Source organism: Apium graveolens, chromosome 3 (genome assembly GCF_009905375.1).
Source record: "Apium graveolens cultivar Ventura chromosome 3, ASM990537v1, whole genome shotgun sequence".
Taxonomy (NCBI): Eukaryota; Viridiplantae; Streptophyta; class Magnoliopsida; order Apiales; family Apiaceae; genus Apium; species Apium graveolens.
This window is the reverse complement of record NC_133649.1, coordinates 168,380,749-168,452,837: the sequence shown is the minus strand read 5'-3', so window position 1 is coordinate 168,452,837 and position 72,089 is coordinate 168,380,749. Positions and strand designations below refer to the sequence as shown.

Sequence of the window (72,089 nt, the reverse complement as noted above, 5' to 3'; positions counted from 1 at the left end):
TGAATCTTCAATAACTTGAACTCTATTTTCCAGCTTGGCTAGCTTCTTTTCAGAGTCTAATTCTCTCCTCAATCTTAGTAGTAGATCTTGCATGGTACCATATGGCATTACTGAATCCAGCTTCTCAGAGTTATAGGTCTTCAAGTCAGCTATATCTCTTTTCAATTCATCCACACTGAGATTCTGTCTTAAGTGCTGGATCTTCATTAGATGTAGAGAGTCTAGGTGAGCTTGAAGAACAGCCTTGGTACCAGCATCTGAAGTTTCCTGAAGGGCCTGTTGAATAGCTATTACTTGTTTGACCAAAGACACCTCAAATTGTCCTGGTGTTGATTCCTTTTCCCATGCCCATTCAGGTAAACTTAAAGCAGAACTTGGGCCTTCAGCTCCCCCTAAGTTCATGCTTCCATCCAAAGAACCAGAGTCATCATCATTAGAATTTACTCCAAATTCTTCAGATGGCTCTCCAGCTTGAGAAGGCATCCTATTAACAGCAGCTTTATCTCTTTAAAGAGATTCTGTGGTGTGTACTAAATTCAAAGTCTGCTCTGCTTCCACATTGCCCTGAGTAGCCAACAATTGATAGGCTGACACAAGATGAGTAAAAGTGTCAGCATCCAAGGAAATGTTATCAATTACAGCTTTGTAATGTTGCTGAAATTGTCTTTCCTTTTCAGCATCATCCATAATCATTGACTCACTAGCAATGGCTGGATCCACCCTTATTTCTCCTGTACCTGCTTTTCTCTCATATTCTCTCTTTTGTTGCATCAGGGTCTCACCCTGGCTCCCCACCCTCACACCCTCACCTTCACCTACTAAGGTGGGACTCCTCTCACTCACTTTTGCTAATCCCGAAGAAATGGATTGCTGAGATTCACTCTTTTCCTCTCCTTTTGCCTGGGAGCAACCCAGCCTCTCACTCAATGCACTCCCCTCTCTCAGTCCTAAGAGTGATTGTATTACCACTAAATCTTCTGCACTTGAAATTATTGAAGTTTGAAGTTTTGCAGAGACACTCGACGGATAAGTGATATCCGTCGGGTGAGTGGTAAAGCTATCCGACGGATAACTGCTGTTAAGCTTATCCGTCGGGATACAATCACTACTCGACGGATGAGTAATATCCATCGAGAGAGTAGAAATGAATGAGGTGGGAAGAGAAACTATTGTAGACTTTGTGTTGATTGAAGTTATTTGAGGCACAGATGTCACAATAGAATCTGAAAGAATAGGCAAGTGAGCCAACAAATCATCTAAAAGATGATGCTCACTTGTACTAGATTTTGGCTTCCCCAACAGAGTTAAAGAAGGGGAATCAGGAATTGAAGTGTTTATCATGTCCACTTCCAGTGAGTTAGTTGGTGAGTATGGTGTTTTCGTTGTGACTCCACATTTGTTGGAGCCACATCAATCTGAATTTGAGAAGGTGCAGGGACTGTGTCTTTAGCACCAGTTTGTACTGTGTGTGTTGTAATATCCGGGATATATCGTGTAATTATTTTTGCTATTATATAATTATTATGTGTGTTCAGTATCTATTCTGTGAGTTAATTGTTAAAGTGTTATCTGTACTTGGTTATTCAAAAATAATATTAATTGAGTATTTTAATTTTTATATGTCTAAAATAAAATATAGATAATTGTCATATCTTCCTAATTATTTTTATGTTGCTTTATGGATTTATAAGAATCATCTGAAATTCTAAAATCTTTTTCCGGGTAATTAAAATCTATTTTATAAAAACGGGAACCAACCGACGTCACCCGTTGTTACGTTTTTGGAACCCGAAACTCTTTCGAGAACTCCTTCCTAACCTAATTGTAATATTCCGAGCATATTCCATGTTTCGACTTTTTCGATCCGGCGTACGGTTTGTCCTGCGCGGGTCCCGGCGCAACATTTTCGATACAATATTCGTTTCAGGTAAATCAATAAAACCCGTATTTTCGATAAATAGGAGCTTTTTATTAAACTATCACAATTATCACTTCGTAATACGTGTAACCAGGCGCTGAGACCAAGACCGCAGTACGAATTGTACTGATTTGGATAATTATCCCGGAAACCAGTACCGTATGGATCAGTTTTTACAAATAAACGTACCGTTTTATATCCGGAATGATCCAATGGGATACTAATTTTACGTAATTATAAATAGCCTTTTACCGTATTTTATTTTGTATCAAAATCAATTGCAGACAGATAATTATATAATTTTCAGAGAAAAACCCTAATTTCCTAAAACTGTTCTAAGAATCAAACAAGCATTTGGAGGTGTTATTGAATTCGGTTTGGAAAGCTCGAGTAACCAATCTGAAGGTCTTGAAGAGCTCTACCAGATTCTGTAATCCATACACCTGCAAAAATCAAGGTTATTTTTCTTAAAATTTATTTATTTTCAAATTTATTTTATTAAAAATATGAATTTTTGTTCGGATGATTGTTTGTATGATTTGATGATTGCATGTTGTAGAGCTTGTTTTCCTGATGATTTTCATATGTCATACATCTGATTTGGAGTTCAATAACATGTTCAAATTTGAGTTTGATTTTCGAATTTTAAAATTAGGGTTTATAACCCGTATGAATGTTCTTAATTGAAATTTGGGGGTTTCTTATTCTGTGATAGATTGATTTTGTTTTATAGTGGGTTGTGTTCTCTGTGAAATTTGCAATCTAGTCATATAAGTTTCATGAACCAACGAGGTCTGTAGAGAAGGGAGTTGTGTTTTGAAGTTTTCCGATGTTCGCCGGAAACTGGAAAATTTCACGGCCAAATTCCGGCCAACTCAGGGATTGTTAGGATGAATTGATTGCATGGTTGTGTTCCTGGTAACCTGTAGATGTGATCTGGAGGTGTTGGTGGGGTGAGGACGCCGGGAACGTGTTCTCCGGCCATCCCCGACTGTTTTCCGGCGACCCCCTGGAAAATTACAGTTTAGTACCTATAGTTTTGATAACGATGCAGTTTGGTCCCTGTAGTTTCCAGACTTTGCAAAAATTGGATTTCTGTTTTAAAAATGTTTAAAAATCATATTTACTATTTATTTTTATTATAAAAATTCGTTTTTAATTTCTGAAAATTCTAAAAATTATTATTTTAATTCTGAAAATTATTTTTAATTCACAAATAAATCTAAATTAATTAGTTAATTAATTTCAGTTAATTTCTAATTGATTAATTGGTCAATTAATTCGAAAATTAATTGATTAATTGATTTAATTAATTATTAATTGATTTTAATTAATTATTTAATTAGATTTAATTATTTAAAAATGATTTAAAAATTCTGAAAAATAGTTTCGAGCTTTAAAATATTATTCTAAATTATTTCCAAGGCTCGATAATTATTCTAAAATTATTTCGGAGCCAGAATTGGCCAATCGAACCCTGTTTATTAACCCGAAATTGATCCAATGACCCGTTTTAATTCCGAAAAATGTTTTAAAAATCATTTTAAATACCAGAAAGCCTATTTATGACCCGAGACTTCTTTGTAAATGATATATCATTGATTACGTGATGTATTATATGCTATATGTGACTTGTTAATTGACTATCGGTCTATATATTCTGTGTTTACTTGATTATTGCATAACTTTCAATCCGTTAATCGGATTTGGGTAAAACGAAGGGTAGATAGAAGTATGTGTTGAATAGAATTCCATGAGTAAATTATTGATAGATGCTTATGATATGTGAGCAGAAGAGGCAAGACGTAGGAAAGGGAAACAGAGAGTTAAGGAGTAAGACGGTTGTGATTGGAAGCGAGTGCAGTGTAGTAAGCTAATATCAGGCAAGTATTCCGAACTTTCTCGAAATATTGTAATACGTGATAGTCTTGTTGATATTGCAAGTGCTTTGAAGCACTGAAACCTAAACCCTGATTCCAGTTATTGTTCTTGAGCCATAAACCTTATTCTTTCTAGACCATTGATTGTTGTATACCTAAACACAAATCTCAAGTATACGATATTACTCCACTAATACATGTAAACAAAATCCCAAACACTGAACTGAATTACTTGTACATTCAATCATTGTATCCTATGCTTTGAAAGCCCAAATCTTTGAAACCCTGAAATGTTGATTCCTTTGTTATCCAATTCTTTCATTACCCAACATCCAAGCTTTTAAATTACCTTATTGATCCTTACAAGGATTGAAACCCTTTCATTGCTAAACATTTATTGTTGTTAATGATTTCGATTATTGTTTATTATTGAATATTCTGTTATTATGTTAGAATTGGATTGTTTTTATAAAATTGTGGACCAGATTCGTGGTCAGACCATATAATGGTCAAGTTAGTCCAATGTGTGCCTTGGATCCAGTAGTTAGAGCAATGTTGTGTGCCTTGCTCGGGGTTAGTGCGTGACTGATCAGCAGCCTAACCTTGGTTTTTAAATTAAAAGTATAATATCCAATTCTAAATCATAATCCATTGTTCACTTGATATCATAATCATATTCACCTGATGATCATTATTCTCAGTTTTGTCATTGTGACTTGCTGAGCTAGTTAGCCCATTTGTGCGATGTTGTTTATATTCTTTCCAGTTAAAAAGGAACCAGTTGGTAGCGAGGATCCCCAGTCCAGCACGAGAGCTAGGGGTTCAGGTTGAGAAAGCTGAGTTAGTAGTCTTCTTTTGGGATAATTTAAGTTTGTAAAAGTTTGTAATAATGTTTAATACTCAGTTTGAGTTTGAAATAGTTGGGATTTGAACGGTTTGTAATATATTAGTGTGTTTGGCTTGTGTGCATACTTTAACCTATTGCGGTCCGTGGTGGTTGGTAAGTAGGGTCACTGCATATATTATTATTATCTTTATTATTGTTATAAGCAGGTTATAATTAAGGTGTGTGTATGGACCCCAAATTTCTGACCCGGGTTTGGAGGGCGCCACATGTGTGCCCTGTGTATCCCCAGTTGTTTTGGATTTCTTCTTTCTAGTGTAAGTTTGGGGTGAGCTTGTGTCCCTAACCCTCTTGGCCTGTGCTCTTGGATGAGAGCTTTGTTCAATAGCCACATCCTTTTGGGAGGATGCAGCTAGAAGTGAGCTTTTGTCCCTTTTAAGCACTGCAGTTTGGTGGGAAACTGCAGTGTGGCTGGGCTGGGGTTCACTCATCTCTCCAACCTTATCCTTGGGGTTTCTTTGATGTTCACCCCTTCCCTCACCTATATGTCCCTCCTTCACACTCCCCTCTTTGGTTTTGGTAGATTTTTCAACTGGTACCTTTTGAGAGATACCAGAGGGGGTTTTCTTTGATTTGGATTTGGAAATTACAGTTGTTTTGGCAGCTTTGGTAGGCAACTGTTTGGTCATTGTAACACTTACCATAGCTATGCCTGAACTCAAAGAATTAGAGGAGATTGGAATGGTTGAGGGTATGGATGAACTTACCTCACTTACCTGAGGTGTCTGCATTGCAGGGAAATAGAATATTGGCACATCCCTATGATGGTTGGTTCTGTTCAAGTCTGCAATGATTCTTCTCTCTTGAACCCAATAAGCCAATTTGTTGTTTGGGTTCTTAAGTAAAATCTCTTGACAAAGATGGTTAGCCAATAGCATAAAAAATCTAGCATAATATATGTTCTTTCCCCTTTTGGCTAACTCACCTAGTTTAAAACCTAACTCATATATGACAAGGTCACTGAAATTGTAAAATTTATCTGTAACTAGCATGTATAGCATGGAAATGTTCACAGAATCAAAATTACTGACTTTTCCAGAGAAAACTTTAGTTACAACATCACACATAAAACTCCATTCCTTCCTAAGACCTAATCTCCTAATATCACTTAGCTTATTAGTAGGAAGTGCATAATGCATAGAGTTAAGCATATTGATCAAATCAGTGTCAGTGTGTGGTGAAGTTACATTATCATCAGGAATCTTGAAACATGCTTTTATCACATCACTATTGATACAGAATTCATTACCTTTGATGGTCAGAGTGATGGTTTTGTCAGTAGAGTTGTAAATTGTAGAGGTCCACATCTCTTCTACAACTTCACAAAAGATTATGGGTGATTCAAGCATGGCAAAACTTAACTTGCAGTTCTTCACGAAGTCCATCATCTTGTGATAGTCTTCTGATTGCTGAATGCCCTTGTTGATCAAAGCAGTGAAGTTGTTCTTCTCATAAATGAACCCAGTCTGAGACATAATCTTTACTACAGGTGCCATTGTTAGAGAAGGAAAGCTTGAAGAGAAAGATGATTTTTGCTTGAGAGAGAATGAAATAAACACAGTTGAATTTGAGAATGATAAAAGAAAATGATTAGAATGAAATAAGCTTTTATACTTTGCTCAAAAACAACGGATGAAAATAATAAAGAAAAGTAAATTACCCAATAGAAATTGCCTAAAATAGCCGTTTAAAAATAAACTGTAAAAATTCCACCCATTATCCGTCGTGTAATGCTTACAAACTGTAAGTATACTCGATGGATAATGTTCAGGGAATTAACGTTTAAGATTTAGACACTTCGACGGATGAGGATAAACTGTTATCCGTCGAGTTTTAAAAGATTCCAGAAAAATAATTGATTTTTATTTGCACATTGTATATCGACGGATGACTCAACTCGATGGATAATGGTCATCCGTCGAGATGAAAATTTTTACTTAGCCAAAATTTCATCCAAGACTAAAAAATCAGTTAAATTTCTGGCTACTTTTCAACTTGCAAAATAACTCAGATAGATTCAAGAGTAATTAAGCATACCTAACTCACTTACCAACCTAGAAAAGGTGGATTCATCCAGTGGCTTGGTAAGAATATCTGCAAGTTGCTTCTCACTTGGAACAAAATGTAACTCTACAGTACCATTCATTACATGTTCCCTTATGAAATGGTACTTGATGTCTATGTGCTTTGTCCTTGAATGTTGCACTGGATTTTCAGTGATTGCAATTGCACTTGTGTTATCACAGAAAATAGGAATCCTCTCAACTTGCAGACCATAGTCTAGCAATTGATTTTTCATCCATAAGATCTGTGCACAGCAACTGCTAGCAGCAATGTATTCAGCTTCAGTTGTAGAAGTAGAAACTGAATTTTGTTTTTTACTGAACCAGGACACAAGCTTGTTTCCTAGAAATTGACAAGTTCCTGTTGTGCTTTCTATGTCAATTCTGCAACCTGCATAGTCTACATCTGAATAACCAGTTAGATCAAAACCAGAATCTCTAGGATACCAAATGCCAAGTTTTGGTGTTCCCTTGAGATATCTGAAAATTCTCTTAATAGCTATTAAGTGAGACTCTCTAGGATCAGCCTGAAATCTAGCACATAAACATGTAACAAACATTATATCTGGCCTACTAGCTGTTATGTACAGAAGTGAGCCAACCATGCCTCTATATCTTGAAATATCCACAGACCTTTCAGTAGTGTTTAGTTCAAGCTTAGTTGTAGTGGTCATGGGAGTTTTTGCAGATGTGCAATCCATTAGATCAAACTTCTTTAAAAGATCAAAAATATATTTACTTTGACTAATGAATATTCCATCACTAACTTGCTTAACTTGTAAACCAAGAAAGTAAGTTAGTTCTCCCATCATACTCATTTCATACTTACTTTGCATCAGTTTGGCAAACTTTTTACAAAGTTTCTCATCTGTAGAGCCAAAGATAATATCATCTACATAAATTTGAACAAGTATGCTAGAGCCATTAACATTTCTGAAAAATAAAGTTTTATCTACAATGCCTCTTGTGAAGTGATTTTCCAAAAGGAACTTTGATAATGTGTCATACCAGGCTCTAGGTGCTTGCTTCAGTCCATAAAGTGCTTTCAGTAGATAATAGACATACTCTGGAAAATTTGGATCTTCAAAGCCAGGAGGTTGACTAACATATACTTCTTCCTCCAAATCTCCATTCAGAAAAGCACTTTTGACATCCATTTGATAGACCTTGAAATTGGCATGGGCTGCATAGGCTAAGAAGATTCTGATGGCTTCAAGTCTTGCAACATGAGAAAATGTTTCATCAAAATCTATTCCTTCTTGCTGGCAATAACCTTTAGCAACCAATCTGGCTTTGTTCCTTACTACTATGCCATTTTCATCCATCTTGTTTCTGAATACCCATTTGGTGTCTATTGGATTCTTTCCTTTAGGCTTGGGTACCAGCTTCCAAACTTTATTCCTTTCAAATTGGTTTAGCTCCTCCTGCATACCTAAAATCTAATCAGGATCTAACAAGGCTTCTTCTACCTTCTTTGGTTCTTCCTTTGACAGAAAGCTGCTGTATAGACATTCTTCTTGAGTTGCTCTCCTGGTTTGAACACTAGAAGAAACATCACCAATAATTAGTTCAATGGGGTGATCTTTTGTCCATTTCCTTGGTTGAGGTAGATTAGCTCTAGATGAAGAGACCTCAATGTTGTCTTGATGTGTGATTGAGTTTTGATTGCTAGAAACTCCCCCTGAGTTTGTGGATCTTTGATTTGTGAAAGGGGTACTTTCTATAGGTGACCTTCCTTGATTTCCTGCTCCTTTAGATAACCCGACGGATGGTGAATTTTGAGTATCGACGGATGAGGCAGGTTGTCTTCCGACGGATAACACAGATTGCCTTCCGACGGATGAAGCATTATGTAACTCGACGGATGTTGAGTTATGTGCTTCATTGGTGGTAGATTTGTCCGCATTATCCTTAGACACTATTTCTTGATCACTCTCATCATCACTTTCATCACTGACCATCTCAACATTATCGAATTTGAGGCTCTCATGGTAATCTCCATCTTTTAGTCCTTCAATCTTTTCATCATCAAACACAACATGTATAGATTCAACAACAATGTTGGTTCTTAGATTGTAGACTCTATATGCTTTACCAACAGCATATCCAACAAAAATTCCGTCATCTGCTTTAGCATCAAACTTCCCATTTTAATCAGTTTGATTTCTCAGAATATAACATTTACAGCCAAAGACATGAAGAAAGTTTAGAGTTGGCTTCTTGTTCTTGAACAATTGATAAGGTGTCATGCATCTTGCTTGATTAATCAGAGAGATGTTTTGAGTGTAGCATGTAGTGTTTACAGCTTCAGCCCAGAAATATATTGGTAATTTTGATTCTTCAAGCATTTTCCTTGCAGCTTCAATAAGAGATCTATTCTTTCTTTCCACTACTCCATTCTGTTGTGGAGTCCTTGCTGCTGAAAACTCATGCAAGATCCCATTTTCCTCACAAAATGCTCTCATGACATAGTTCTTGAACTCAGTTCCATTGTCACTCCTGATTCTTCTAACTTTGAAATCAGGATGATTGTTAACTTGCCATATGTGATTGATGATGATTTCACTAGCCTCATCTTTAGACTTTAGGAAATATGTCCAAGAGAATTTTGAGAAATCATCTACAATTACTAGGCAAAATCTTTTCTTTGAAATTGACAATACATTGACTGGTCCAAACAAATCCATGTGAAGGAGTTGCAGAGGCTCTTCAATTGCTGAATCAAGTTTCTTCCTGAATGATGCTTTGATCTGCTTCCCTTTTTGGCAGGCATCACACAGTCTATCCTTTGTAAACTCCACTAGAGGGATGCCTCTAACTAGCTCTTTCTTTACCAGCTCATTCATGGTCTTGAAGTTTAAATGGGATAGCTTTTTGTGCCATAGCCAACTTTCATCTTGACTCGCTTTACTGAGAAGACAAGTTACAGATTCTACTTTAGTTGAGTTGAAGTCAGCTAGATACACATTTCCTCTTCTCACACTAGTGAGAACCACTTTGTTGTTTTGATTGTTAGTCACAATACAGGCTTCTTTGTTGAAGGTTACTGAGTTGCCTTTGTCACAAAGCTGGCCGATACTCAACAGATTGTGTTTGAGACCATCCACTAAGGCAGCCTCTTCAATGATGACATTATCCTTTGAAATCAAGCCATATCCCACAGTATATCCTTTGCTGTCATCTCCAAAAGTAAAACTTGGGCTAGCTCTCTCCTTAAACTCTGTGAGCAGGGTAGAATCACCAGTCATGTGTCTTGAACAACCACTATCCAAGTACCAAAGATTCCTTTTGTTTCCCTGCACACATCAAAATCAAATCAAGTTGATTTTGGTACCCAAGTTTCCTTGGGTCCTGCCTTGTTAGCTTTCTTCTTCTGTTTCTTAGGTCTTAACTCATTTGACTTAGGAATTTCAGATTCTTCCTTAGTCATTTGGGTTGGGCCTTTGAAACCACTGGATGCAAAAGAATTATCATGCATGTTATGGCTAACAGGAAATGGCATGCTTGGTGCAAACATGTTATTCCAGTAAGGTGTGCTAAATGGCATTTGAGGCATATTGTATACAACATAATATGGATTAGGTGCAAATAGCATATTAGCAAACTGTGCATTCATATTCTGTATAGGCATAGCATTAACAGGCATGGGAGGCATGGCATTCATGTTAGGAAATTGAGGCTGGACAGACATGGGAGTAGGCATGGCAGATTTGCAATTAACTGATAAATGATTTACACTACCACACTTGACACAGATTTTTCTAGGAGCATATTTATCAAGTGTGCAGTTATTGTGTTTGTTAATCCCTACTTTACCATTCCTATTGTTTTTCTTTTTAGTCTATGTTTTTACCTCTATCTTCTCAAGTCTGTCACTTAACTATTTGACAGTCATGTGACCAACATTAGCCTTTTTCCCTTTCTTAGCTTGACTTGACTCTCTTGAAACAAAGTTCTTGGAAACAGACCCATACTTATCATTTAGCTTGGTTAATTTGGATTTGTTAATGGGTTTGCTTACAGCCGACGGATGAGGATTTTCATCATTCGACGGATAACACTTTTTGTTATCCAACGGATAGTCCTCATCATCCGTCGAATCTACATCTGTCAGCAACCCATCTACCAAAATAGGTTCTAGTTTATCCTTATTCTTTTTCCAGGCTTCATCATAAAAAGACTCAATTCCTTAAACCTTGGTGATTTGAGCATGAACATCTCTGGATGTTTTCCATGCTTTAATCACCTCTTGTTCATGATCGAGTTACTTCTTTAAAATTTCTTCCTTTTTCAAGGACTCAGTTAATTCCTCCTTGGCAATCCTACACTCAATTTTTAGTTTTTCAAACTCAACAAACTGAGACTCAAGCACATTATTCCTCTCACTTAAAAACAAGTTGTTTTCTTTGATTTTAGTATTTTCTTTAGTGAGGGACTTAAGTGTAACACGCAAATGATACAATTCTGTAGACATGTCATTTATGGCATCATTACACTCAGCTTTAGATAAATGTGCAAGGTTTGTAGTGATTACCTGATTGCTTGAGGAACTTGTCTCTGTTTTATCAGACTTGGCCATAAGGGCTAGATTGACATAACTGACATCTTCATATTCATCCAAGCCATCAGGTGCCCAGTCATTCTCTTGTGTAATAAAAGTCCTTTCCTTTTGTTTGAGTAGATCAAAGTATTTTTGCTTGTAATCTACAGACTCAAATCTTTTCTTACTGGAATCTGACTTTCTACACTCATTTGCAAAATGCCCTACCAATCCACATTTGAAACATTTGAATTTTGACTTATCCACCATGTTTCTATTTGGCTTGGCTACTCCAAAGTTCTTTTTGAACTTGAGCTTGGCAAATCTTTTTGAATGGAATGCTAGGTGCTCATCAATGTCCTCCATGTCATCTTGGCTCAATGAATCTTCATTTTCTGTAGCTAGCCCCTTACCCTTGCCTTCACAGACCTTTGAAGTTGATTCCACAGCTTCCATCTTCACTTCCTTCTCCTTTTCCAGATCAGCAACTAGTGCAATGGATCCTCCTTTCTTCTTTCCTCTCTTCATTCTTTCATCATGCTCTATCTCAAGCTCATAGGTTTTCAGAATGACATACAGTCTCTCTAAAGTAAACTCTTTATAATCCTGTGAGTTTCTCAATGAGACTGTCATTGGTTTCCATTCCTTTGGAAGAGATCTGAGAAATTTCAGATTGGAGTCTTTAGTCTGATAGACTCTTCCATGCAATTTAAGAGCATTTAGTAGTTTTTGGAATCTACTAAAAATGTCAGTGAGTGATTCACTTTCTTCATTATGAAAATGCTCATATTGCTGAATCAGGAGCTGCATTTTATTTTCTCTTACTTGTTCAGTACAATCACATATTATCTGTATTGTGTCCCAAACTTCCTTGGCAGTCTTGCAGTTGATGATGTTATCAAACATGTCTGCATCAACACCATTGAATAGAATGTTCATGGCCTTTTTATCTTTCCTGACTTGTTCAATATCAGGATCAAACCATTCATGCCTTGGCTTTGGAACAGATGGCTCATTTCCTGTTGTAGCTCTCATTGGAACATGAGGGCCTCTTTCTATGCAGTCCACATAGGCCTCATCTTGAGAGAGCATGTGAAGATGCATCTTTACCTTCCAATGATGGTAATTATCTTTATCAAGAAAAGGAATTTTGACTCCAACATCTTTCTTGTTCATCTTGTTGAATTATTTTGATCTTTAAACTCTTTGTAGATTAAGAGCTTGCTCTGATACCAATTGTTAGTCCCTTAACAATGAAGCAAGAATTACAGAAGGGGGGTTGAATGGAATTCTTGAACCTTTTTCTTGAAATAAAAATGTTCAACTCGATTTTGATATATTTGTTTTGATTAGCACAATGCGGAATATAAACTTGAATGAATCAAGACATAAGTAATTAAAAACAAGAATCTTTAAAAACTTTCTGGTGGATTTAAACAATTCCACCAGAGATATATATAATATATCGAGAGGACTCTGTGTGCAGAAATGCCCACAGCTGCTTACAAATTGAACTGCTGAGAAAACAGGAAATGCTAAAGATTATGCTTACAAAGATTTCTCTGTTTTTGTGTTTCTCAACTATCTCAGTTATTTTTCTATTTGCTACTCTCTTGGTTTATATAGTACCAAGATTACAAAGTCAAAAAGATTGAACAAATATAAAATCTAATAGTCTTAATCTTTGCTGCTTTTTGTCCTCTATTACCTAGTTGATGGGCTTCCACAATGTGTTTGTATCCAACTCGACGGCTGTGTGTCAGATTTCACTGTTCAACTGATGTTTGAATTCTTGATATGATCATCCGTCGACTTTCAGATCATCCGTCGATGACTTGATTGATCATCCGTCAACTGCTATGTTAAACATCCGTTGATAGTCATTTGATCATCCGTCGAAGGCTTTGTTAATCATCCGTCGGTAGCTATTTTAGCACTTGACTTCATTTCACTTATACAGAATTACAAGACATTACTTATGTACAATTAATCAACCTATTCTGCATATCTAGTTAAAGTCAACATGACTTATATGCTACTACAGATTCTATACAAAGGTGCATACATCACTGTGCTACAAACTTATTATTACATAAGCTACTCACTTGATGGATAATAAGTTATTCATCCGTCGGGACTATAATGAGTTATCCGTCGGGACTATAATTCTTATCCATCGAGTGCTACATTATTTCACTAAGTAAAATTTACTTAGATGTTTTGTTTAAGTGATCATCAAGTACACAACATATTCACAAAACAAAAGCTGGAAATCTGCCACCTAGATCAAATAAAGTAGAATGCCCTGAGATTGGTAAAGAATATTGTGAATTGATATTGTAGAACTGTTGTATAGTTACTTGCTGAGTTTTATACTCATTTGTTTTGTTTTAATCTAACCATGGCAGTTAAGCAAGAAGATGGCCAGGCTTAGGCGCACTGCTCGTAAGAGCGTACCTGGTGGTCCCTACCGTGTTGAGGGCTTCCGGTTGCCAGAGCAGGTAATGGTATTTGTGAGTGAGCTCGCGCCTAGAAGGAATTGTTTAAAGATACAATGGGTTATCTATCGGTTCCCAGCCGGAATCGATACTGTTTATTTAATAATATTACGGGGTTGTAAGTTATATTTTATGATTGGTAGTTGTAATCTTGTCTCATACTTTATCCTGTTGATCGTGTTAGTAGTTAATCGAGGTTTATACTTATTTAATTCTAGATTAGAGGTGTGTGAGTCCTCATTTCCTAACCCCGAGATTGAGGGCGTCACACGGGTTCATTTTGCTTCCTTTTTAAAACATTCAAAGAGTAGACCATACACAAAAAGGAATTTATGTGTATGATTCTGATTGAAACTTTCTGTAAGGGATAAGAGTACAAGGAAACAATCGAAGAAATTCATGATTAAACAAATCAGGATTTAAGAAGAAAGAATGAATAATGATTTAAATAGGAGTGAGATAACCATATTAGTACTCAAGATGGCCAGTCTTTCATACCATATGACACACAACACATGATTAGGTGGTGTCCCACCAGACTCTTTGTCATTTCGACAAATCATCACACCATAACACTATTTGTCCCGATTAAGAAATAATATTTTGAAGAAGGAATGGTTTGAAAGGGATTCAACAATCACCTTAATAAAGCTGATCATAAAAGAAGTTCATACTTTACTCGAGATTTATAAGAATGATAAGAAAGATTGATATCATTGGTCGCCATCGGCATTTTATCTTTTTACAACTTCAACGCTTTTCCGATCAATATATCCCATGTTGAGTCGTATATCAACTTTAGAAAGTTCTCAAAAATGCTTTCTTGAATCGATTATTAAAATAATTTCCCACTTACTAGGTCTTGTATCTTTAGTGTCACTTTTCCACGTTCATATACGATTTTATTTGCAATCTTACGAGATTTATGCTCATAACTTCAAATTTCACTAATAATGCTAATCGTTCAACTTGTCGCCTCTTTTGCTAATAACGTTCTCCCTTTAGAAGGTTTAGAGATTTCCTTAATCTTCTTTGCTCGTACTCAGCTTCTCGTGAATTGAAATATTCCTCGTGCTCTAATCGTCTCAGCAATTGGATACACAGTTTCTCCGTAATAGCGGGTCCACTTGTCCTTCTAAATGAACCATACTAATTTCTAAAACAAGTATTCGTCTGGATAATCTGAATCGAAAAAGAAACTCAAGTAGTATTTAGACAACCAAATTTTTAAAACTTATTTAGTTCCAAGGAATTTTAGAAAATTTTTGTGAAGAAAATCTCTTTGGAAAAACTGGTTTAAATTTTTGAAAATCGTACAAATGGTCGTCATTACTATATGAGTTGGTTGTCGTCCTTCTCAACTATCACAAGGAATCCGATTAGAAAAATAATCAGATAAGAGCCCATTCCTTTCCATATATCATTTATCCCTTATAGGGTCCATTTTGCCTTTATTGGTCAAAAAAACTCCAGTAACCGTTGCATATCTTATTCGTAACTTCACTTCTAGTCTTCCATACTGGTAATATTCCCATCCTCATCTCTTAAGGTTAATAAGTATAATAAATCTATCCAGTAGTCGTCAGATTTATTTTATAACACAAGGTCGATTTATATCACATTACTTCTATACGTATCATGTATTATCATATCATCATCATATAATTTCAAGAAAACTCTCAATTTCCAATCCTCTCAAATTTCTTTAAAGATTCATCTAGCTCACTCCACAAGATAATCGTGGGTGGCATACTCATTAGTAGCTCCCTATAACCTGGTAGCGACTATCTTCCAAAACACACGTATCCTCACTCTAGATTCTTCTAACATTTCTTAATGCCTGGTATACTCACCATATGTTATAGTTTTCGAATCCATCCTTTTGGGTGTTGTTACTCCATAAGATGAGTTTTAAAACTAATAGTATAGAACAAGGTGTAAGGGAAACAGAAGAGATGCTCTCACAGCTGAATATCCGGTAGAACCAGAATCAGCATGTGAGGGGGGGGGGAATTCTCGAACAGATAGCCTCGCATCAGGGAATGAGACAATAATGTGAAAAGGTGCAACCGTCGCAACAGGAGGTGACATGGCGAATACCGGTGGACGAGCAAGGCGTGAGTCAGATGATAGTCTTCCAAATGAAGGCTCCGAATGATCAGACGATCCAGGGATAAAAGAATCTTCCATCGCCGCCATCTGAAAATTGTGTTGCTAGATAAGGATGTCGAATTTTATCACGAATCTCACTAAAACCTACTATTTGACCACACTCAACCTCTCGATGTTCTATCTTTCTATTTCCTAATCCTAATCCTAACCCTCTATCCATTCCCGACAATCTAGGCTTGTTTCAGTGACTTATAACCTGTGGCTCTGATACCAACCTGTGACGCCCTCCAAACCCGGGTCAAAAGTTTAGGGCTCACACCACAATATTTAAACCTGTATATAAAGTATTATATGCAAAGACCCTTCAATACACAACCACGAATCGCAACAGGTTAAAGTATGAAAACAAGCTACAACCTTACCCTTTATTAAAATCGTACCAAAACCCAACTAATTCAACTTACAATTGTTAATGATATCGTACTTACAATCTTACACCACTCATCTATAATATAAAGCTCCTGCTAGCTCGATCCAACTTAAACGGAAATCCTAGCTTGCACACTGGACAGGGACTTCTCGTTACCAACACTTTCTTCTTCAACTGTTGAAAACATAAAAGTTTTGCAAGAGTGAGCTTACTAGCTCAGCAAGTACTAACAACAGCAATTGAGGTTAAACAATCATTAATTGAAATGATTCAGAAGAATCAAGTTTATGAATAAAGAATGATTAGAATTGGATATTCACTTTTCATTTAAAAAAAATAAGGTTAGGCTGCTGATCAGTCACGTACTAACCCCGAGCAAGGCTCCCAGCTTGCTCTATATACTGGATCCAAGGCACACATTGGCCTACTATGACTACGAATCTAGTCCGACCACGAATCTGGTCCACATTTATAAAACCATCCAATTCTAAACAATTCAAAATGATAACCAATGTAATCAATAAGCTGAATCATAAACAACATTTATCTTGAAGCATAGGGTGATTCATAATACCATGTAGGTATAACAAGGAATTCAAAAAGATTGGCTTTCAATCAAGGAAAGAATTAGATAGTAGAAGACCAAGGGTTCAAGGGTTCCAAGAATTGGTCTTCTGTTAAACAAGGAATAAGGGTTGGTATGTTAGGAAACTCAATATTAGAATCAGTATGTGGTAGATATGTATTTGTGGAGTAGTATCGTATGTGTTTGGATCGTATCTGGGAATTCAATAACCAATGGTTTGTGAAGAACAAGGCTTATGGCTCAAGATTAATGAGAATCAAGGTTCAAGATTAAATAGTTTAAAGTGCTTGCATTATAAAACATGAGTTATTTTGAATAATAGCGACATATTATGAAACAGTTCAAAAATATTTGCAATATATCTTGAAAAAGGTTTAGAGGTACTTGCCTTATCACCGAAGATTTCCATTTTACTTGTGCTCATCTAATAGTTTTATTCATCAACCACTTTCCTTCTCTTTCTATGCCTTTCTTCTATTTATCAATCACTTGCCTTCTCTTTCGACACTTTGATTCTATTTATGGATCACTAATTTCCTTTTCTATGCCTTGCTGACTCTGCTAGGCATCACAAGTATCTATCAATTATTCATACTCATATTATTCTAATCGTCACATAGACGTTATAAGCTTTCATCTACCCTTCGTTTTACACAAATCCGATTTACGGATTAAAAGTTATGACTAAAATAGTCAAACAATAACCATATAGGCATATAACACATCAATCAGATAGCATGTAGCACATAGCACGCAAGATATTCAATCAAAATAATTTTTCAAAGAAGCTTCGGGGTCAAAATAATTTTTCAGGTATTTAATACGAATTTTTGAACATTTTTCGGAATAAAAATTGGACTCCGAATCATTTTATAATTAAATAATAGGGTTCGAATACCCGAATCTGACTTTAAAATAATTTTATAATAATTATCGAGGCTTGAAAATAATTTTAAACAATATTTTAAAGCTCGAGACTAATTATCGGAACTTTTAAATCAATTTTAAATAATTAAATCTAATTATTAAATTAATTAAAATTAATTAAATTAATTAATCAATTAATTATAAATTAATCGATTAATTAAAATAATTAAAAACTAATTAAAATTAATTAATAAAATAATTTTGATTTATTTTTAAATAAATAATTAATCAAAAGTAATTTTCTGAATTTAAAATAATTAAAACTGATTTTCTGAAATTAAAATAAAAATAAAATACAATTTTTGAAAGTTTGTAAACTGAAATTTCTTTTTTTATAATTTTTAAAACTTCAGGGACAGAAGTGTAAATATGTGCAAAAATGGGGGGTGAAATCGTAATTTTACCATCCCCATCATCCCCGCCGTCGCCGGTCGGACTCCATGGCTGCCGCCATGGAGCTCTCCGGTGACCTGAAAGTCTGCCCAGAACCACGTGAAAATAACAATAAATGATCCTTGGGCTTTCAGGAACTCGTTTCTACAAATTATATTGTCAACAAATCACCAGAATCGCCGAAAACCCGACTGAAGTTTTCGCCGCCGCCATGCGACTTTTTCCGGCGAACCACTTCCGGTAATCCTCCGTTAACATAGTATATACGATTCGATTACTTTTTGAACGATCTACAACATGGTACTATTAATTTTAACCAATAACCCTTAACGAAGAAGTACCCAAATTTCAATTGAAATTATTCAAGATCATAAACCCTAATTATTGAATTCGAGAATCAAACTCAATTTTCTATATGTTATTTAACTCCAAATTCATCATATAATATACCAAAATGACCAGGAGGAGATTATCTAAAAGATTATTCCATCAAATCATACAAACAACATCAAGAACAAAAATACCTATTTTAATAAATAATTAATTCGAAATAAAATAATTAAATCAGAAAAATACCTTGATTTTTGGGCAAAAACAAATGGTTGATTCAGAAAGAAGATTTCGAGAGCTTCGTTTTGATATATTACACGCCCGAATCGGAGTTCGATAACGCCTTCGTTCGTGCGTTTGATTTTCAAGAACACGGTTTTAATTCGACATTTTCTCTGTATTTTACGGGATTTTACTGACTGATTATGATTATACGAATAAAATGAAATAATAAAAGGGCTATATATATTTATGGAATATTGGTTCGTTTTGGAATCGTTTCGGATCGTTAAATTAGTTGTTTAGCCGCTAAGTAACTGCAATAACGATCCGATTTGATATAAGTTTTGGATATTTATCCCAACCGGGCTTTTTATAAAACACTTTATACGAAAATAATGTATATTATCCCGTCTTTTGAGAATACGGGTTTTGTTGATTCACCGAAATGATTATCGTATCGAAAATTTTGCGCCGGGCCCTGCACGGGTCAAACCGTAATCCGGATCGAAAAAGTCAAAACACGGAAAATGTCCGGAATTACCAGATTAGGTTAGGAAGGAGTTTTCGGAAGAGTTTCGGGTTGTAAAAACGTAAAAACGGTTGAAGTCGGACGATTCCCGGCTTTATAAAATAATTTTGTAATTATTCAGAAAATAATTAATAAATTCATAAATCAATATAAAATCATTTAACAGCCCAAAAATTACCAGAAAAATATCGTAATTATCTATATTTTATTCTGGTCATAATAAAATTAACAAACTTATACTGTATCACATATAAGCATTCACATATTCACACCAATCATCAGATAATTCACCAAAAATTACATAATAATCATATAAAAATTATTTATTGATAAAAAAAATAATTACTCGCGATATCCCAGATGTTACAACAAAAGCCTTCAAAGTTTACAATCTGAGAACAAGAACAGTCATGGAATCTATACATGTATCTTTCGATGAGAAGAAGATAACAGATCTAGAAGATGCAGATGACCATGACAAATTGAGATTTGAAAATGAAGTACCTTATGCTGAACTTTTAAATCCTGACTCTGATACAGCAAGTCCTGATATCACTCAAAACTCTGAGATTCCACAAGACAGTGGAAATTCTTCTGACACTGAAGCATATGTTGAGGGGGAGCAACATGACTCAAATCCAGAGATTACTGCAAGTGGTTCAACTTAAGAAACAACAGTAGAAAGATCATCGGACTCATCTTCCTCAAACTCTACTACTCAATGAAATAATAGAGAATTCATGGATCAAGGGGGAGGTTCTTCTTCTAGGAGTCAAATTCTATCTGCAAGAAAATGGTCTAAGTCATATACACCTGACTTAATTATTGGAAACCCTGATAATGGTGTTAGAATAAGAAAAGCCCCTCAGAATGAATGTCTCTACCATTCTTTTCTATCTCAAACTGAACCTAAAAAGGTTGAAGAAGCTTTACAAGATATTGACTGGGTCACAGAAATGCGAGAGGAACTCAATGAGTTTGAAAGGAACAAAGTCTGGACTCTTGTGCCAAGACCAAAGAACAAATCTGTAGTTGGCACAAAGTGGGTGTTCAGAAACAAAACTGACAGTGAGGGCATTGTTACAAGGAACAAAGCAAGACCGGTTGCATAGGGTTACTCAAAACAAGAAGGCATTGATTATGATGAGACATTTGCTCCAGTTGCAAGGTTAGAGGCACAATAAGGATCTTTCTTGACTATGCTGCTCATAAGAAGTTTAAGGTGTTCCAAATGGAAGTGAAGAGTGCATTTCTAAATGGAGAACTCGAAGAGGAATTTTATATTGAACACCCTCCAGGGTTCATTGATCCAAAGTATCCAGACTATGTCTACTTACTGGATAAAGCACTCTATGGATTGAAGAAAGCTCCAAGGGCCTGGTATGAAACACTTGCTCTGCTAGAAAGTGGTTTCACAAGAGGTACAATTGATAAAACTCTCTTTTATAAATACCAAGGTAAGGACTTGTTATTAGTACGTATATATGTTGATGATATCATTTTTGGATCTACTAATGATAAACTCTATGAGATTTTTGCAAAGCTAATGCAGTCCAGGTATCAAATGAGTATGATGAGAGAATTGAGTTACTTCCCGGGGTTACAAGTTAAACAGACTGAAGAAGGAATCTTCATAAATCAATCCAAATACACCAAGAATTTACTCAAAAGATTTGGAATGCAAGACTGCTCAACAACATCAACTCCTATGGTCACTGCAACCAAGTTAGATTTATATATTGGTTCTTCAGTAGATATAACTAACTACAGAGGTATGATTGGATCACTCCTATATCTGACTGCTAGTAGACCTGATATCATGTATGCTACTTGTCTCTGTGCAAGGTTCCACACTGACCTTAAGGAACCCCATCTATTAGCTGTGAAAAGAATTTTTAAGTATCTCAAAGAAACCACGAATCTGGGATTATGGTATCCTAGAGATTCAGACTTTAAGAAAATTGGATATTCAGATGCTGATTTTGCAGGATGCAAAATAGACATGAAAAGTACTTCTGGAAGCCGCCAATTTCTTGGAGGCAGATTGGTTTCTTGGTACAACAAGAAACAAAAGTCAATTTCCACTTCCACTGCAGAAGTAGAATACATTGCTACAGGAAGCTGTTGTGCTCAAATTCTATGGATGAAGAATCAGCTGTTGGATTATGAGTTAGACTATTTTTCTATTCCTATATATTGTGATAATCAAAGTGCTATTGCAATAACAGGAAATCTAGTACAATATTCAATGACTAAGCACATCAGTATCAGATACCATTTCATAAGGGAACATGTGGAAGTTGGTACAATGGAATTGGTCTTTGTTCCAACAGATTAGCAAGTAGTAGATATATTCACCAAGCCTCTCTATGAAGCCACATTCTTAAGATTGGTGAATGAATTGGGAATGATATCAGGACAATTCTCAAACTCTGATAATTAAGTCTGCTGATATTTTTGAAGCATGGTATCTTATTATGTGTCAATACTTGCTAGATACAGATTTTTGTGCTAAATGTTTCATGCCATGATAACATGCAAACCGTGATAAATGATTTTATGTGAAAATTGCATGCTGAACTACTGATTATGCTTATAAACTCTGTTATTAGTTAAACTTGTTTTGACTAATAGTTTGTGTCAGTAGTTGATAAATCCTTATACTAGTAATTAAGATACTGATAACGGTCAAACCATGATTGACTGTTATACTTTATTGATTATTTTGAATTTATTCAAAATAAATTGTTAACAGTATTTTTAATTAATCAGTGAGTAAGTGGAGTATCTTTTAAATGCTTAAATGGGTTAGCTATTGATGCAAGTATCCGCTGATACTTGAGTATTTATATTGGAAATAGGAATATGAAGAGAGAGAAATTATTTTTTGCTTGCCTCGATACGTGTAATCGCGTATGCTTATTATGTCTAATTATTGCATGGTCAATCAAAAAGTCTCCTCAGTTTCTACTTTCTTTTCTAATAAATACAACCTTTCTCTTTCAACACTTCTCACTGACCTTTCACTTCAATTACTCATATTTCAAGATTTTTTGAACTCAACTCCTCCTCTTCTCAAATGTTCATGGCTCAACGTTGGTTTAGTACTCCTAATATTGTTGGGATTTACTATCCAGCTTTCAAGTTCGAAAAGGGTCGTATCTATTATGACCCCTGGGGACGTAGAGTCAAGATTAATGATCAAATCTTCAGTTCTCATGAAGTTCCATCCTCATTTTATGAGGAGTTGTCAAGTGATCAGCGAGTGGATCTTTAATTATTTCAGTTGGAAATCACTATTGAGGATGAACGCTTAGCCGAAGAGGCTGAGCGAGAGAAACTTGAGTTGCAAGAGAAAATTATCTCTCTCGCAAAGACTATCTCAGGGATTTATCACCGTCGAGCTCTCAAGAAGCAAGAAGAGATAAAGAAGAAAAAGTTAGGATAGATTCTAGGAATAGTCTAGTTCTTGTTAGGACTATTTTCTTGTTTCTGCCTTGTACTTATCTTTTTCTTGAATGAATGAATGAATATATTTTAAGCTTCTTTGCTTTCTAAATGAATTCTTGATTACTTTTTTGTATGTGTGCTTGAATGTTCTTAAATGTTAAATGTTAAATCAGTACCGCATGCTAAATATCAGATATTTTTCATAGTGCATATGAATAAACTAATCTCTGTTTGAGTTCATATGACACTTCAGTATAGATTGAGCACTACAGGAAGTAACTGTTGTTAAAGAAGAAAATTTAAGGAAGATTTAATTTTTAATCACTAAGAGTTATAATCTTTGAGTGTTGCTTACAATTCAAAATCTTTTGAAACTTTCTTTTTGTGATCAAGAAAGTTGTCCACACTCAATCTCAAATTCCATATATCTTATATCTTAAACTTCTTCTTACAACTGAAACACTTGAATTCTTTTCTCAAATGTTGCCAAAAATCAAGTGCCATAATTTTTGAATTATGTTCACCACGCAGAAACAATGTAACACCACCAAATGCGGGGTTAGAGGATTTGGTCGTCAATATAAAACCTCAATCCAAATTAACCTGTTTAATCAATAAACAAATGCCAGCGGAAATATTTATCATTTATGACCCCAACTACACCCAAGATCTTTTAAGGTTACAGTTCTAGAAACAAGAATCCAAATTCCACAAATATTTTTTTTTACTCTCTTTTAAAACTCTTTTCAACAATTCTCAATCTCAAAACTAAACCCACTAGTATAACTTCGAAATGAAGTATACTAGGCCCAAATAAAATACACAACTATAATATAATATAAACAACTTTACACAAAAGAACTTACACTAATTCGTAAATCCTGGACCAACTACCTTCCAAAAGCTTCTTCTTTGCTTCCTCGAATTATACAGCTAAACATCGCAAGCTAATCCTCACTGGAGGTTAAATTTGAAAACAGGCAAGTATGAGCAAAAGAAATGCTTAGCAAGATCATTATGACATATATAGGGTCGTTTTGATATAAAACCGACATCTGCATCAGAGCAGAACATTTAAAATCATAATTGCTGAATCATAAAACTCTTTTTGATATTTTCAAGCGAAAGGCTTCAGCAATACTTTGAATATTGACGAGAGCAAAGCTCATAAAATAGTGTTTACGGAAATATCGTAAACATCAATAACAAGAAGCAATGATTATGGATTGAATCATAAACTTTACTTAAAACCGAACTCTTGAAATTAATACTTATTTTGTTGTCATATAAAATTAGATATCAATACGAACTTTGATGCTCACAACATTCCATATTGAAGTTAACATCAATCATCCATACTAATACCACCTTTGATATTTAACAACAATATAAGTATCAATATAAATCAGAAACTGAATCAAAACCGCAATTCACTTTTAATCCAAAATAGAATCAGTTGATAAATCATTTATTCTATGATTATTAAAACAAGAAAGAAATTTAGATATCAATTTAGATTGGAACCAATAACATTTCATGCTATTCCCGATGATCAATCGTGAAACAACACCGGTATCCCGTATCCATACCGTAAATATAGGTACTACCCATATTCCGAAGACATACGGTACCTATAGGGCGCCAGAAAAGGCATAACTAGCCTTAAAAGATATTACAGCTGGACCGATATCTCGATCACCTAAGCTGTAACCAATAACCAGTAACCAGTAACCATTCCAATCTTAAAAAGCTTTTTATTGAAAAAGGAGCCGAATCCTTCGACATACTAAATAATGTTTATTCCCCCATTCACTTGGGCCGGAATTCTCGCAACAAAATCATCTTTCTCAAAATCCAAAACATTTATAAATCCTATAATTGGATAAGTAAAATCACTTAGCTACTTTGAACATAGAATAACAGAAGAATACTTGCATAAACAGAATTATTTAATTTAGCGATATGTAAAAAAATTATCGATTCTAAACTGAGAATAGGGAAAGCAATACTTGCATGATAAGATTCAAAATAAATATCAGTTGAATAATAAGTGATGATAGAAATACTTGCATAATATGATTCGAAATAAACGTCACTTAAACGATAAGTGAAGTCAGGGGTACTTGCCTTTGGGTTTTAGTAGTTAGCCACAGTCGCAAAGACGCATCAATTCTGACATTCTTCCTCAAAACATCACCGTCCTTCTTTTCAACACTTTACCGATATGCTGCTCCTGCGATTGCTAGAAGCCAGATATCCAATACCATTCCATCTCATTTTTTATCCAACATCTTGTCCTGATCAACTCGAATGATCCACATCTACAATTAAAATATACAACTTTAATCATCTAAACGATAATCACTCAACGAACTGCGCGTCAAAAGCCTATCGTCTACCCATACGATAGCCCACACATAAGTATAACAGATAAACACAGGACTCTTGATGCATATACACACATAATTCACATAGCATGTAAACACGTAATTCACGTATCACATAAGCACATAACTCATGTATCACATAATTCATATCACATATGACTCGGTTCATCAAAAGGTTCGACTCAATACGGTTAAAATTAAAATCGGGTTAAAATAATAATTTATCGATCAAACATCGACTCAGAATAATTCGTAAAACAAGTGAACTTTCGAAACAAAAGGATTTGGGTCTCGAAAGTATTTTTATTGAAAGCGAAATATTTTTCTGAGTCTAGAGGCGTTCGTTTCGTATGAAACGGACGAACGGTTGATTTAATATGAATTTTTGAACATTTTTCGGAATCAAATCGGGTCTCCGAATCATTTAATAATTAAATAATAGGGCTTAAACACCCGAAAATAATTTTATAAGAATTATCGAGCCTGGAAAATAATTTAAAATAATATTTTAAAGCTCGAACTATTTTTCGGAATTTTTAAATAAAAAATAAATAATTAAATCTAATTATTAAATAAATTAAAATTAATTAATAACTAATTAAATTAATTAATCAATCAATATTTAAATTAATTGACCAATTAAATAATTAATTATCAACTAAAATTAATTAATTAAAATAATTAAGATTTATTTTGGAATTAAAATAATTTTCAGAATAATTAAATAATAAATTTTGGAAATTAACAATAATTAAAAACAATTTTTAAAAATTAAAATAATGAATTTTGAATTAAAGTAAAAAGAAAATAGTAGAAACAGATTGGTAAAATTGGAAATAGGAATTCAGGAATCAAAACCAGGTCGGGAAATTAACTGAAACGGGCCACGAAGAACAGGCCGGATTCGGGTTGAAGCTCCACCGAAAACTGGGTTTGAGCCCAGAAACCGGCGACTTCGCCGAAGTCCGGCGAGTCCCGATCCCCCCAAAAACCTGTCGTTTCTTACTTGGTTTCAACGGGAATCCAGTTACTGATACCCCAGGATTACATACTCGCACACAACATCAACAACCAATGCTGCAACCTCAAACTCCGGCCAAACAACCATTAAAGCCGGCGGGTTTTCTCGAGTTTTTCGGCAAAAACTCGAACTCGGTCATTCTTAAACCAAAAATCATGATTTAAGTGCCAAAATGAAGCTAATTAAACATATAATCTATCCGAATAATCCAAACAAGCCAATAATCACCCAATCAAAAACCCCTAATTCTCGAATAAAAACCCTAAAAATCGATTTTAAAATTTACCAACTGTTGAAATGATTTGATGACAGATATAAATAGAGAAGATTGAGGGCTTCAAAACGGCTACAAATACTTGTGATTTGGTGTTCAATAACACCTTCAAAATTGACTTTGATTTTCAGAATTCTTCAAGAATACCAAGAACACATATGCAAATAATTTTCAGAAAATCAAACCTTAATTTCTATATGATACTGTACTCTATTTTTGAAGTATAATATATGAAACTGACCAGAAAAACATGCTCTACAACATGGAATCATCAAAACACTCAGATAATCATGTCTGCAAAAATTCATATTTTATTCACTAAATAATTCGAATTAAAATAATTAAATAAGAAAATAACTTTGATTTCTGGGCAAAAACTGATGATTGTCTATTATGTTTATAAACTTTTGATTGTTTCGATGATAGATAAGTTATGGTTATTGATCTAGTATCGAGAGCATATCTATTAAGCATCCACACACGCACGTTTCTGGTTTGTGAGTTGGATTGTGGGATTTATTTGAACTCTGTTTCAAGTTATTGCATTCTTAGATGCATTGGTTTATTCATTTGGTTATGGTTATTCTGAGGGGATCGATTGCATTATCATTTAGTTGCATTCACATAGTTGCATTCATGCATTAGGTTTGTTTTGTAGTTTTGAGTCTGTTTATGCTTGAGGACAAGCATCGATTCAAGTTTGGGGGTGTCATAAGTGGATTTTATATCCACTTGGAATGCTTTATTACAAGCTTAAATTGGTGTTTTGGACTCAAGTTGTTGGTATTTTGATGTGTTTTTGTGTTAATGCATTTTAGGTATCAGTTAAATGAAGAAAAGAGCTTTTAAAGGAAATATGATTAAAAGTGATCAGAATTGGAAGCCAAGGCCATTGTCAAGTTGTAGAGAATCTCAATAGCTTCGCGTGGGCAGTTGAATCGCCTAATTCTGACGAGTAGAACTCAAGTTATGGCCAAAACAAGATTCATCAGAATATTTTTCCCAGTCAGTAGCTGAGCGCCCGCTCAGCAGAGCTGAGCGCCCGCTCAGAGAGCTGAGCACCCGCTCAGGAGAGTTGAGCGCCCGCTCAGGGCGCGGCTGATCGCTGATTTCGCTGAAAAAGCCTTTTTTGAGTGGAATTTGACGATTTTAAGGGTCCAGGTCCACTAGGGGCGTATATATACTTAAAAAAAAAGGTTTTCATCATCCGGGAAGATTGGGATACCAAGGAGAAGACCTAGAAGCACAGAACAACTCCGAAAAAGAAGATCTTGTTTTCAACTTGTGATTCTTTAAATTAGTTATAACTTTGGATGCTCGTTTTCGTTCTTGTTGAACCTAGATCTTGTTTATTCGTACTTTGATTATTATTCAGTTATTAAGACCTTGTTTATACCATGCTTTCATTGGAACCCATGGTGACGATGAGTTTGATTATGAACTAATCATTGTCATGGGGTTCTAGCGGATTTACTTATGGATTTCAATAGTTAATTGTTTCGATATCTTGGTGTGTGGTGATTGATTGATATCCTAGTATAGTTGTGCTTATTCGTCTTATGTGAGTAGCTAACATATAAGATAGCATGTTAATCTCTATTGAAGCGACAGTGAATATAGAGGTTTAGAACTTGCCATGCTAGCGTAGGTTCATGTACGTGTATGCATGATTCGTAGGTAACTCTAACCGTTTTACTTGCCCTATGTAATCAAGATAGATAACTTGTGTTTAAACCATTATGTTGTCAAATTCTATAGACATATAGGGTCTCAATATAATTGGTGCCTATTCAGCTTCTATCTCTTTTGTGGATGTCTGGTAGAATGGTACTCGTGCAACGAAAGTTGGCGTTTATCAGTTTCGTGTTATCTGATTAGTGTCATCACCATCACATGCCAAGGTTAAGAACAATAAGGCTATTGAATGGAGTAGTAATGAAGTTAGAATCCCATGTTTATCATATATATTAATTTAACCTCAATTCTCTTAGTTAATGTTATTTAGTATAATCTCTAAGTTTAATAAAAACCCAATTTGTTATTTGTCTTAGCATTGAGCAATAACCATACATTGTTGCATAGGTGCATAAATTGAACTTAACCTAAACCAGTCTCTGTGGGAACGAATCTGATTTATATCTTATACTACTTGTGAACGCGTATACTTGTGTGAATATTAGCGCGTGTTTTCGCCCTAACAAACAACCTCCGAGACATTGTATAGGAACCGGACCAATAAGATCCATATGTAATAACTTGAGAGGTCTTGAGGTAGATACCATAAATTTTGCTTTGTGAGAGGCTCGAATTTGTTTCCCTATTTCACAAGCTTCACAAGTATGATCTTTTTGATAGTTTAACTTTGGTATGCCTCGTACATGGTCTTTAGTTGATAAATTTTTTATCAACTTCATATTGGCATGTCCTAATCTTCGATGCCATAGCCATGGATCATCATTTATAGTGATTAGGCACACGCTCACTTGCTTGCTCATATCGTATATATAAATATTTTTATTTCTTGGGCAAGTGAAGACCAAATTTCCGGATTTATCTAAAATTGAACAATGAGTAGTGTAGAAGATTACCTTGTATTCATTTTCGCATAGTTGACTAATGGAGAGAAGATTGTATTTTAATCCGGTGACTAGTTGTACGTTGGAAATTCTAACCTTTCCATTTCCGATATCCCCGATACCGACAATGTTTCCTTTGTTATTATCTCCAAATGTTACGCTCCCCGCGGTAACCTTTTTAATGTTGTTCAAGAGTGACCTGTTGCCGGATATGTGTCTTGAACACCCACTATCAAGGTACCATATGTCTTGTTTCGCGGCAAGACAAACCTACAAAACAAATTAATTAAATTTATAGGTACCCCTTTGTCTTGAGGGTCCTGGGGTTAGTACATCATAAAGAGCATTTGAATGTTTATAAGCATAGCTAGGCATGTTATTATCTTCCTTAGGAACATGAACCTTTCTAAGTACATAATTCCTAGTCGGGTAATTTCTAGATGTACCATAGAATCTAGATTGAGCATGATAAGCATTATGTCTATTATTATCATGATGATATGCATATCTAAGAAATTGTTGTCTTTTAAGTGCATAATCATTATGGTTGACATGATGTTGGTTGCTTCTATTTGGAACCGTAGTAGATTGATGAGACCTTTATTGTCTTTGATCTTTATATTCCATATTTATGTAAGGCACACCCTTATCATCTTTCTTATATGATTCCTTGCGAATCCATACATGCTTCCCCTTAATTTTACCATTCTTGAATTTACAATATTGAACAGTGTGTCCACTCTTGTTACAATAAGAACATTTATACGATGGTGATTCGGGTGAAGTCTTAGTTGGTGATACAAATCTCCGAATATTACTTTTAGGAGGAGAATTCTTATTATATCCTAAACCTTCATGATTGTATGAGGTTTTTGTATGCACCATTTGATCCAACATCTTATTGCCTTTTGTAAATATTTGAAGAACATTTTCAAGACTTTCATTATCTTTTTGTAAGGCATCAATCTTGTTGTTAAGGATTATTTCTTGATCCTTAACTTGAGCTATGAGCTTATGATTTTCTTCTTTCAACTTTTAAGCTTCAATTGTAAGCTCGTTGATCTTAATTAGCTCATTTTCTTTATCAAGATTGTCTTTAGAAGATGTTTCTTTATTTTGAACACTTGATTCCACTTGAATCTTTAGGTTCAATAGATCAACGTGAAGTTTACATATATTTTCATTCAATTGAACCTTTTCATGTACCATCTCTTCCTCTTTGAGGATTAGTGATATATTCTATATTTCAAGGTTGATTATATAATTTCTTGAAGTTTATTTACTTCAACCTTGATGAGATGGTTTTGATCTTTTAGAGATGTAATCTCTTTTTCATCTTGGACTCTTGAGTCCATCATCCGAGTATACTCTTTATTTTGAGTATGATGTATTTCTTCTATTTTCATTTTCTCGGACCATACTAAGTGAAGCCTTTGATCAACATCTTTGTATTTACTTTTATATTCTACCACAAGTCCCATTAAATCATTCTTATTCATGTCCATAAGTGATAAATTAGATTCATCCAATAATGACTTAATTGAGACGTAGTTAGATGTTACCTCTTCATTTATAGAGGAGACTTCCCTAGATATAGTTTCTTCTTCGAGAGCCATCAAGCATAGATTCACCATTTCTTCACTAGCTTCCGGAGATTCTTCATCTTCACTCAAATCCCAACCATTTTCAGCCACGAGACTTCGTCCCTTTGAAAGTTTAGGACATTCTCTTTTATAGTGACAGGGTTGTTTACACTCAAAACACACATCTTGTGTTTCCTCCGGAGATGCATCTTTTGGTTTTGGAGGAGTGTAGACGGGATGAGCAGTAGAGATATTGGCATTACTATAGGTATTCATATTTTGATTTTCTTTGCCTTTGTTGTAGCTCGTTGACGGAAAATTACTCTTATAGTTGGAAGAATAATTTTGGGAGTAATTAGGCCTTCCGTTAGAGTTAAAAACTCTTTGTTGATTATTTTATTTTAGGAAACCTTTTCCGTATCTTTGAGCTTTACTTTGAAGCACACGACGGAGTTGTTTCGTGAGAAGAGCAATTTCACTCTCATTGAGATTTTGAAGTTCCTCATTTAACTCCTCGTCATTTTCATCTTCATCTATTAATATGGCCTTTAGTGCCATATTTTTCTTTTTGTCCTCCACTTTTGGAGCAACCATTTCCGTAATATTATCTTCTTCGTAAGCACGAAGATTTCCGAAGAGGTTATCAATCTTATACTCATTTAGATTGTGCATCTCTTTTATGGTAGTAACTTTGACTTTCCAACTTAGAGGTAGAGAATTAAGCACTCTTTTATTTTTTTTATTTTGAGTATAATTCTTTCCAAGTTGAGATAATTCATTGATTATACGAGTAAATCTTGTTTCCATATCGATGATATTTCTCCTTCTTGGAGTTATAGTTCTCATAATCTTGGATCAATGTTTCCATCCGAGAATCTTTTATATCAGTGGTTCCTTCATAGGTTACCACTAATTTGTTCCACATCTCTTGTACCGACTTGCTATTATTTACTCTTTTGTATTCTTTTCCGCAAGTGCACTTGTGAGAACCATTTCTGCCTTGGCGGCTATATTCATTGTGGCTTCTTCCTCGAGATTGTATTCACTAACCTTCTCTTCGATGAGGATGTCATCGACAATTTTGGTAGGTATGCGAACACCGTCTTCGATAGCCATCCAAACTTTGACTCCTTGAGATCTTGCACAAATGCGAAATCTAGTTTTCCATGTTGCAAAGTTGGTGCCATCGAACAGAGGAGGTCGTAAGCTTGACAATCCTTCACCACAACCAACGGGATTAATATACGCCATTTAGACCACTTTTTGGTGTGCCTGTAAATCTGCAAATCACTAAACAAACATGTTAGAAAGCACTGCTCTGATACCAATTGTTAGGTCCCGTATGAGGGCTATATTAAGCTAGAAGGGGGGTTGAATAGCTTAATTACCAATTTAAATTTATTATGGCATTTTAAAATAATTTTATCCCTTTTTAAAATTTTACCGAGTGGTTATGCAGTTTATATGTGCGGAAAATAAAGTGCAAGGAAAGAAAATATCACACGACGATTTTATCCTGGTTCACGATGGCGCAACCTCTAATAGATCCGCTCACCCCTACTCCAGTCCCCGAGCTCCTCTCCCGGACTCGGGATTTTTCCTTAATATAAAATCGCTCCTTTAGTAGGCGGAGAAGCCTTTACACCCTTACAAATATTTATCTTGGTGCGTAAGACAAGGGTCACCACCTCAAAATAAATGTAATTCCTACACAACTTATCTTAGACAATAACTCCCCTCTATCTCTTCAAAGTTGATGTAGATCCCTTGTATGGACTTGGCTTCCTTAGCTTTCACCGGTCTCGGATCTTAGTATCCGGTCTTGGGTCTTTCCACTTCTTCACAGTGCAAATACGACTAACTCCCCGCTAGTGCGTATGAGACTTGGGTCTTAGAACGAAGATCACCTCACGTCACCTCACCTCACTGCGAAACTAATAAGACAATCTACAAAACATAAAGTATGGAGAAAATATGTGTTGAACTAGTATGTTATGGTACTAGCCCAAAAGATAGTATAATATTCAAATAAGAATATTAATACTCTATATGTATACTTGACTTGAGATATAAAATGTTATATCAAGTATACTGTTGATTACTCCGTCTTTATGGATTATATGTTAATCGGAGTAATATAAGAAGTCATTTATATGTATAATCAATATGGATTATGAATTCTTTGATCTTCAAGCTCAATACGTATACTTAACTCGGAATATATATTTATATGTCAAGTATACTTATGGTTAGTCCGTCTTTGTAAAATATATGTTTATAGGAGTAATTAGAAGTCTTGTATATATGTATATGCACTATGGCTTATGACTTCTTTTGTATTCTTCTTCTTTCGATTATGTATTTATGGATCGAAGAATACTTTGGTTACAATCTCGGAATTGTACCTATCCTTTTAAGCTCTTAGGCTTATGGATTTAGTATACTTATGATTTGACGATTATGTGGTCAAAGTATACTTTTAACTTCAAGCAACTTTATAGGTTCTATGATTCTTAGCCAAGGTCCAAATAATAGAAGTGCAAGTAATTGGATTTGAATTTGTGCTTTTGAAGTTTAGGTGGATGATTACAAAGTTTACTATTGATCGACTTATAATCCCCCGGAACACTGAAGATGCTAGAAGGGGTTATAAGTGATACATTTCGTAATGATACTATATACACGAACTATGCGTTGACCAAGATCGAGATAAATGAAATGCAAAGTAATTGGTCAACTCGTGTGATTAAATCCACCTTTGAAGCTTAGACGGATGATTAGGAATTTTATATATATCGAATAAAAATCCCACGGAACACTAAGGTGCTAGAAGGGGATTATACGATATCTTTCATAATTTGACTATATACACGAACTATGCGTTGGCCAAGATCCAAATAATAGAAGTGTGAGTAATTGGCCAACTCGTGTTATTTAATCCGTCTCTTATATTTGACAAAATTACGAAGATCACTATTGATCGATTTATAATCTTTCGGAACACTAGAGATGTTAGCGAGATTATAAAACGATACCTTCCGTAATTATACTATATTCACGAAATATGTTGGTCAAGGTCGAGATAAATAAAGTGCAAGTAATTGACCAACTCGCGATGTCAAATATGAAATCTCACTCATGAGGAGTTATTTATAGATTTATGAAATCTCACTCGTGAGGAGTTATTTAGAGATTTAAGTACTTGTATATTATAGATCTTCTTTGTTTAGAGCTTCGGTTTGAAGATCAAGTACTTATTCGAATTCTGAGTTCGAATCTTCGTTCTCTTTTTTTAGAGAACATTCTTTATAGGAGAACTTGTATTAGAGCTTGAGATGAAGTACAGAAATTAAGTACAAAGCTCAAAATAAAGAAAACCAAAGAAGAAGCTAAAAACTCATCACTTTTGGAAAACGGTCGGAAAAGTTCGCCGGAAAAATTCGCCGGAGGTTCGGCCGGATTTTGGCACTATGGATGAACTTGGGCAGCCCTTCGGGAGGCCGAAAAGTGGTGGTGGATGAGCTCACTTGGTGGGAACAAGCTTGGTTGGCTGAAGCTAAGCTTGGATATCAAAAACCTTAAGTATATGTGTATATATTTAAGAGAGAGAAGGTTTTTGAGAAGAAGTGTGTGTATAGAATTTGAAAGAGATGAAGAGAGGCACTTCTAGAAAAATTCTCAGCAAGTATTTGGCTCTTTAGCTTGGTTAAAATGGGTTGGGGTGGGGTTTTATTTATAGAGGAAGTTAGGTGGAATGATGGTTGAGATTTGAGAAGGAATGGATGGTGGATGGAGTGTATCACATGGATTGATGACATGGAAAGTAGGTTGTGTTTCTTTGCAAGTGGGAAGGAAGCACAAGCTAGTATCCATTCAAATCTCAGCTGATATATATATATATATATATATTAAATATATATTTTCCTTTTCTTTTAATCATTCTTTAATTACTTTAATTAAGGATTAAGCACCATTAATTATGACCAACCCAAAAACTCTTAAATAAATATCATAAAAAATATGATAATTACCTAGATATTATAAAATGATGTCCTCCAAAGTTTGGTCAACTTTAGTCAATGGTAACTAGGTCAAACATGGTCAACTGTGGGACAAACTGCCTCGATTTTTGTGCCCAGACAAAAATTCTCTGAATGCTTAGAAATTTTGACCATACTTATAAAATACCATTTAAATGATCCATAGCAGATTTCAAGTCATTCTAGCATGTGGAACTATTTTATCTAAAAATGAAACTGTTTGGTCAGCCTTTCTTCCGAATAAAAAAATCGTTGATCTTGAAATAAAGGAGATGGATCTTTTGACCAAAATTTTGACTTGTATAAATACTTAAAATATATTTCCTAATATATAAAATATATTTAGATGATAGGAAATGTGTTTGAGTATTTTTGAATAATTTTCACCGGGAAATATTAATTTTACGAAACGGGAAAAAATTACTTTACGAACACACAGATGGGTGTAAAAATGGATATTAATACTTCAATCATGAATATTAATAAACTTTGAATAAAAACTCTTTTGAAGGATGTAAAATATATTTAGGAGCGAAGAGTAAAACATTTTTGATTTAGCACGAGATCTCTAAAGAATATTTCTGATATATTCCTTATTCGAGCTTGTTGCCTTATTGATGTTGCAACTGTGATCTAAAAAATATCATAACTTGATATTTCTTATTTGATCAAATCGCCTTAGAGATATATTCCATAAAATATAATTTTGATGTTTTTAGAATAATGAAATATCTCTTTTATAAATAGTCTTGAAAATAATTTAGCTGGTTTGACTATTTGACTTTGATCTGGATCAATTAAAATCGTGTACTAATGGAGAGGATCTAAGTGTACTTAAAATTTATGTTTAATAGTACAAATACCAAAATAAATAATATATTGAAGATATCCTTACAATCTTCCCCTTTTTGGTATTTTCCAAACAAACATAAAATTTAAATTTTTCAAGTGTGAGCTTCCCCTTGGTGTATGCATGAGTTTTAAAATATTTTTGCACATACAGTTATGGGACTCAGCTTGATTCCTCTCTTAGGATAAATCCTGCAAAACCTTGTTAGATATTTCAAAAATATTGAAGCATAGTGATTATCTAGCAAAATTAGGCATTTGAAAAATTGAGGGGTCTAAATTCATTTAGGTACTCTTTTTCTTTTTTATTTCTCTTTAGTTTACAATAAAACACTTTAAATTCTCTTCCCCTTTTGTTTGGAAGATAACAAAAAGTAGGTGAATCCCAATTTAGAAACTATATGATCATGTTAAGACATGGAATATGTGAAGAAGTGCAAGTAGTTTCTTTATTGGTTTTCAGGTTAAGACATGTCTAATTGCAGTTTAAAGATATAACTTCTTTTTATAAGAAAACATTTACTTATACCTTTTAAACTAGTCTTGTGATTCGAGTTTTTCCATGCATAACTTTTCAATTTAAATAATTTATCAAGTATATATATCAAAGTTTGTAAGCCTTAACTAAGTTCAATTGCATGTAATTTTGTGATTTTAGACTATGATTAAATCATACTATGACATTTAAAAAAAGCATAGTTTCGTTTTAAGCAATCACAAAAAGAGTTTTACTGCAAATACAAACTTATTTTACGCAAGTCTTTTAAACTTGAACTAGCATATATAATTGTTTATCCTTGATTTTAGTTCAGTTGCATGCATGATGTTTTAGTAGAAGTACGTATGACCCTATCGAGTTGTACAGATTTAATAATACAAAGTACAGTCTTGTAATAGAAATTGTTACACATGTGAGAGCCTAATACATTATATGTCTTATATTGTTACATTTCCAGAAGACAAATACATGCTACTGTAGTGCTTTTTATCTAAAATCATAATCGTTCTTGCAATTTACATGGAATAAACACTACTACATTCTAAGGAACCAACTGTTTACATTCAAATTGTTCTAAACTGATTCTAACTTATCATGTTATAAGTTAAATAAACAATAATTACAATACAGTTTGAATAAGTCCAATAGTGTGTACCTTTCATACCTGAGTGATGTGTGTGAGTGTGTAAATATCAAAAACACTTATTTTACACTTTATTTGTGCAATGTGTGAGTTTTTGAGAAATGAACTTGTTAATCTGCAAAATGATTAGTATACACAGTTGATAATCCATATATATATATATATACTTTGAACTAGTGGACTGAATACAACTGGTTAGTAGACTAGTCAGATTTAAACAAAGCAGTTGTAGTTCTAGGATATCAAACTGTTTAACTATCTCAATTATCAGCAAACTGAAATCATTTCCTTAGTTTATCAGTACAACCATTTAGTATATTGACAACAGTACCTGTAGATGCATATTAGAGATTCATAAAAGCATAAATACAGTACTGCAAGGGAATGTAACAGAATTCAAATTTTATATTCACAAGAAGCCAAAAATGTTCCTTTTCAATCAGTGTGGTTCACTGATTAAAGAGAACAAACATTTGCACCTGTCTTAACATTACAAAGCAAAAAGAGTGCTACACTCCAGAGAATTACAAGTTCAACATCTAGTTCCATCATTACAAACAAAGTTGAAGATACAAAAGTTAACATCAGATCAGCAGAGTTAAGTAGCACAAAATCAAACACCACTTCAAGTTCAGCAAACACAGATCATCAGCCACATTTCCATCCACATCACAAACATGAATCAGATCAGGTAAGAGTTCAATGGGGGGGTCCTCTAGCATCCAAGCCTATATCCTCTAATTGTTGAACCATATCTAAGTCATTAGAGACTCGAACTTGGAATGAGTTCACAATCTCTGGGTCAGTCAAACTAGGTTCCCCTAGGTTTGAACCAGCTAAGTTCTCTAAATAGGAAATCCTATTCTTACAGGATATAGTTACACTTTCTAGGTAAGCCACCTTGTCCTTAATCTCCTTATTTTCTGTTTTAACCTTTTTAAGTTCAGTTTTAAGCTCACTGATCATGACTCTCACGGACTCATAATTTGAGAGGAAGATGTTTTCTTCTCTAAGTACTGGAGGAAGTACAGTAGGTTCAACCTCTTGAGGTTCACTGGTTGTAAGGGAGATCTGAGGTCTTATATGGTCTTTGGTGATATGAGAATCACCCAAGTTAGCAAATTTTTCAGGAAGGTGAACATTACATATCAGAAAGAAACATGTAATGAGAAGACCATAGGGCATGTATCCTACCAGATTAGCATTTATCATGTTTAACAAGATTACATAGGATATACTGAAGTTTATCTTGTTATTATAAAGGAGGTAAATGAGTTTGACATCATAAAAGTCACAATACTTGCTTTGATTAGGCTTAAGTAACACATTGGCCCTAATTATCAAAGCTAAGTGTTGAAATACCCCTTTAAAATGCTTAAAATGGATACCACAGTTAACATCACATAACCCCAAAGGTACATCAGACTCACAGAGGACACCCAACATTAACTTATACTCAGCTTTTTAAACACAAACAAGGAATAAATATCATGACAAGGAAGTTCACATAAGTGTAAAGGTAAATGCAAAGCTCTGTTTAGCTTCTTGTTATCAATGCAAATAACCTTCTTGTTCACGGTGGTAGTAAAATGCAGCACACCATCTACTCCCTCTATGATATTCATGTTGCAATAGAATTCACCCATCAAATGTATGAAGTACTGTCTACACAAATGAAAGACTAACCCATCCCATTTAGCAGTTCTGATTACCTTCTCAACTTTACCAGTCAGATTCACACAAATGCCAGGCTGGACATTTTGGATGAGGTCTAGGTATTTCTTTGAGTTGGAAGGGTTTGCAAGGTCTGGAGGAGGGGGTTTGGAACTGTTTGTGTTTGTGTTTGTGTTTGCTTCATTTCTGAGGTTTGATTTCCTAGTGTATACCCTAGCTTGAAAAGGCTTAGAGGGTCTAGGGTTTTGAGCATTTGGGATTTGAAATTTTCTGCTTTGATGGAATGGAATGGTGTGATTTCTAAATCCTTTTCTAGGGTTCTTGTACAGGGCTCTTTGGTTAGGGTTTCTGGATTGGGAAGTGTTTACAGTTTTGAAGGCATAATTTTTGTGGTGGGTAAACTCTTTCTTTTCCATATCTTGAAGTAGATATGGATTGGTTATGGCTGGCCTTGGTCTAGGGTAATATGGCATTGCATTTGGATTCATGACTTGTAAAGTAGAGAAGATAAGCTTTTACTAAGTGTGTGTGTGAATGCAGCAAGTAACAGGTATATATGCATGCACATTACACAAAATCCAAGATCAGTTTAGAAAATAATTTCATTTTAAAGTCACTTTTACTGTTCATGAATAGTGTTTATCATTAAGTGCAGTTTGCCAAAGCATGCTGTGTCACATGGATTGATGACATGGCTAGTAGGTTGTGTTTCTTTGCAAGTGGGAAGAAAGCACAAGCTATTATCCATTCAAATCTCAGCTGATATATATATATTAAATATATATTTTTCTTTTCTTTTAATCATTCTTTAATTACTTTAATTAAGGATTAAGCACCATTAATTATGACCACCCAAAAAACTCTTAAATATATATCATAAAAAATATGATAATTACCTAAATATTATAAAATGATGTCCTGCAAAGTTTGGTCAACTTTAGTCAATGGTAATTAGGTCAAACGTGGTCAACTGTTGGACCAATGGCCTCGATTTTGTTCCCAGACAAAAATTCTCTGAATGCTATGAAATTTTGACCATACATAGAAAATATCATTTAAATGATCCATACCAGATTTCAAGTCATTTTAGCTTGTGGAAGTATTTTATCTAAAAATGAAACTGTTCTGTCAGCCTTTCTTCCGAATAAAAATATCGTTGATCTTGAAATAAAGGAAATGGATCTTTTGACCAAAGTTTTGACTTGTATAAATACTTAAAATATATTTCTTAATATATAAAATATATTTGGATGATAGGAAATGTGTTTGAGTATTTTTGAATAATTTTCTCCGGGAAATATTGATTTTACGAAACGGGAGAAAATTACTTTACGAACACACAAATGGGTGTAAAAATGGATATTAATACTTCAATCATGAATATTAATAAACTTTGAATAAAAACTCTTTTGAAGGTATAAAATATATTTAGGAGCGAAGAGTAAAATATTTTTGATTTAGCACGAGATCTCTAAAGAATATTTCTGATATATTCCTTATTCGAGCTTGTTGCCTTGTTGATGTTGCAACTGTGATCTAAAAAATATCATAACTTGATATTTCTTATTTGATCAAATCGCCTTAGAGATATATTCCATAAAATATAATTTTGATGTTTTTAGTATAATTAAATATCTCTTTTACAAATAGTCTTGAAAATAATTTAGCTGGTTTGACTATTTGACTTTGATCCAGATCAATTAAAATCGTGTCATAATGAAGAGGATCTAAGTGTACTTAAAATTTATGTTTAATAGTACAAATACCAAAATAAATAATATATCGAAGATATCCTTTCACACTTTAAATAGATAAAGCCCATAAAACCAAAACAAGTCTTTTATTAATATTAATAAAATCAAATAAGAATACAAGAAAGTTTTTCCTAACTCATCATACATGATTGTATTTTGGACAAACACTTTCACCATGAAAGTTACGGTATTGCACATCATGTAACACTAGCACTTACTGTTACGATAGCTACTTTATTATTTTTAAAATTATTAAGGTGAATATATTATCATAAAATTAGAACTATAATTATAATCTGGATTATTTATGACAATGGGATGATATATATATATAAGATTATGAGAATTTTAAAATTTGTTATATTTCGTTTCAGAAACAAATACTATTATATTTAAATAATTTCTTTAATATACGTTAGATTATATAATTAAGAATTTTATTAATTAAAATTAAAATTAAAAAAATGGACACAATTATTGAGGTGAAATTGTGTGGCGGTAGTTTTTCCCTAAACTAAAACATGTATCATATATTTTATCCCTAAACACGCTCATCATTATCTTCAAACATACTCTCTCTCTCTCATCGCTCTCTTCAAGCACGCTCACCTCTCTCTCTTCAAACACGCACTCTCTCTTCATCTTGCTTCTTTGTAAATTAGTGGACAATATATCAAAAACCATTAGATGCTTCAGTTTTGGTATTATCTCTCTTGCTTGTCTTCCACTGCTTTAATTCCCCCCTAAAGCACCAGGTTGTGTCACAATTTAAGAACAACTTATAAATAACATACTTAAATTGGAGACTGCTCCTTTTAGGTATGCACCCTGGCTAAAATTCCATTAGTTTCACAGAAAGGTACATACAACAAATATGACTAATCCATTACCTGATGTTCCAGTATATTTTTTTGTTATGCCCCCTCTTCTATGTTTATCCAAATTCTAAATTTTCAATCACAAAATACTTTTGCATCTCCGTCATCATGTCTTGATATTTTTGCTAAATGAAATATGCTTTTTAATCATTTTTTGTTTTTAAGAGTACTTCATTATCTATATGTATATCTTCCTATACCTCAAGTAGTAATATATTGCAGGTCACCTGGGATGAACCTGATTTGCTTCAAAATGTGAAAGTGTCAGCCCTTGCTTGTGGAATTAGTATCATACATGCCTAGTATTCATATGTCCCCCTTGTCACCACCACGAAAGATTACATATAGTTTAGTGATGTGCGGGCGACACTGCTAGTTTTAGGCAACTAACAAGTTAAAACATTATATATAGCTTAGTTAATAATACAATTTTTGTTATATGTCTTTTGGATGATGCTATTAAAATATCTTATTTTGTTTGTCAGATATTAAAAAATAAAGCTCAATCGAGATTGTGAAAGGCTACTGACAAGCACTGGATTGATGGAGTCCTAGACCATGTTTGTTTCATGGGATTATAATCCCGGGATAATAATCCGGGGATAACTAATCCTATCAAAATTAGTCCTACGGATTAAATAATCATCCTAAGTTTGTTTGAAATGATTAAGTATAGGATTGGAATATAATCCTTTAAAATTTTATCCTATGTTTGTTTTATGGGATAGTACTTGGGATTGGAATATAGTCCTTTAAATTTTTCAATCCTATATTTGTTTCATATGGGATAACAATGAGGGGATTATAATCTTTTAAAAAATGACTTATAGGAGGGATAAAACAATACCTCCTCCCACCAAGCATTAGATGGGATTATAATCATATCCTCTACTCCAACAAAACAAACATGGGATAAGATAATTTAAAGGATTATAATCCTTAGATAACCCTTCACTAATTTTTTATAAAACAAACATGGGATTGGAAAATTTAAAGGACTATAATTCTATCCCCTACTTAATACCATTAAACAAACATGGCCTTGGAGTTTTGCTTATTTTATGAGGATAGAGATGACAAGCACCGGAGTGATACAGTCTTGATATCACTTTGTCATAAATTTTAATTTTTTCACAAAGATCAATTTCATATATTTTTTGATAAAAATTATCTTATACTTGCTCATTCTAAACAGGGAAATTACAGATAGAGAGAAGCAGCTGGGGATTAGAGGTTTTTGATTTTAAATTCAACTCAGCTGGGTTGTGATTAATCGGTTTCTCATATTTTAATTCTGTTTTCCTGCTTGGCGAGGATGCATTAAAATATTAAAACTCTCTTTGTTAATTTTTTGAGATTTTATTTAAAATAAATATATACTTTTGTAGTTACTAGTATGTAAGCACCCAATGTTAGAAAATTAGGATTTTAGAGCTTAATTTAATTATGTTCTTGATGTTAATCCTAAAATCTAATGATTGGAAATTGTTCAATGATATTTGAACTTAAATTTTCATGTATGGTTTTAAGAATTTTCTTAAATGAAATCCATATGAAATGAGAGTTGAAAGTAGCTTGGAAAAGCTTGGAAAAATTTGAGAATGTTTGTCCCACATTGAAATAAATAAAGGGGGTTGTGTGCTTTATATGGTATTACCCACATGAGTAGTATACAACTACTAAGGTGTGTGATGGTCCATTGTGTTGTTGTGTGCTTCACGCGCGCACACACACACACACGCGCGCCCTGCCCCGCCACACACCGCACCGGACCGGGTCGGGTCGAAGGGCGATTTGGGCGAATGTCTCGGCGTCTCGCGTACGCGAGGCGACCTGGGCGAGGATTTTATTTATTTGAGAATTATTTTAATTCGAATTTATTTATCGGTGATTGGATTATTGGGCTGGGTTCTGAAATAGGCTAAGTAGTCTAAATATATTGAACCTGCAAATAATCTGATCTGTAACAAGTTCTGATATAAGAATCAGAACTTAAGAACTGATGAATAAAATCAGAACTTAACAAGTTCTGATATCAGAATCAGAACTTAAGTACTGATGAGTCGAATCAGAACTTAAGTACTGATGAGTCCAATCAGAACTTAACTTAAGTTCTGATAATAATGTGGGTGTTAATGTGAAAAGCTGTTACAAATAATTTAAATTCAAAAGCTGTTCAGTTTTGATTTTTTCATTTATGAATTCAAAATCTGATCAGTTTTGATTTTTTCATTAATGGAGCAGTTTAATTCAGACATTAAGTGTGTGGACAGTTTCATTTTTCCTCTCCTATAAATAGAGGCTAAACTGAATGAATACAATACACTACATTCTCATCTCTTCTCTTCAACCTCTCTGCATTTCTCTCCCATAAGTCCTGAAGTGCTGATATTTTCCGGCGACTGAGGTGCTGGTCGAAGTGGAGGTTTTGTTGCTGTTGTTAACATAAACTCCGAGCTGTTTTATCCTGGTGGAGATATTGCGCACATCCCAAACGCAGCAGGTAGGGGGCAATAATCTCTTCAAGAGCAGCCAGGACGTTGAGCAAGGCCTGGTGACTCAGCTGTAATCATTTTCTTGGCGTTTTGTATCTGTAAACCTTTATTTCAGTCACTGTTGAAAGCTATGGTTTCGGGTACATCTTTCTTTCTCTCTACGTTATTTCAGTTACTGATTTTGTTTACCTGCATGTTTTGTTTTGTTAACTGTGGTCTTGGCCTAAACTTGTTAAATTCTTTATACACTTGCCTCTATGTTGCTATACTTGTTAGTGAGTTCTACAACATTCTTGAAGAGATTATTAGTTATATAGAATTTAGCATAATGGTTAACGAAAGTGAGGTTATCGTTGGTGGTGGTAGCAGTTCGGGTGTAACTGCTGGGGCCATTGATTGGACCACCTATAGTTTCCCACAGGCTGTTGAACTAACCGGTTTACCGGAGAAATTCAACGGTGGCATTGGCTTTTCTCGCTGGCAGAAAAGGATGAAGCTGTGGTTGACTATAAAGGGTCTGTGGCCGGTTGTGGAATATGAGAAACCAGTTGTGGATCAAGAGAAGGCTGACACAGTTAAGGCTTTTGCGAAGTGGGCTGAGAAGGATGGAGTGGCTAGAGCGGCCATTCTTGCGGCACTAACAAACACTTTGTTTGATGTCTATTCTTCTGATGCCTACTCTGCAAAACTCTTATGGGAGAAGCTGGACCAGACACATAATACTGACTCACAAGGTCTAGAAAAGTATTCTGTGGCAAGGTTCCTCGAGTTCAAGCTGGTGGACAATAAGTCCATGACTGAGCAGGTGCATGAGTTCGAGATGATAGTGCATGTTTTGAAGGAGTCTGGAATGAATCTCCCGGAGAAGTTCAAGGTGATGAGTGTGATTGAAAAGCTCCCGAAGTCTTGGGAAGAGTTCTCTCTCTCCCTGAAAAGACAGAAAGGAGAGATCACCTGGACCAACCTTATGCTCGACATCTCGGTGCAAGAACAACACAAGTCCAAACAGGGACATGTGATGCCAACTGAACACGGTACCTCGAAGGTAAACATAGCAACTGTAGGACAAAAGAGGAAGGCTTTTGCTAAGAAAGCTAATAGTAATAAACCTAAGAGTGACAAGGACAAGGCCAAGAAACCCAAGGCAAACAAACCATGCTGGTCTTGTGGGCAGGTTGGGCACTGGAGTAAGGACAGCCCTACGAAGAAAGCGAAGAAAACCGAGGTAGCACAAGCAAATGTTGTGCTTGGAACCGCAAGTGGGCCTGTAGTGAACATGGTTGTTGGTGAGGCTACGGCTTCTGAAACCAACATTGACCGGTATGTATCCTACAACCCTGTGATATTTTCTACCTATCTGTCAAATGAATGGTTGATAGATACTGGAGCTAATGTACATATTTGTGCTGATATTAGTTTATTTGTATCTTATCAACAGAGTCATAGCCTGACTGTGAAGATGGGGAATGCTAGTGCTGCTCAAGTACATGGAGTTGGAAACGTGGATCTGAAGTTCCCTTCAGGACGTATTCTATCTCTGACGAGAGTGCATCATGTTCCCGACATGCGTAGAAATATAATAAGTGGAAGCTGTTTAGTTTCTAGTGGTTTTGAAATTTCGTTCAAGTGTAATAAAGTAGTTCTTAGTCACACTGGTACATTCTTTGGCAAGGGTTACTTGTCAAATGGTTTATTTGTTATTAATGCGGATCCCGTTTTGGGAAATTTGATTAATAATGTTATTCCTACTGTTAATTGTATTGAATCCTCAAATATATGGCATGCTAGACTAGGTCATTTAAACTTTGGTGCTCTTAAGAACATGATGAACTTAGAGTTGATTCCAAAATATACCATAGAAAAGAATTCTAAATGTCAAGTATGTGTGTCTGCTAAACAGATAAGGAAACCTTTTCATAACGTTGTTAGGGATTCAGACTTGTTAGATTTAGTACACACTGATATTTGTGAATTTGGTGGTGTGTTGACCAAGGACCAGTTTAGATACTTCATTACTTTTATAGATGATAGTAGTAGATATTGTTATGTTTATTTACTTAGACATAAGGATGAAGCACTTAGTAAATTCATTATATATAAAACTGAAGTAGAAAAACAAACTAGTAAGTTACTTAAAAGATTGAGATCTGATAGAGGTGGTGAGTATACGAGTAATGCTTTTAATGAATTTTGTGCAAACAATGGTATAGTTCATGAAGTTACTCCACCATACACACCTGAGTCTAATGGGGTTGCTGAGCGAAAGAACAGAACATTTAAAGATATGATTAATAGTATGCTTATTAACTCTGGGTTGCCTAAATACATGTGGGGAGAGGCTCTAAATACGGCTTGCCATATTTTGAATAGAGTCCCTCTGAAACACATGGATAAAACACCCTTTGAGTTATGGAAAGGCAGGATGACTAGTCTTAAGTATCTTCGTGTGTGGGGGTGCCTTGCTAAGGTGCTTGTTCCTGAACACAAGAGAAAGAAACTAGGTCCAAAGACTGTTGACTGTATCTTTCTGGGTTATCTTGAAACCACTACAGCTATGAGATTTTTAGTGTTAAAATCTGACATAGATGGTATAGTGGCAAACACGATAGTTGAATTTCGAGATGCGACATTCTTTGAGGATGTCTACCCTATGAAGACTGGAATACCTGAAACGACTTCTGAGGAAGATCCTACTCACACATCAAGTTCTATTCCTGATCATGTGGAAAAGATGACAAATGTGGGGGCGGAACCTTGTAGTAGCTCTATTCCTAAGGAATTAGAGGAACCAAGGAGAAGTAAGCGTGCAAAAATAGTCAAGGATTTTGGAGGTGATTTCATCACTTACAATATCGAGGACGAACCTTTAACTTTCCGGCAAGCTATGGATTCTTCTGAGTCAAGGCACTGGAAGGGCGCTGTCAAGAGTGAAATTGACTCTATTGTTTCCAATGGAACATGGGAGTTGGTTGATCTCCCTCCTGGGTGTTCTACTATTGGGTGCAAATGGGTCTTTAAAAGGAAGTTGAATCCTGACGGCTCAATAGATAAGTACAAAGCTAGACTGGTAGCTAAGGGTTTTAAGCAAAAGGAAGGAATTGATTATTTTGATACATACTCTCCGGTTGCAAGAATGGTAACAATCCGAATGCTTATAGCATTGGCTTCAGTCCATGGTCTTATCATTCATCAGATGGATGTAAAGACGGCTTTTCTTCATGGTGAACTTGAGGAAGAGATTTATATGGATCAGCCTGATGGATTTGTTGCATCAGGCAATGAAAGGAAAGTATGTAAGTTGATCAAGTCCATCTATGGCTTGAAACAAGCTCCCAGAGATTGGCATAAAAAGTTTGATGAAACTATATTGCCTTTCAGTTATAAGATTAATGAAAGTGATAAGTGCGTCTACACTAAAGTTAAAGGTAATGAGTGTGTTATTTTGTGCCTATATGTGGATGACATTTTACTGTTTGGAACCAATATTGAGATTATTAACGAGACTAAAGAATTCTTGAAAAGGCATTTTGAAATGAAGGATATGGGTGAGGCAAGTGTGATTCTTGGAATCAAATTGATTCAGTCCACTGAAGGAATAACCTTGACTCAATCTCATTATATAGAGAAATATATACTTGAGAAATATGGTTATTCACAGTGTAGAATCGCTAGTACACCTTATGATTCGAAAGTTGCCCTTGTCAAGAATACTTCAGGAGTGCCTGTGTCTCAGTTAAGGTATTCTCAGATTATTGGGAGCTTGCAGTATCTTGCTAACTGTACTAGACCAGATATTTCATATTATGTGTCTAAATTGGCGAGATATACAAGCTGTCCAAACAGAACTCATTGGGATGCTCTTGATAGAGTACTTAGATATCTAAAAGGCACAATGTACCTTAGTTTACACTACAGGAGATTTCCTGGTGTGCTTGAAGGGTACAGTGATGCAAGTTGGATAGCTAAGAAGTCTGGTTCCAATGGAGTGACTGGATACGTGTTCACCTTGGCTGGTGGAGCAATATCCTGGAAGTCAAGCAGACAGACTATTGTTACTCGGTCTACTTTTGAGGCTGAGTTGTGTGCACTTGATGCCACAGGGACGGAGGCTGAATGGTTACACAGACTTATGTCTGCAATACCTGTAGTAAGCAGACCGCTTCCTGCTATTGCTATTCACTGTGATAGTCGAACAACTATCGACAAGATTAGCAGTAAAAAGCATAATGCTAAAACTAAGAGACACATCCAAGTTAGACTCAAGTCTATAAGGGGTTTAGTGACTGATAGGATCATAGCTATAGAGTTCATAGGAACTCAGAATAATATAGCTGATCCTCTTACTAAAGGACTGGAACCTGAAGTGGTCCTTAAGTCAAGGTTGGGGATGGGATTGTCAACCCATCATAATTCATCAACAGTGGGAACCCAATACACATGAGAGGAGATCCCTTGAAGTGTATTCAATGGGTAATAACAAGCTGTAAGGATGAGTTGGTAGTACCTTTGCTACATAGATGATACTACAGTATCTGAATCTATCCCCTGTAAACCTAGAAGGTACTGACACTGCCAGAAAAGCAAGAGTGTTAAAACTCTGAATGGGATCAAGTCATTTGACGAGATAGAGGCAGTATATCTCTGGAGATGCCCAGCTAAGCGAATGTAATTGTGTGGTCGCAATTAGAGGATAGGGTTAATCCTTGAAGCATTCGACGAACAGGATCGAGACATGACCATTAATGTCTCAAAGCCGTAGATTGGCACCATAACCTTTGACTTGTCGTCGTCTATGGAATATGGTTATACTAAACGGATTAAGATTCAAGGTGAAACATTCCATCTGAGTCCGATAGCCATTGAAGTAGAGGAATTAGGAGGGTTCAAACCCGGAAGGGTACCGACTCTGAAAAACAAGTCATGATGGGAAATTGATCACATTTCTGTATGGATTTGTGGGGGATTGTTAGAAAATTAGGATTTTAGAGCTTAATTTAATTATGTTCTTGATGTTAATCCTAAAATCTAATGATTGGAAATTGTTCAATGATATTTGAACTTAAATTTTCATGTATGGTTTTAAGAATTTTCTTAAATGAAATCCATATGAAATGAGAGTTGAAAGTAGCTTGGAAAAGCTTGGAAAAATTTGAGAATGTTTGTCCCACATTGAAATAAATAAAGGGGGTTGTGTGCTTTATATGGTATTACCCATATGAGTAGTATACAACTACTAAGGTGTGTGATGGTCCATTGGGTTGTTGTGTGCTTCACGCGCACACACACACACACACACGCGCCCCGCCCCGCCACGCACCGCACCGCACCGCACTGCACCGGACCGGGTCGGGTCGAAGGGCGATTTGGGCGAATGTCTCGGCGTCTCGCGTACGCGAGGCGACCTGGGCGAGGATTTTATTTATTTGAGAATTATTTTAATTCGAATTTATTTATCGGTGATTGGATTATTGGGCTGGGTTCTGAAATAGGCTAAGTAGTCTAAATATATTGAACCTGCAAATAATCTGATCTGTAACAAGTTCTGATATAAGAATCAGAACTTAAGAACTGATGAATAAAATCAGAACTTAACAAGTTCTGATATCAGAATCAGAACTTAAGTACTGATGAGTCGAATCAGAACTTAAGTACTGATGAGTCCAATCAGAACTTAACTTAAGTTCTGATAATAATGTGGGTGTTAATGTGAAAAGCTGTTACAAATAATTTAAATTCAAAAGCTGTTCAGTTTTGATTTTTTCATTTATGAATTCAAAATCTGATCAGTTTTGATTTTTTCATTAATGGAGCAGTTTAATTCAGACATTAAGTGTGTGGACAGTTTCATTTTTCCTCTCCTATAAATAGAGGCTAAACTGAATGAATACAATACACTACATTCTCATCTCTTCTCTTCAACCTCTCTGCATTTCTCTCCCATAAGTCCTGAAGTGCTGATATTTTCCGGCGACTGAGGTGCTGGTCGAAGTGGAGGTTTTGTTGCTGTTGTTAACATAAACTCCGAGCTGTTTTATCCTGGTGGAGATATTGCGCACATCCCAAACGCAGCAGGTAGGGGGCAATAATCTCTTCAAGAGCAGCCAGGACTTTGAGCAAGGCCTGGTGACTCAGCTGTAATCATTTTCTTGGCGTTTTGTATCTGTAAACCTTTATTTCAGTCACTGTTGAAAGCTATGGTTTCGGGTACATCTTTCTTTCTCTCTACGTTATTTCAGTTACTGATTTTGTTTACCTGCATGTTTTGTTTTGTTAACTGTGGTCTTGGCCTAAACTTGTTAAATTCTTTATACACTTGCCTCTATGTTGCTATACTTGTTAGTGAGTTTCTCAACACCCAATCAATTATGTTTTCCTGTTCGGTGAGGCTGCATTAAATTTATTGGTAAGTGGCAGTTTGAATCTTAATTTAGTTAACTAATAGGTTTTTGAATTGTCTATTATGTAAGAAAAACTCCTTACAATTCAGGATAACTAAGAGATGCTTTTATCTTTTTAGGAGGAAAACTACGAGATGACATAGATGTAGTAGTGAAGCGATGTTATGAGAAGAGTTACAGGCGGGTTGAGTAATTTATGAAGAAGCTGTAATTACTTTAACTGGAGGTGACAATCCCTTTAGCCACTACAAGTTAACCGTTATATTTTATGAGTACTTCAATGTTTTGATTATGTTGGTATTGAGATTGTTGTCGGAACATAAAATATGTTTAAAATTTATTATATTTCATGGTTGTATTTTCCTATTCTATTGTAACAAAAAAATCTGGTAATATTATATAAAAAATTGTTTCACATTGAATAAAGATATTATTGCTTAATTACAACAAATTAATGTTATTATTAATTGAATATAATGTTACAGTAGGCTATGTAGACCCCGGAAGTGGGATCCACTTTTGCATAAAGAATTTCAGTTAATGTAACATTGATTATTTGTTGCATTTGACTATTACAGTGTTACAATAAGACCCTATTCTAATACTTCTCTTTCTCTTTCTGTTACAATTGATAGTTAAAGTGTTATAATAAAAGGTCTGGTGTAATGCTTGCACTTGCACCTCCTAGTGTTATAATTAGGGACTTTTTGTCCGCGTTACGCGCGCTCCAAATTTCTACAATTTTGAATTTTTTTCTCGAAGTTTGTAATTTTTATAACATAAACGGTTATCTTCTAGTTTTATTTAATTTATTTATTACAGTTATTAAGGTTCCGTTTATTTTGAAATATAAAATTGATATTATAGTTTAACGTTAAATCTCAGTATTTTATTTTAGTTTTCTTTCTCTCACATTTTAACCAATTAAAAGTCTCTTAACTCATATTTTAACATTTCCCTTTTACATTTTTAGTAGTCAATATTTTAATAATTTGTACAACAAAACTGAGTAAATATTTTTTTAATTAAATATTTTTTAAAAAAATCCAGTAAATATTACATAACATACAATTTATTACAATATTTTATTTTAAAATAAAAATAATACAAAAACCCACTTATATTAAAATATAATATATAACACTATTTTGTAAAAATTATTTTTTTAAAAATTATAAAAAAAGAGAAAATATCAAAAGAATTAAAAAACCCAAACAACCCAAATAAGTTGACTTTGGGATATGTTAAACTCCTGTCTTAAAAGAAACCCACATAAAATCAAAGTCATGTCTTAAAAGAAGCCGAGATAAAAAACTATTGTGACTTTGGATTCTCAACTTCTTCAAGCAAAAAGTAACTTCTTTTCACCAAGCACTACACTATATATGACCTCTAGCAACACCCCAAAAAAAGTGTAAAAATGGCCAAAAAGTGTTACTAAAGCAAAAAATAGGGCTATGGTTACATTTTTTGAAATTTTAGTGGTGTTGGATTTGCTCGTGCCATAATAGGGGTCTAAGGTAACACTTTTGGAACCTGTGGTAACACACGTAAAGATGTAACAATAGACCCCCTATAGTTACACATTAGGTTTCTATGGTAACACTATGCATGTGTAACCACAGTTCTGTTGCAACACCCCTGAACCTTTAGTAACACCAACAAAAATGTTGCATTAAACTCTTTTGTAACGCCATTTTTTCTATTGTAACACTATATGGTAAAACAATTATATTCTTTTGGTAACATTTTTAGAGCTTATTGTAACACTTTCTTTATAAACATCATGGTCTCTGTTGTTACACTTTTATATTTATTGTAACATTTTTTCCTGTTTTAGCCAACATTAAAATATTAATTGGTTTTGTTAATTTTCAAGATGTAAACAAAATATAAAACAACTTGCAAGATTAAAACCTAAATACATACTAACTGAACTTGATAACTGTTGGCAAAAGAACGAGTCCGGAAATCCAACAAATTTAAAGTTCCAGCTCCCAACAAACAAAATAAACCAAATTCCAAGTACTAGTTTAACTAATCCAGATAAAAAGTCTAACTGCCACGAGCGCCAACTAGTTACTAATATGCATAAAGTTCCCAGAAGATTACGCGTTTACTTAAATTAAACAGAGTTTGCTTAAGAAATATGTTGATAAAACATCAGTATTGTCATCTTCTCCACTGGAGTCGCCATAATCATGATTACCACTGGAGTCACCCTCATTTCCACCAGATTCACCACCAGATTCATCATTTCCACCAGAGTTGCCATCTCCTGTGTTAGTACCATTTCCACCGGAGTTGCCCTCGTCAAAGACTTTCAGTTCTGGATTCTTCTCCGCTAACTTTCTCATTGTCTCTTGAATTTTTCTGTCAAATTTCTCTTCCATCTCTCTTTCTAACTGAGCACGGATCTTTGCTGTAAGCTGCGCCTCGTACTGGTCATCCTGAACAGCTGAAGCAGAAGACTTTCCCTTAACATCTTTTTTCTTACAAACCCTGCCAACAAGAAAGGACGGGCCGTGTTCCTTGCTACCATAAAAAGCTTATTCGCAGCTTCAACATCTCCTCCATTTTTGAGAATCTTGCCAATGTCATCATGTGCACATAAACTTTTAAATCTAAGTATCGTTGCCCCAATCACGTTTATGCAAAATATTACGGCCAAGCAAATGTGAAACTCAGTGTCTTAACCAACAATTCAGTGCCTTCAGTTCAAAATATTACGGCCAAGCAGTCGAATATTAACCAACAATTCAGTGCCTTAATCGCTTAAATAAATTTTTTTTTACCACAATAATTCACAAACATGCACTTTACTTACATAAGATTTTTATTTATTTATCTTTAAATACATGTAGTATAATCCCGTCCCAATTATGTTGCAATAACGTTAATTAGTCACCAGACCAATATATATCCACATTTTAAAGGGCTTAACCAAAATTAAAATTTTTACATACAATTTTTTTCAAAACCGCCTCAGCGGGGACCTTGTACTCACGCTTGGGGTTCCGTTTGCGGGTTTCTATAAAAAGGTGAGCATCAGATATCGGCGCTGGAGGTTCCTCATCAGTATTCTCAGAATCAACCGGATTTGGAGGTTCCACCGCCTCATTTTCAAGTACCTTGCATAAATAATGACATAGATAATGTAAAAGCATACCAAAATTACAAAATAAAATACATGTTATAGCATTTTGTTACCATTTTATTTCGAATTTGGGCGAAACTTCTAGGACCGGTAGTATGTGTGTCTCCAACCTTGCTTCGCGTTTTTCTATTTTTTCAGCCTTTTCCTACAAAAAATGATTAAAAGCATACTGCATTAACAATGACTGTTGGTTGATCAGTCAAATAATTTAACCGACATTATTAACAACAATATTATTACTTGCACTTTCTCATCAGCCCAATAATTTAAAAGTATCTTGAAGTCAGCAAGAGGAATTTCCCTAGGCCTATTTTCAATCTCTCTTCATCTGATGCATAAGCAGTGTAATGGGTAGCCTTGACGCGACTTTTGTACGTCCTAAACTGGTCAGCCATTCCTCTAAATACCCACTTCTTACAATGTTCAGGAACAACGTATTTATCCTAAGGAAAATATACGATTCTTAAATTAAATTCTTACAAATTAACATTTATGAACTACTTCAAAAATACAACAAATGATTATACAAATTACCTTGATATACTCCCACATGAGTTCTTTGTTAGGAACTTTAGTCCAACTAACACAAGTTAGTGAGACATAATCCCTTACCATTGTCCCTAGAAAGTGGCTGAACTCAGATAATAACTTGTCATCAGTTGATATAGGTTGTAACTTGTTGTTCACTATAATCACTTTTTTCTCCTTTCTTGTATGGACATGATCCATTCTTGTCTTTCCCCTTTTCCTTTTTTCTCTGTCAACTCTTGAGGCACATCTGTCCAACCAAACGATACATAAATCTAATGTCCTTGATGTAAAATTAAAACAGAAATTTATATGTAAGAAGAAAATAAGAAAACCAGTAGTTTGTGTTTGCAAATTCTTCGGCTGGGATTGTGACTGGATAGTCTCAATTTCCTCTTGAGCTTTTTGATGTGTTTTGAGAACGTTGTATGCTTCCATTGAACCAGGAGTTGCAGTTTTCAGCTGCCTTAGTTTTTCTCCAAGAGGAACTGGTGATTCTTCATTTTCCTAAAGAGAAATTACCACGTGTATATAAATATTTCAACTACTTAGCAATATTTTTCTATTTTTTTTATTTTTCCCAATCATTTTCCTAAAATAATTAACCTACAATATTGCAGTCTTGGAATCAAGATTTAATACAATGTTTTTAAAAAACTAAAGACAAAAAAATAATAATACCTCAGAAGCAACTGAACCACCAACTCCGTTCTTCTCAGGAACATTTGCAATTTTATTAGCGCGGGAACGAGTTCTTGGGCCAGCTCCGACCTCAGGTATATGCACCTTTTTTATCTCTAAAAAATGTAGAAGTCAACTAATGAGCAGGTGACTATAATAAATTATACGATGCTAGAAGAATTAGAAATAAAGCAAGAATTTCTACCTTTGATTTCACAATGTCAGCTTCATCATTTTCTGGTCCGACCTCTGGATTTGGAAAACATGATTCACTTCCACTTCGAGCACTCAGTACCTTTTTCTGTTTCTGCCGAGGGTTCTTTCTAAACATGTCAGCTGCCATCTGCTTTAGTTTGAGTTCATCAACCTTTTTCTGAAGTTCCGCAACATTCTTGTTTCGATTAATTTCATATTCGGTACATCCTTCATCTTCAACTGTAATCTTTGCCAGTGCTTGCTTCCCAACATTGTCTACTGTATCTTCTGCAGGTATTTCCCATCTCCTCAAATATTCTCCCAACCCTATCAGCTCACTATTGTCTTCTGTCTCCACCGCCTTCTCTGTTTCCACCGTCTTCTCTGTTTCTACCAACATCTCTATTTCTACCACCTTTCCTGTTTCTACAACCTACAGTAGAGCTTTTGACCTTGTTCCCCTTTTTGTAGCACTTGGAACAACACTCAGAATAGTAGAACTAAATTGTAGTTTCTTTCTTGAAGTTAACCTTCGTTCCTTCTCATCAGTGATGTCTTTCATGGTCACAAATTTACGTTGTTCTGCATTATTCTCTACAATACATGCTTTTGGCCTTACAATCACAAACGGCTGCATCTGCGCCATTGGGGCTATTCTTTTGTCAACAATGCAGTCAACAAAAAAATTCACTTCTGAACTATTACTTTCATGAATATACCGAAACATGTTGCTATCATCTCTTATCAATGTCCAGCCACCTTCCTTCCCTTTTTTGACATATACTCCCCCAATTTCATCATACTTGAGATCTTCTTTAATCCAATCCATGAGTACAGAATATGAAAATCTGTCAACATCCGTGTCATATGTGACATGTGAGCCACCGGTGTATTTAGTCCTTTTGAAATCTCCGGTATGGTGCAAGTGGATGGTATATCTTGAATCAGTCATCCTATAAAAATATAAACACATGTTAGAGATATAAAAAAAACTACAATAATCTGAAACTACCAGGTAACAAGGTGGAGAGAAATAAAAACTACAATAATATAAATTTAAAAAATGATCTAAAACTACCATATTAAATATATAAAACAGGCTAACCAACTACATGCATAGAAAACAAAGCCACACAATATACAGATTATTCAAAGCCGACTACAAATGCAATAATTTCAACTCAAACCAAGTATAGCAGCTACTTCATCTTACATTTCTAGAATATTATCATTAACACTTACATTTAATAAACTAAACCAAATTAAACAGACTCTAGAATTCAAGGCATAAAATGAATATTTATCATATACTCACCGACTGTAAATTGTTATTAAAGTTTAATTGCAGTTTTTTATTTTTATATAATTTATCTACCCTTTCCTTTTAAATAATTAATTCAAACACTTAGGCCTTAAGCAATAACAAAGAACACCTGACTTAATCATTCGCTCCATCTGGAACTTCTTTGCAATTTCCTTCACAGGGACATCATTTCTGAACCATGTAACTTCATTTTCATGAATTTCTATCATGGTACGAAAGCTAGTGTCATGTGAAAACTTCCCAAGCATGTCATCTTCAATTGTATTTCCAACGCCTATTTCCGAAAACTCCGATGATATCCTCTTAACAGGATAATAAAAATTCTTTTCAACAGGATCTTCAATATAAAAAACATGTTACACTTGAGTTGACATAACGAAAGAATCATGCTTTTGACAAACTCGGTTAAAGTTAACTCGAGTAAAACCAAATGAATCTTTATCATCTTGGTACCAGGTGCACCTAAACAGGACAACATTAAATGCACCCCAGTAGTCAACTTCAAATATCTCTTCAATCGATCCATAGTAACCTACATCCCCAACTATTGGATTTTGATCCTTCGAACTTGCGAAGCTAGTTGTCAAGGCTGTCAAATACACTCCACTATTTTGCGTTGTACATTTATGATCTCTTTCTCTTGTATGGAACCTAAATCTATTTACGACATAACCACTAAACTGCTTAGCCGATCGTCTTGGACCCTTTGCTAATGATTCCACTTCCCTGGAAACTTCGACTTTTTTACCAACTTCATCCTTGAACCATTCACAGATTTCATCAGCGTGTATTCTTTCCCTTTTATACCGTTTAGAATTTTCGTTGTTGGCCATTAATTCATGGTGCTTTCTACAATTATAGACAAGTATGCTAAGTTAATATACATAAAGGCATTAATTTTTATTTACTTGACTGTAGAATATTAAACTAGGACTTACTCAATTAGGTCCTCAACCTCCTTGTCATTATAGTTAAATAATACATATCGGTGAGCTGTGATCCACGTATCATGTGAAAAGTGAATATCTTTCCCTTCTTTGTTCTTCCTTGAGCCGATAGAGTACCCTTCAGTCTCTGCACCAGGAATTTCGAATTGATTCGATGACATAGTCTGACCATCATTTAGAAATCTTGAGCAGAATGTCAAACACTCATCTGCTAAGTACTGCTCTGCAATTGATCCCTCTGGTTTACTCTTATTGTGAATGTATCGTTTTAATACTCCTAGGTATCTCTCAATCGAATACATCCATCTTTGATGGACTGGTCCACCATATTCGATTTCCTTGCACAAATGTACAAGTAGGTGTACCATTATGTCAAAGAACGGATCCGGAAAAATCATCTCAAGCTGACAAAGTATTTCGACAATCTCCTGCTGCAACCTTTTTAAATCACCTACCTCAATCACTTTCACACATATATCTCTCAAAAAATTTCCAAGTCTGATCAAAGGTATTGCGACCTCAGGCTTTAATGTTTTTTTGACTGTAATTTGTAATAAATACTGCATAAAAATATGTGCGTCATGACTCTTGTATCCCACAATTTTCCTATCTTGCACGCATCTGCTGATATTAGAACCAAACCCGTGTGGTAGCTTTGCATTTTGGAATACTGAATAGAATATATCATTTTCTTTGTTGGTCAGGTCAAAGTTTGTTTCCCTAATTACAGATTTTCCATCAGCAGTGGTGATAGGATGAAGGACCTTCCTTATACCAGATTCTTGCAAATCTAATCGAGCATTCATATGATCCTTTGTCTTACCTCCCATATTTAACAATGTGCCTAGAACACTATCACAGATGTTCTTCTCGATGTGCATTACATCCAAGTTATGTCGAATTAAGTTGTCTATCCAATAAGGTAAGTCGAAAAATATTGACCTCTTATTCCAAGGGTTGGTTTCACAACTAACTTTCCGTTTACTTCCCTTTCCAAATGTGTTCACATAAACATCCAGCAGAATTTCAATTTCCCTCCCAGATAGCATTGTAGGAGTTTCTCCAGTCTCAGCATCGCCATTAAATCGTCTCTTATCAGACCTCCACTTGTGGTTGGGGTCTAGGAATTTTCGATGATTCATATAGCAGACCTTCTTGCTATGTTTCAAATACTTCGACGACGTCTCCTAATTACATATAGGACATGCTAATTTGCCTTTTGTGCTCCAACCCGACAATATTGCATATCCGGGAAAGTCACTAATGGTCCACAAAACGCTTGCATGTAACATAAAGTTCTGATCTGTCAAAGAATCATAAGTTTCCACCCCTATATTCCATAACTCTTTCAATTCCGCGATCAACGGCTGCATGTAGACATCGATATTGTTTCCGGGATCGTTGGGACCAGTTATTATTGTTGAGAGGATTAAATTTCCGGGTTTCATGTTCAACCAGGGAGGGAGGTTGTAGTTAACGATAACAATTGGCCATATACTGTGAGTGGAACTCATCTTGCCATATGGATTAAAGTCGTCAGAAGCTACACCTAATCTGACATTCCGATATCTGAAGAAAAATGGGGATATGTGGCATCCATCGTCTTCCAGGCTTCCCCATCAGCCTGGATGCCGTAACTTCCCGTCCTTCTTTCGGTCTATTGCATGCCAGCTCATTAGTTTAGAGAAGTCTTTGCACAAAAACATTCGTTGCAGCCTTGGTTTTAGTGGAAAGTATCTCATAACTTTGGCTGCAATTTTAATATTTTCTGACCCTTGTGCCACAGCCTTCCACCTTGAAACACCACAATTTCTACACTTAACTTATTTTTCATTTTCACCCCAATATATAACATGCAGTCGTTCGGACATGCATGTATTTTCACGTAGTTAAGACCTAAATCCTTGATGGTAGTTTTAGCAGAATTAAAAGATTTAGGCAACCTAATCTCGGGAATAGCCTCTTTTAATAACTCTATTATTTCACTAAAAGTCATCTCGGTTATGCCATTAAGACACTTCCAGTTATAAAGCCTAATTAATAAACTTAAACGCGAAAATTTCTTACAACCTGGATATAATGGTTGTCTTTCTTCCTCGACAAGACGTAGAAATTTTTTTGCATCTGCATTCGGTCCCACATTACCATAGGCAGCGTTCAGCATCTCATCAATATTACCCTGAAACCCATTATTTTCTTCTCGCTCCATCGTCGATATTGAAACCTCGTATATAAAGTGTACTAATCTCTCATGAGGTCCATTGCAGACAAGGTGATCATAAACATCCTTTTGAGACCACCATAGACGATTATCACATGGACGACAAGGACACTTCATTTCATTTCCAACACCGAATTTAGACATCGATTTTCTCACAAAATCTTGTACTCCATTCCTATATACTTCACTATACTTAGGATGATTTAACCAATTACTATCCTGATCAGTCATGTCTACATAAAAAGAAAACAATTATCAAATTTAGAATACTGCTAAATTTCTATAATATTAGCACCACATTTATTGTTTTATATTTTATCCATTTATTATCATACATCTTTTATAGTTACACTAAACGAGTCCCTTAAAAACTTAATTAACATAACAGCCCCTTAAAAGCTAATTAATTTATACACTAAAACTAGCATATATTTCTATTACATGATACCAATTATTTTAGACAGTGAATTCGTAATTATTTGAAACTGACCACTAACATTTATAAACAAGCATACACTTCAGAGTATTATTCATGTTACAAAATTATTAGTCGGCCCCTGCCTTATTATTTTCTCATCAGAGTCAGGGCAGTTATTCTTCAATCCACTTTAGTCGATGTTCACCAATAATGACTCCTTATTTTCTAATTAGCTAGTACATATAAGTCATTAATTTTTGTTTCATCTATTAAAGTTCTTACCAGGTTCATATATGAACCAAAATTATAACTTCAATCTTATTTAATAAATTAAAAACACATTTTCTTTACCATTATTCACCCTGTCTTATAAAAATCTGATATGCCGAATCTATATAAGCACTGTGTTTATTTGGATTACCATATTAAAGTTTGTTAAACATTTTAATTACATACCTAATTTCCACTCGCAGCATATGGAAACATTACTTTAATTTACGAACCAACCTGTTGTAAACTACCTATAAGCAAACTCTAAATCAATTCGCAACTATGCACAAAACTCAAAGATTCTACACTTATAAGCAACAAAAAGATTTGTGTTCATTTAGTCCTCTAGTGCTCCTTCAGAAGAATCAACAAATATATACATAAATACTACGATATAAAAATTATAAATTTCTGTTAATAGCTACAAAAGTGGTCTAAGAAATAGATGAGACAATGTAAACAAAACCATCATTCACTAATTAAAAACTCATTAAACTGATATTTTTTAAATCAACAAAAAATTTATGAACTTTGATCAATAATTACGATACATAATAAATAATTTCTACACATCAAGATTATAACTTTAAAAAATGATTCAATGTAGGTTCATAGAAATACAGGTTACAAATAATTACACAACTTTATAGCTTGAGATGTTTTTACCGTGAATTGGTGAACAACCAATAAAGAATAAAGAACACCTCACTGCATCTCCTTATTCAATTCGTTGTCCTGAAAAAATCATAAATATGACTGAAATTTGTAGTTAATTTAGATAACTTTACCCTTTCATCATACCTGTAATTACAACAAATATGATAAGAAAAAAAAGAAACTTCGGTGAGAACTTTTATCAAACACTATCAAAATAATATTCATCATGTCAGAAATTAATATCGCAATTCATAATTCATGATCGAGAGAGAAGAATAACTAACCTGTTTCATCTATATAGTAGAAATCTGGCAGAATAGAAATTCGAAAATTCGATTAACATTTGAATATTTTTTACATGCACCCACAGAAAATTCGATCAACAATCATCACCCATCTATAGATGCTCTGGATGAGCAAGAGTTTCTCCATACTCGTTTCGTATGCTGAGAATTAACACTCAATAAGTATTATACAATAATTAATTAAAATCTATATAATAAATAAATTAGATACTTACAGAAATACAAACATGATAAAATATCGTTAGGAACAAAATTGAACCCGAGGATAAAAATAACCTCTCTTAAAAATTTCATCAAACATGTAAATCTCAAAAAAGAAATTTGTATAATTGCACGAGGGTGAAGGGTTTTTAGCACATAAACGCAACGAAAACCTAAATTTAAATCTTAAAAAAAACCGAAACCCTCCGCAGGATCCATGTGAAAAATAATATTTAATTCGTAGTTCAGTATGTTTACCTTAAGAAGCATTACGTTAATGGAAAGATGGAGGTCTTTAATAGCGATACAAGAACGATGAGCGGAAATCCCTAGCAGCTGCTCCTCAAGTGTGAAGTACTCCACCGGTATCCACCAAGAGTACAATGTGATGGAGGAGGAAGAGGTTGAGAGAATTAGTTGCCTCCCTCTCTTTTCTACTTTAGAATTAGGGTTTTTATTTTTTGGGTTTTGGGTTGAGGCAAATAGGGTTTATAATAGTATATTTATAGACAAAATTGTCAGCTGAAAATTTTCCATAAAATATTATTATTATTAACCCTTTAATTGATTATTCTTATTAATCAATTAACTAATAATTAAAACACCTTTTAATCATTAATCCTTTTTTTAAACACTTTAGAAAAAAAATTCTCTCACTTGATTTAATTTCCAAAATTAAATTCTTAATTAATAATATTAAGAATTAATTAAATCTCATTTAATCAATTATTAAATCTACTAATTAATTATTTATTTCACAAATAAATAATTACCAGCCATTATTAATTAATTCCTCCACCATTAAATCATTCTCTTTTATGGTGTGACCTTGTAGGTTCAATATTAAGCCGGTAGTAGAAATAAATAATAATAAAACCATTTTATCAATATTTATATAAATTCTCTAATTCATTAAATATGATTAATTAATAAATTAATCATATTTATTCTACATCGTGAGGGATACTTCTCAGCATATCGCGACTATCCGGATAATACGAATTCACTGCTTAGAATACCAAGAACCTATTCAGTGAGTAGTTACCGTACAATCAATTCCTTCTACCCTGCAATGTCACGATTAAATACAAGGCATGGAACTTGTGTCAAGCCTATCTTATTTAATTATTTGCTTTCCCATTCACTATGTTTAGTTCTATTTAATGTAAATTAGAAACTCCTTTCTAATTTCATTCACTCTGGCCAGAGATTCCTGAACTAGCATAAGTGGATCGGTATTGAACATTCTCTTCCTTTACTGGAAGGGGTAGATCCTTTATTGATCATACACTATCTTCGTGTACAAATTCCTATACCCAGTAGAGCCCTTATAATTGTCCCTGGAGACTAAGAACTAAACCAAAGCATAGTTCAGTGTACACAAGATGACTATAATGACCTCAAGTCTAAGGATACTTGTACAACTATCACTATGTGAACAACTGCTGACACGTGAGTGAACTCCATCAGTTGTTCAGCTGTGTGAGTCATGTTCAGTGAACTTATTCTATAATAAGCACCTACATACTAGCTATAGTGTCAGCTGTGTGAGTCATGTTCAGTGAACTTATTCTATTATAAGCACCTACATACTAGCTATAGTGTCACCACACAAATGTCTATGAGAACATACATCCTTCATAATGAAGCAAGCATAGTATGTACCGATCTTTACGGATTACTAATTACCAGTTAGTAATCCTACGACCAGGAAATATTTAAGTTTAGAGTTATTATCTTTTAGGTCTCATTATTATGATCTCATCATAATCCATAAAAACTTTACTCTAAACTATGGTATATCTTATTTAAACACATAAATAGATAAAGCCGGCAATAAAACCAAAACAAGTCTTTTATTAATATCAATGAAATCAAAATAGATTACATAAAAGTTATTCCTAATTCATCATACATGATTGGACTTAGGACACATCTCTTTCAATCTGCCACTTGTACTAAAGCCAATCACTCTGGTATCTAATACCCATCTTGTCTTTATGACAATCAAAGTGACTTTGAGAAAATGGCTTTTTGAGTGGGTCTGCTACGTTGTTATGTGTGTCAACTCTCTTGACATCTCCTCTTTCAATACAATACAAGAAATGTTACCGCGCTCCCACTAACCTTTTTGTAGACACATGGTTCATCTATGTTTTTGATAAAACGAAACTCTTTGATTGTCTCATCAAAACGGATGTTCCATCTACGAGAAGCTTGCTTTAAACCATATATGGTTCGCAGCAGCTTACACACTAGGTGTTCATTTCCCTTGGAAAGAAAACCCTCTGGATGTGTCATATACACTTCCTCTTCAAGTTTTCCATTGAGGAAGGCCGTTTTCACGTCCATTTGCCAGATCTCATAGTCGTAGTAAGCAGCAATCGCAAGCAAAATCCAAATTGATTTTAACAGGGCTACAGGCAAAAAAGTTTCATTAAAGTCAATTCCCTTGCCTTTGTCTGAATCCTTTTGCCACGAGCCTGGCCTTATAGGACTCCACCTGCCCATCTGCTCCAATCTTTCTTTTGTATACCCACTTGCACCCAATAGGCTTAACACCTTCAGGCGCCTCAACCAGAGTCCATACTTGATTGGTATACATAGATTCCATTTCGGATTTCATGGCACTATGCCATTTCTCTGAGTCAACACTACTCATAGCCTCATTATAGGTCACAGGGTCGTCATCATCAATGATTGACAACTCATTGTCATTCTCAATGATAAGGCCATAATACCTCTCAGGTTGGCGAGACACTCTCCCTGACCTACGAATAGGCTGTTCCACAGAAGGTTGTTCAGTCTGAACAGGTGTTTCCACTTGATCCGTAGTAGTGTGTGCTTCTTGAACTTCATCAAGTTCAATTTTGCTCCCACTGTTTCCTTCAAGGATAAACTGCTTTTCCAAGAAGGTAGCATGTCTGGAGTCAAACACCCGATGATCGGTGTAAAAGTAATACCCTAAAGTCTCTTTAGGATATCCCACAAAACTACATCTTACGGATCGATATTCCAGCTTATCTGGGTCAACTTACTTGACATAAGCTGGACATCCCCAAATCTTAACGTGTTTAAGACTCGATTTCCTTTCTTTCCATATCTCATACGGAGTTTGAGGAACAGATTTGGAAAGCACCTTATTCAGTAAATATGTTGAGGTTTCCAATGCATAACCCCACAGGAATACTGGAAGATTCGCATAGCTCATCATATACCGAACCATGTCTAACAAAGTTCGATTTCTCCTTTCAGATACCCCATTCAACTGTGGAGTATATGGAGGAGTCCACTGGGAGACTATACCATTTTCTTTGAGATAAGCTAGAAACTCTCCATTCAAGTATTCACCACCTCGATCTGATCGAAGAGTTATAATACTATGTTTGGTTTGTTTCTCCACTTCATACTTATATTTTTTGAACTTTTCATAGGCTTCAGACTTGTGTTTCATCAAATACACATATCTGAATCCAGATCGATCATCTATGAAAGCAATGAAGTATAAAAATCCACCCATGGCTTGCGTAGACATTGGTCCACATACATCTGTGTGTACCAATCCTAGCAAATCTGCAGCCCTCTCTCCATGTCCACTAAATGGAGATTTGGTCATTTTACCCAATAGACAAGACTCGCATATAGGATATGATTCAAAATCAAAGGGGTCAAGTAACCCTTCCTTATGCAATTTCTGCAGTCTATTTTCACTAATATGACCAAGTCCGCATTGCCACAAGAAAGTGAGATTTTCATCATCCCTTTTTCTTTTATTAGTATGTTCAATTTGTAGTAAATTATGCTCTACGTCACATACATACAGACCATTGTTTAAAATACCACTTCCATAAAGAATGTTACCTCTAAGAATTGAACATTTATTATTCTGAATAACAAACGAAAATCCAGCCAAGTCTAACATGGAATAGAAATAATATTCCTCACAATCGAGGGAACAAAATAACAATTATTTAGAATAATAGTCTTGCCTGTAGGCAAATGTAAATGAAATGATCCTACAGCTTCAGCAGCAACTCTTGCTCCATTTCCCATCCGTAGAATCACCTCCTCTTCTTCAAGAGTCCTACTTCTCCTTAGTCCCTGCAACGAATTGCAAATATGAGAACCACAGGCGGTATCTAATACCCAAGTAGAAATTTGACTTAGTGACATATTAACTTCGATCATGAACATACCTGAATCAGAAGCGTTAGTCTCACTACCCTTCTTCTTCTTCTTCAATTCTGTAAGGTAAACCTTGCAGTTCCTTTTCCAGTGCCCCACCTTGTTACAGTGAAAGAAAACAGCTTTGCTCTTGGGGTCTTCAGCTTTTGGTGGAACCGGCTTTTTTCACCTACTTTCTTCTTCTTGGAAGGGTTCTTCTTCCTTTTCTTAGGATTGGAACCTTCACCAATTAGAAGAACATAACTCTTCATACGGGGGGAATTCGATTCCGCAGTCTTCAACATGTTGTGGAGTTCATGCAGGCTGACATCCAGCTTATTCATGTGAAAGTTCACAACAAACTGTGAGAACGAACTCGGAAGTTATTGCAAGACCAAGTCTTGGCTCAGCTTCCCATCCATGGTAAAACCAAGTTATCCAAGAAGTTCAATCAAATTGATCATCTTAAGTACATGGTCATTCACAGATGATCCCTCAGACATCCTACAACCGAACAGTTCCTTCGATATCTCATATCGAGCTGTCCTCCCTGCCACATCATACAACTCTTGTAGATGTATAAGGATAGTGTGAATATCCATATGCTCATGTTGCTTCTGTAGCTCAATGTTCATGGAAGCTAGCAAGATGCATTGAGCACATTTGCATCATCTATCCACTTACGATACACAACATGTTCATCATTATGTGCATCGCTAGCAGGTTCAGTAGGCTTAGGTGAGTCAAGCACATATTTCAGCTTCTCAACCCTGAGAACAATTCTCAAGTTTCGAAGCCAGTCAGCAAAATTAGGACCAGTCAACTTGTGAGCATCTAGTATACTCCGGAGTGATAGTGCAGAAGACATAACGAATATAGTAAATCTGTTAATGATGAACACATAACAACACTTAGCAAATATTCAATTTCATTTCAAGACACTATATGAATCGGGTCTTTATTCATAAGTGGCTCCCACTAGTTTATCTAATTTATACAACCCCTAAGTGAAAATTAAGCATTCATAATGCTAGTGGGAATAGGGATCCTACATTCCATCACACAACCTCGGCTGTAGCACGAAACGTCATGTGATGTTCAATAGGCATACAACTCTTGTCAATAACATCTTATGTTATTCCCTAATAAAACTTTAGCCTCTTGAATAATTGAGTCACGGCTGTAGCACGACAAACTCAATATTCTAAGTCAAGTCTAACCCAACATTTCGTACAATTGAATCAGTCTCCAACGGCCCACGGCTGTAGCACGTAACGACCTTTAGATTCTAATTCAATGTACACATCTCTATGTAATAGACAAGTATTTCTTATTTTGAAATCAAAGCCCTCGGCTGTAGCACGAAACGACAATGATCTAAAAATAAGAACCACTTTCTACCATGTTGGAAGGCTATGACCGACACAAGCCCGTTGTGTCATTGGCCAATTACTACTTGATATTATTTAATTTTAGAGGGATTATATTATGTTATAATCATAATAATATTATAAAGAGATTTTTCCTTTTAAATTAAATATTTCAAATCAATAATCGATAATTAGATGATTCCCAGATCGGGGGGAGCATTGTCAAGAGGCGTCACTTAATACCCCTTTCTTATAGATAGAAATATGCTTTTGACAGAATCATCCTTTCTCTCAATATTGAAAATTCATATTTAATTACATGTTTCATAAACACAAGAATCTCATGATTGTATTCATAATATTATTGTTAAGGCAAGAAACGATTCATATTCTAGATTTTCTAGAGCACGCCTTATATTGATTTAAGTTCACCTAAATCTATCATCGCATGGTAAACATAGGCATATATCTCATACATAAAATTAAATAAACAAGTATATGTAAAGTGCAATAAAGTAAATGTGTTTGGTTATGGCCCCATCCTATGTGATCTTTATCAAGCTCATGATAAAGATCAAGGTCAATCTAATATGGTGATGGAAATAAATACAACTACTTATTACATAAGTCTTCTTCTTTGTTTAGACTTCTTGTATGCCTCGTCTTCTTCTTTGTATCACCTCCATTGGATAGCCTTCTTGAGTCTTCAATTACATTACATAGATTGAAAGTAAAACTAATCTAATGAACTTACAAGAATAACTCGAGTTACATTCGAGATTTATGATTACAAAGATTGACGACATGCAAGTCGTATTTAAAACCAAAACCAAAACCATTACACTAAGGTCGAAAGGCCAAAACCATCCACCATGCTCATACAACATATAAAAGCATGTTAAAACACATAATCTGATCTTAACATATCATATTATCCATGATCTAATCATAAAAAAAATATGACAAAAATCAGAAAAATCAGAATCAAATCAGAAAAATAAGAATCACTGTTTACGGGCAGTAAACGACGTCAAACGCCTTACAGATGAGTAGCTGATAGCTTTTACTATCAGTTTTGTTCAGACGCTTGTTTACCTATGGAATAGGGTATTCGTTTACGTAAATCGGACACCAGACCCAGATTTCAGCAAACCTGCAGCAGCCAATTCAGAATCCGTATCTAATATGATTCTCATAATTAGAACAAACATAAATCATGTATATATTAGTATATATACAGATTACATAATCATCTTATGATTATACAACTCACATGAATATCATATATTCAAAACCATACATATATAAGCATATTATATCAACATCAAATCATGGCGAATCACGTACATGCTCATATATCGAAAACAGTTAAACACATAAACGAATTAAAAGCTTTTCTCACGTAGCTCTGATGCCATTGAAGGGTTTTTAGCACATAAACGCAACAAAAACGTAAATTTAAATCTTAAAAAAAAATGAAACCCTCCGCAGGATTCATGTGAAAAATAATATTTAATTCTTAGTTCAGTATGTTTACCTTAAGAAGTTTTACGTTAATGGAAAGATGGAGATCTTTAATAGCGATCCAAGAACGATGAACGGAAATCCCTTGCAGCTGCTCCTCAAGTGTGAAGCACTCCACCGGTATCCACCAAGAGTACAATGTGATGGAGGAGGAAGAGGTTGAGAGAATTAGTTGCCTCCATCTCTATTCTACTTTAGAATTAGGGTTTTTATTTTTTGGGTTTTGGGTTGAGGCAAATAGGGTTTATAATAGTATATTTATAGGCAAAATTTTCAGCTGAAAATTTTCCATAAAATATTATTATTATTAACCCTTTAATTGATTATTCTTATTAACCAATTAACTAATAATTAAAATACCGTTTAATCATTAATCCCTTTTCTAAGCACTTTAGAAAAATAATTCTCTCACTTGATTTAATTTCCAAAATTAAATTCTTAATTAATAATATTAAGAATTAATTAAATCTCATTTAATCAATTATTAAATCTGCTAATTAATTATTTATTAATTACCAGCCATTATTAATTAATTCCTCCACCATTAAATCATTCTCTTTTATGGTGTGACCCTGTAGGTTCAATATTAAGCCGGTAGTAGAAATAAATAATAATAAACCAATTTTATCATTATTTATATAAATTCTCTAATTCATTAAATATGATTAATTAATAAATTAATCATATTTATTCTACATCGTGAGGGATACTTCTCAGCATATCGCGACTATCCGGATAATACGAATTCACTGCTCAGAATACCAAGAACCTATTCAGTGACTAGTTACCGTATAATGAATTCCTTCTACCCTGCAATGTCACGATTAAATACAAGGCATGGAACTTGTGTCAAGCCTATCTTATTTAATCATTTGCTTTCCCATTCACTATGCTTAGTTCTATTTAATGTAAATTAGAAACTCATTTCTAATTTCATTCACTCTGGCCAGAGATTCCTGAACAAGCATAAGTGGATCAGCATTGAACATTCTCTTCCTTCACTGGAAGGGGTAGATCCTTTATTGATCATACACTATCTTCGTGTACAAATTCCTATACCCAGTAGAGCCATTATATTTGTCCCTGGAGACTAAGAATTAAACCAAAGCATAGTTCAGTGTACACAAGATGACTATGTTGACCTCAAGTCTAAGGATACTTGTACAACTATCACTATGTGAACAACTACTGACACGTGAGTGAACTCCATCAGTTGTTCAGATGTGTGAGTCATGTTCAGTAAACTTATTCTATAATAAGCACCTACATACTAGCTATAGTGTCACCACCCAAATGTCTTTGAAAACAGACATCCTTCATAATGAGGCAAGCATAATATGTACCAATCTTTGCGGATTACTAATTACCAGTTAGTAATCCTACGACCAGGAAATATTTAAGTTTAGAGTTATCATCTTTTAGGTCTCATTATTATCATCTCATCATAATCCATAAAAAGCTTTACTCTAAACTATAGTATATCTTATTTAAATACTTAAATAGATAAAGTCCACAATAAAACCAAAACAAGTCTTTTATTAATATCAATGAAATCAAAACAGATTACATAAAAGTTATTCCTAAATCATCATACATGATTGGACTTAGGACACATCTCTTTCAGAGGGGACATCAATTTTTACCTGTTTTGGCTGAGAAAAATATAATTTTTGATCCCAAACAATTGTTCTTCACCGTAATCAAACCTAAACAAACATTAAAACATGAAAACAAAATCAAATACGGATGATAAAAATAATGATCAATTATTCATCAAGTAGCTGCGTATGATTACAAAACAATCAAATGTATATACAAATGAAAATGGATAAACACCCCCAAAATATAGATCCATAGAAATATAATAAAGAATAAAAGAAGATGGAGAACAAAATTGTGGATTTAATTTTGAAAATGGATGTAGGTGATAATAATGGTAAATCAGATAATCATGTAATAGTAATTTTGAAATGATGGATTGATATGGCCTGTAACAAAGAAAGAAGAAAAGATAATGATTATCAAGGAAAGTAGTAATGATTTTTGAATTTGAATTAGTATAAGCATGAATTTTGGATCTGTAATTGATTTGGTATAGTAACAGATGTGGGAAAATCATGCAAATTTTTCCTTAGATAAGATGTTTAAATTTTAAAATTCAAAAAAATTCCATGTTTAGTGTTTTGATGGGTAAAACAATGGGTAAACTTATATGGATATATCCATGGATATATAGATTTTATACTTAATATAGGTAATGGGTAAATTTATTTATCCATTGGGTAAATTTTATGGATATATCCATGGATCTAGTGATTTTATACTTAATATGGGTTATGGGTACCCATTTAGAAAATGGGTAAATTAAGGAGTAGTCATTAAGAATATATAGATAGAGCTATTGTAATGCTTTTCTGGCCTATTGTAACGGTAAAAATACATTGCATCAGGTCACTTATGGCGTAGTGATACACTCTCAAACTCTCTGTGCAGTCTTATATATTCAAACTCATTCCGTATCCAGATTACTTATTATCACATCAAAGATGAATCACGGGATAATTCCTCCCATTCTCTTCTTTTTCAGGTCTAGGCCGAAGACCTTTCTGGACTACCAAAGACTATTCCTACATTCAAAAGAATCTGGACGTAACATTTAGTGTAACTAAAAGACCAACGATTCCCAAAATTTCCATGGCATTGTCCGTTATATACGTATTTTAAAAATAATATATAATATCATGAACTAAATTTTGTATATATAATGTACAAATGTATAATTTTGGCTTACCTTTCTGTGTCATGAGATACAGTATTTATAGTACAGTAACTACAACTATCGATCCTAATATGTAGGATTCTGTTACTAAATAGATAACATTAATATAGGATAACCATTATCCTAAAAGATAGTTAGCATATCAATCTTTTTGAGAACTTCCGTTAATACTCCCTCGCAAACTTGGCAACAGGTGGACAAGTTTGGAACGCAGAACTTCAAACCGCTGCTTAGAAAGTCCCTTAGTGAAGATATCAGCGAGTTGATTTTGAGTGGACACAAAACTGACTTTATGTACCTTTCGCAACCCTCTCTCGTACAAAATGATAGTCTAATTCTATATGTTTTGAGTGACCATGGAACACTGGATTTGCAGCCATGTAAGTAGCACTAAGATTGTCACAGTAAATGGTTGTTAGAGAAGACAGTGGAATACCCAATTCACGGAGAAGATGGTGAACCCAGATTGTGTCTACACATGTATAAGCGAGTGCCCGGTACTCGGCTTCAGCACTTGAATGAGACATATTGGGCTGCTTTTTGGCTGACCAAGAGATCAAGTTTGGACCGATGAAGAGGCAGAATCCAGTAGTAGACCTCCGACTATCCGGAAAACCAGCCCAATCTGAATCAAAGTAAGCAAGTAGACGTAAAGGTTGAGATGGGCGGCGAATATATATGCCGTAACCAAGTGACCCTTTGAGGTAACGAAGAATCCTTTTTGCAGCGACCAAATGCAAATCACGGGGACTGCTCATAAATTGGGCAAGGTGGTGGACAACAAATACAATATCTGGTCTGGTAAATGTTAAGTACTGAAGTGCTCCAAGAATGTGACGATATTCTGTAGGGTCTGGAATTGGGTCCCCACTGAATGCAGACAATTGAACACGGGGTGTAAGAGGTGTAGAGCATGGTTTACAGTCTAACATTCGACATCTTTTGAGCAAATCCATAGTATATTTAATCTGAGAAAGGTGAAGACCATTGACATCTCTGGTAGTTTCCAAGCCGAGAAAATAATTTAAATCACCGAGGTCTTTGATCTCAAATTCAGCACCCAATTTTGCAATAAATGACTGTAAGAGCTCGAGAGAATTTCCGGTTACCACGATGTCATCTACATACAGTAGAAAGATTATCATTGAAGAACCATTCCGATAGATAAACACTGACAAATCAACAATGCTTTGAACAAATCCACATGAGGTGAGAAAAGAACTCATTCGTTGAAACCAAGCACGTGGTGATTGCTTCAATCCGTAAATGGCCTTATGCAGTTTAAACACGTGATATGGTCGATCGGGATCAATAAAACCAGGCGGTTGTGTCATATACACGTCTTCAGAGAGAAAACCGTGTAAGAATGCATTCTTCACATCGAGTTGACGTATTGGCCAACAACGAGACACTGCTAAGCTAAGAACAGTGCAAATAGTGGTTGGTTTTACAACTGGACTGAACGTCTCGTCATAATCAAGGCCTGCTTGTTGAT

The 72,089-nt window shown here is 34.7% G+C and overlaps 1 long non-coding RNA gene across 2 annotated transcripts; it reads left to right on the top strand.

The window, feature by feature from the left end:
- The first annotated feature begins 40,628 nt into the window (after positions 1 to 40,628).
- Positions 40,629 to 50,203, top strand: LOC141712920 (uncharacterized). 2 transcript variants are annotated; one of them, XR_012571730.1, is made up of 3 exons: positions 40,629 to 40,941; positions 41,446 to 42,193; positions 49,973 to 50,203. It is a non-coding gene; the product is annotated as an uncharacterized LOC141712920 (long non-coding RNA). The 2 variants fall into 2 exon arrangements; XR_012571729.1 differs by lacking the exon at positions 49,973 to 50,203 and adding an exon at positions 41,183 to 41,353 and having other exon boundaries at positions 41,446 to 42,365.
- The last annotated feature ends 21,886 nt before the right edge of the window (positions 50,204 to 72,089 follow it).